The 72,089-nt window shown below is 40.8% G+C and overlaps 1 protein-coding gene and 1 long non-coding RNA gene across 4 annotated transcripts; one reads left to right on the top strand and one right to left on the bottom strand.

Annotated features, from left to right (window-relative positions):
- Positions 1-29,697: 29,697 nt before the first annotated feature.
- On the bottom strand, positions 29,698-53,775 carry ccnt2 (cyclin T2). Of its 3 annotated transcripts, XM_033024655.1 has the most exons (10): positions 53,539-53,750; positions 51,104-51,185; positions 45,963-46,091; positions 45,147-45,207; positions 37,214-37,276; positions 35,814-35,859; positions 34,356-34,519; positions 33,261-33,331; positions 32,036-33,170; positions 29,698-31,913 (listed from the first exon to the last, which is right to left on the bottom strand). In XM_033024655.1, the coding sequence occupies exons 1-10, from the start codon at positions 53,691-53,693 to the stop codon at positions 31,873-31,875; spliced, it is 1,947 nt and encodes a 648-aa protein (XP_032880546.1). In that variant the 5' UTR covers positions 53,694-53,750; the 3' UTR covers positions 29,698-31,872. The 3 variants fall into 3 exon arrangements, with proteins under 3 accessions (XP_032880546.1, XP_032880545.1, XP_032880547.1); XM_033024654.1 differs by having other exon boundaries at positions 29,698-33,170; positions 53,539-53,775; XM_033024656.1 differs by lacking the exons at positions 45,147-45,207; positions 45,963-46,091; positions 51,104-51,185; positions 53,539-53,750 and adding an exon at positions 41,993-42,081 and having other exon boundaries at positions 29,698-33,170.
- Positions 53,776-53,819: 44 nt separating this feature from the next.
- Positions 53,820-63,669, top strand: LOC116975492. The gene is made up of 4 exons (XR_004412635.1): positions 53,820-54,166; positions 57,328-57,457; positions 57,595-57,618; positions 63,013-63,669. It is a non-coding gene; the product is annotated as an uncharacterized LOC116975492 (long non-coding RNA).
- Positions 63,670-72,089: the final 8,420 nt, after the last annotated feature.

The raw sequence follows: 72,089 nt of genomic DNA, 5'->3' as shown, positions 1-72,089 counted from the left end.
CAAGAATAAGGGGTTGGCCATTTAGGACTGAGATGAGGAAAAACATTTCCACCCAGACAGTTATGAATCTGTGAATTCTCTGCCACAGAAGGCTGTGGGGCCAATTCACTGGATGTTTTCAAGATAGAGTTAGATTTAGGTCTTAGGGCTAAGGGAATCAAGGGATGTGGGGGAAAAGCTGGAACGGGTTACTGATTTTGGATGATCAGCCATGATCATATTGAATGCCGGTGCTTGCTCGAAGGGCCGAATGGCCTACTCCTGCACCTATTTTCTGTTTCTATGAATTAGAAAATGAGATCTTGTGATATTCTACCAATTAGGCAAGTCTTGGAACAATATATAATCTCCATCTTAAAGCATGTCATGAATATTGTTCCAATAGCATTGATAAACTTAAAGTTCACCCAAGGAAACGACTGAGAGTAATTGAAATATTCAAAATAAAATGGCATGAAATGTCATAAAATAACTATCATTGCATGATATAAAATTTCCCAAGATGATATAATGGCAACTTTCGTAATATATCAAATGCTATTTTCTAATAAACACAGAAATAACTGCAGATGCTGGCATTTGAGGCACAAAATTAAACGTTTGACGAATTCAGCGGGTCAAGCAGGATCTTTGGAGGCAAAGGGGCGGTCGACGTTTTGGGACGAGACCCTGTATCAGGACAGATAGTGTGGGGGGGGGGGGGGAGAAAGAGTCCACGGGGGAGGGGTGAGGAGGAGGTTGGCAGGTGATAGGTGTTTTCTCTATGTTTTTTGACGATTAGCAACACTTGCCAACACTTTTAAAGAACCATACCAGGAGTTTTAAGACGCTAAATCGTTCTGCAAGTCTGCAATTATCTCCAACAAATTAAGTTTCATCACGAATTAACAAGATTTTCCGTTGAAGCGATTCATTTGGAAAATAGAAACTGCTGATCAGCTACAATGTGGCAGGTCTGAATTAAATGGCAGTGTCCGCTTGCTTAAAACATCGTGTTTACACTTAACTTAATGCCTAAATACTACATCGTCCACTAATGTGTGTACCTTTGTGAAGTTCCACAAAATGACTTGAAACGTTGTTTTTGTCCTGTGGGTATGTGAAAGGGCTTCTTTGGTTTCAGCCGGTTCAAAAGTTGCTACTGGCAACCAAGCAGTAAACTAAACCTGTCGACAGATCGCAGAGCTGCATCTCAACTTCCGGGTATTGAAGTGGATCAGTATAAACACTTCAGTAAATCCAACTACGATGATTCAATCTCTTAGCTGATCTTTCAATTTACAGTAATTTACAAATCCGATGGTAATCATGATGCGGTGGTCAGCTGGTTATACTTTAGTTTTAACTTGGCAGCATTGACAAAGGTAGGTCTACTCTGACGTACATCAGGACTCACTGACTGCTTTACAAAATAATCCTCCGACATTTTCACCACCTCCAACGGGATCCCACCACTGGCCTCATCTTCCCATCTCCTCTCCTGTCTGCTTTCCGCAGAGACCGCTCCCTCCGTAACTCCCTGGTCAATTCGTCCCTTCCCACCCAAACCACCCCCTCTCCTGGCACTTTCCCTTGCAACCGCAGGAAATGCTCCACTTGTCGCTTTACCTCCCCCCTTGACTCCATTCAAGGACCCAAGCAGTCTTTCCAGGCAGAGGTTCACCTGCACCTCCTCCAACCTCATCTATTGCATCCGCTGCTCTAGGAGTCAGCTGCTCTACATCGGTGAGACCAAGCGTAGGCTTGGCGATCGCTTCGCCCAACACCTCCGCTCGGTTCGCAATAACCAACTTGATCTCCCGGTGGCGCAACACTTCAGCTCCCCCTCCCATTCCGAATCCGACCTTTCTGTCCTGGGCCTCCTCCATGACGAGAGTGAGGCCCACCGTAAATTGGAGGAGCAGCACCTCGTATTTCTCTTGGGCAGTTTACACCTCAGCGGTATGAACACTGACCTCTCTAATTTCAGGTGGTCCCGGCTTTCTCCTTCCCTTCCCAGCTCTCCCTCAGTCCACTGTCTCCGCCTCTTCCTTTCTTCTTCCCACCCCCCCCCCCACCCTCGCATCAGTCTGAAGAAGGGTCTCGACCCAAAACGTTGCCTATTTTCTTCGCTCCATAGATGCTGCTTCACCACTGAGTTTCTCCAACATTTTTGTCTACCTTTGATTTTCCAGCATCTGCAGTTCCCTCTTAAGCTTTACAAGATTTGATCGGTTATGGTTATTATATTATTTTATATATTATATTATTCGTGTTAATCTGAATAAAATAAGAATATTTATTTGAAAGTCATCACAACTTAGAAGTGGCAAAAAACAAACAAGCGGGTAATGCAAATGAAATTCCACTGGTTTGCCAGAAGGGTGTTGCCAAGAACCTGCAATTATTAATGTATTTTTTAGTCCAATCGAATAACACAATTTTTGGCAGTCATTAAACTACGTAATAATCAAGGGATATAGCTTTAGAATATTGCTTATTTTTTACATTTTATCTGATGTGAATTGTAATGTTTTATAATGGAAATTAATGGAATTGGCCATTTTAATTGATCCTCAGACTATAAATTAATTTCGGTGAAGTCGAGAACGTATTGTTTCTAATTGCTTGCAGGCAGTTTGTTATAATTGCATATTTTACAGGATTACCCCAGAGTGTAGTCAAGAGTCCGTCAGAATAATCTGGCACTGAATTAACATAAGGAATATTGGAAATCCTTCATTCAGGAAATCCTATCACAAACTCGAGACTTTAATTTATTATCAATGTTTATGATAGGTTTATGTTAACTAAATGACGAGGAAGGGGTGAGAGGGAGGCTGGCAGGTGATGGGTCTTTTCTCTATGTCTTGATGATCAGCAATGTACAATAGAATGTCAACAATTTTAATGAACCATACCAGGAGTTTGAAGACGCTTAATTTTAGGATGCTAAATTGTTACATCTATTTGCTGAAAACCTTTCTTTGGTTCCAATACATTCAAAAATTGTCACTGGGATTCACTGGTAAACTGTAAATTTACAAATCCTCAAAGCATTGTCTTGGGCTGGCCTCCTGAAAATTGAAATAGTGAAATGTTTCAATTTTTCAGTTAAATTTAACAGTTGATAATTCAATTTAATCTTCAAGTTTGTTGAACTTCTACAGTAATAAGGATATGGTTGTTCCCTTGATTTCTACTTTGGTTTTGACATGGCAGCATTGGCAAAAGTATTGCTTATCATTGGCATTGATCTACGCTGAGTGTGAATCTGTGTTGTACGAGGTGTGTGGTGCAGCACAGATAGGTTAGCAGAAGATTTTAGTCTTGTGGATGTTGAGTGTATGCCTCATCCTCTTGTTTGATTTGATGAACATGTCAGTGATGTCATAGGACTTGGCACAGGCATGGGCAAACAGAGGTCTTATTTGCATACTACAGCTTTAATACTGAAGTACAGGTAATCTTGGTTCTGGAATATAGTCACCACGGGTTGAACTAGTTTCCGGTACTGAAGATTAATTCACTCCCACGTCTGTTGGAGGTGATGCGCAACACTGCAGTTTCAAACTTTGAGGAAAGTGGCAAGGGCACATAAAACAGCCTTGTTGAGACTGATCTTCAACAGCTATCCGATACTTAAAATAACTATCTGATAGCTATTATAAGACCCCAAGATCATAGGATTATCTTGTAATTCCTAACTAGTGAGAACTTAAGTAGAATGATGTGATCATTTTACAAACAGAATGGAAAGCACCATTAAGGTCATCCAACCCTTATGAAGATTCAGGAATATCATAGTTTGAAGATCAACAAATTCTTGCAATCCCAGGACAAAAATTATAATCAATAGAACATATTGCACATCATAACTGTTCTTACCTCAATTTTGGTTATGCAATATATCTCTTGCCTGATGGGCTACCCCTAGGAGCTCATTTGCTCCAAATCAGGATTCCTGAATCCCAAAGCAGCTATTAGAATGTTGGAGTCGCTACATAAGATAATGCAAATTAATACTGAAAATAAAAACTTTTTGCATGGCCAACCTGTTTTCTGCTTTGTTATGGACCATGTTCATTGATATAGTAATAGAGTTAATGATGCATGGAAGATTTGGGAAAGTTTATGCTGTTGACACGTTTGGGTTTAAACTCCAGGATATGGCAATAGAGAATCCCTGGGAAAGTTGTATCCTCTGTGCAAGCCAGTCTCCAACATGTAGAGCTGCACAATTATTCAAAAAGACAATAGGCTGGAAGAAATTGCCAGCTAAGTGATTTTGTTTTTGTTTCATATTTCTAGTCAAACGTTTTCTTTTTTTGGCACCTAGCAGCCCCCCCCCCCCCCTTTCATTAAATTGCTATGCTTGCAAAATGTACTTTCTATTACCCTGTTATATGCCGGTTGCTGCTTAAAGCCAACAACTAATTGCAGTCAGGAGGAAGGCAGCAGGATGGTTACACCAGGTAGAGCTGAGACACAAGAAATTGCAGATGTTTGAATCTTGAGCAAAACACAAAGTGTTGGAGGAACTCATCGTCAAGCAGCATCTGAGCAGGGAATGGACAGGCGATGTATCGAGCCAGGGTTTATTTTCAGCTTGAATGGATTAGGCGAGAGAAGTGGGAGTAGGACAAGGTCTGGCAAGTGTTAGATGGAAAGAGTTGAGGGGAATTGATTGACAGATGGGTGGAATACGTGACAAAGGCTAGAGGTGCAAAGGAGACAAAAGTATGACAGATGAGGAGAGAAGAGGAGGAGTGAAATGTAAAGCCAGAGGCAGAAATACAGGTGAAAGTGAACAGGATGAGGGGTGAAAAGAGGGGAGGGGAGGGGGGGTGGGGGGGGGGGGGGGATCAAAGGGAAATGAAAGCCGCAGGGATGGATGTGAGTGTAGGAAAGAGGGGAGGGGAGCAGGGTGACTTGGCAGTGGGTGGGAAATAAGTGGAGAAATGTGTGCATCCTGGGGTGGGGGCAGGGATCAGAATGAGGCCACATGCAAACTGGAGGAATAGCATCTCATAATCTGCTCGAGTAGCTCTCAACCCAATGGTTTGAACATTGAATGCTATAATTTCAAGTAATTAACCTTCCTCCCTCTCTCCTACCCATGCCACAACCCGTACTCCGGGATGCACACATTTCTCTTAGGTTGTTTATTACTATGTTTTTAACAATGTTATTGGCATCAACAGTGTCAAAAATGCCAGAATTTTTTTCTCTCACCTTCGTTTTTATATTCTTGGTCCATTTACTACAATAGATGTATATGAAGATGTGACTCTTGTTAACTCATCCATCTGGGATTGAAGCAAAATTGCTGACCTGTTTAAGCAGTATTCCTTCAAGATGACAAACCAAGAGAAAGTATAACCTCTGGAGAAATTCTTCCAAAGTTAGCAGACTATTTTGGACAATGTGTACCGATGCCAAAACAGATTGTCAGAACAAGACACGATTCTTCTGTGAAAGAAGAAATCGTAGTTCCTGAGGATACAAATACAAAGTGCAATACTGTTGAAAGTGTTACAATGGCAAAACGAACACCCACTACAACCCTGCTTATTTCAAAAAAGACTTCCGTTAAAATGAAAGATGCCAGTTTTGACCCACCTCACGATGCCAATTCCAGCTTCAATATTTTAACACAGAAAGAAAGGGAAGTTAAAAGGAAAATAAACAAGATTAGCTGCTTCAGTAAAAGGAGTCACTCTTGTACAGAAAGAAACAAATCTAATCCCAAATCATTGCAGTGCCTTCCCATTTCAGCACAAAGTTGGTTGAGGAAAGGTACGCTTATGCCCGCAACAGCTCAGATTCTACAATGTAACAAAGCTCCAGGCTCACCTTGTCTAAATAATTCTCATCAACACCAAATTTCATCAAAAGTACAAACTAAAGTACAAGGAGATATCATAAAAAACGGATTAACTTCTAATGCAAAATCTCATTCATATATCAGCAATATAAATTATTCACCAATTCCACTGGATTCAAGATCAAATTCCACAAATGATTTCTCAGCATTAAAGTATAGTGATATGTTTCAGGAAATAAATCCAATTGATAAAGGACCAGGAATTTATGAAATGTTTAGTAGCCCATTGTATCGTGCAATGCGAAAGTTCGCAAGATGTGAAACTAGTGATCAAACTGTTCTCACTGTGCCACAGAGAAAAGGACTGACATGTAAGCTTTCAAAATCAAATCGAGCAGCCAAGAAAAATAATGTAATGAATATAAAAGACAAAATGAATTCCAAACGCGAAAACCTTGACATAGATGTGAGAAAAAAGAAAAAAAATGCAGAGGAAATTAAATTTTTGTTCAAGAGTGATAAAGGACAAGAAAACGAACAGATTTCTGCACATGATTGCCATACAAGAACCTCCAGAAATGAGGTGTTAATCCACAATATAGAAAGCCAGGAAGTTTCAGGTTCTGGCCATCTTTCAGATAGTTCGGAGTTGTGTATTCCATTACCAGTTTATGAGGTTCACCTAGATGACCAGTGTTTGTCAATCATTGTGGAAGACGTGTTTGAACAAACTTCAGTCAAGCCTGTCTATTCAGAGGGTCATGAAAATGCACTCAAGGATCCATTTGGTGGTAGTGTTGATGGAGGAAATCCAGCAGATCACAGTAGGACATCAATGCTCCCAAACATCAAGAATACAGATTACAGTGGCATTAATTTATTTGAGTTGGAACAGCCTCTGAATAAGAAAGATGAAGCGGATGTAAAATCAGCAATAGAAGATTTGGTAGGGACCACTGTTGCACAAGAGTCTACAGCTGTTTTATCCAATGGACCTGGTTCATATCTAGTTGGCAATGAAGCAGAACATAATGTCTTATGTACTGAAGACCAGGATAATACCACTTATTGTGGATCAAAAGCTGCTTCACATCCATATTCAGATCAAACAAGTTTTGCAGTTCAACCATTGATTAATATATGGACCGTGGAAAAGATGAGTCCATTATTTCAGTTTGAAAGTGTTAAGGAGGACAACCTTGCAGATGAGCTGCTTCATTGTCTGGCGTCAACATTGTTGTTAGAAGAAAATAATACTGATGATAGCACAACATTAATGGCCACAAATGTTCAAGCAAAGGAATGTCATGACAAGATAGACAACGTGTCTGAAAATACAAATGTGAAAATGCCATATGAAAAATCTTTTCAGGTAAATGATTTCTGAAAGTTTTGCATTGATCTTTAGCATAATAGTCTTCCATAATGATTGAGTCTTCTATAATTATTGAACTATTTTGAGGAGGTGACGAAGGTGATTGATGAGGGTAAGGCAGTGGATGTTATTGATGTGAACAACCATGATATGCTGATCCAGAAGATTAAGATGCACATGATTAATAGTGAGTTGGTCATGTGGATTCATAACCACTTGACTGATAGAGGAAAGAGGGATGTGGGTGAAGGACAATATTCAGGCTGAAGTGAAAGAACTGCAGATACTGGTAAAAAAAAAAAAATCAAAGGTAGACAAAAATGCTGGAGAAACTCAGCGGGTGTGGCAGCATCTATGGAGAGAAGGAATAGGTGACGTTTCGGGTCGAGACCCTTTTCAGACTGATGTCGGGGGGGGGGGGGCGAGAAAAAGAAAGGAAGAGGCGGAGACAGTAGGCTTGTGGGAGAGCTGGGAAGAATTCAATGTTCATACTGCTGGGGTGTAAACTACCCAAGCAAAATATGAGGTGCTGCTCCTCCAATTTTTGCTGGGCCTCACTGGCAATGGAGAAGGCTCAGGAAAGAAAGGTTGGATTCAGAATGGGAGGAGGAGTTGAAGTGCTGAGCCACTGGGATATCAGGATGGTTAGTGCAAACTGAGCGGAGGTGTTGGGCGAAGCGATCGCCAAGCCTGCACTTGGTCTCGCCAATATGGAGAAGTTGGCACCTGGAACAGCGGATGCCGTAGATAAGGTTGGAGGAGGTGCAGGTGAACCTCTGCCTCACCTGGAAAGACTGCTTGGGTCCTTGGATGGAGCCGAGGGGGGAGGTAAAGCAGCAAGTGTAGCATTTCCTGCGGTTGCAATGGAAAATACCCGGGGAGGGGCTGTTTTGGGTGGGAAGAGACGAATTGACCAGGGAGTTACGGAGGGAACGGACTCTGCGGAAAGCAGAAAGGGGAGGATTCCTTGGATGGAGTCGAGGGTGGTGATAAGGCAACAAGTGTAGCATTTCCTGCGGTTGCAAGGGAAAGTACCCAGGGAGAGGGTGGTTTGGGTGGGAAGGGACGAATTGACCAGGGAGTTATGGAGGGAAGGTCAGAAATGGGTGGAGAAATGGCAGATAGAATGTGAATGTGAATCCAAGCAAATGTGTTGCACTTTGAAGGTTAAATGCACGGGAAAAAATATGCAATTAATGGCAAGATCCTTAACAGCATTGATGCACAGAGGGATCTTGGGTCCAAGGCCATAACTCCCTGAAAGTGGCAAGATAGATTGGTAAAGAAGGCATATGGTGTGCTTGTCTTCACTGGTCAGAGCATTGACTATAAGAGTCAAGAAGTCATGATGCAGCTTTATAGGACCTTGATTAGGCCATATTTGGAGTTTTGGGTGCAGTTCTGGTTGCCCCAATACAGGAAGGATGTTCAGAAGACACAGGAGCAGAATTACACCATTTGACCCATGAAGTCTACTCTGCCATTCAATTATGGCTGATCTAACTTTCCCTCTCAACCCTATTCTTCCTGCTTTCTCACGCTAACCTTTGACACTCTTACTAATCAAAGATCAATATCAACTTTAAAAATACCCGAAGACTTGGCCTCCACAGCCATCTGTGGCAACGAATTCCACAGATTCAATACCTCCTGGCTAAAGAAATTCCTCCTCATCTTTCTAAAAATGTATTTTATTCTGCAGCTGTGCCATTTGGTCCTAGACTCTCCCACTAGTGGAAACATCCTCTCCACATTCATTCTATCTAGGTCTTTGACTATCCAGTAGGCATCAATGAGATTTCCCCTCATCGTTCTAAACTCTAGTGAGTCCAGGCCCAAAGCCATCAAACGCTCATCATACGATAACCCAATCTTCCCCAATGTCATTCCCATCAACCTCCTCTGGACACTCTCCGACGCTAGCACATCCTTCCTCATTTATGGGGCCCAAACGGCTCACAATGTTCTAAATGCGGCCTGACCAGTCCCCTATAAAGCCTCAGCATTATATCCCTGCTTTTATATTCTCGGTTTGTGGAGGGAGAGGTTGGACGGATTGGTTTCTCTGGAATGCCAGAGGTAGAGGGAAGTCATGATAGAAGTATATAAAATGATGAGACAAAGATAGATAGTCAGAACCTGTTCCCAGGATGGAAATAGCTTTAAGATCAGAGGGGCAAAGCTTAAAGAAGACATTTTCTTACCCAGGTGGGTGCGTGGAATGTGCAGATAGATAATGACATTTAAGAGACTTTAGGGTAAGCACGTGGATATTAAAGGAATTGAGGGCTATGGATTATGTTCTATGTAATAGATCATGAGAATAATACATTTACAAATATTTAAACTACATTGAAGTGAAATACAATTATTTGTTTTTAACAGAGTGCTGAATTTACAGTTGCAAAACTGTTCAAGAGTTCTAGCAGACCCGGCAGTTCACTTTGTAGTACCATAAAGTCTGATTGTAGTTCCAGTTGTGAGGATGTCATTATATGGACTAAAGGCAATGTGCTTGGAAAAGGAGCCTATGGCACAGTAAGTACCTAAAACTTCCTGCTGAAAAAGATCAAATAAGGTCAAATAAATTATATTATTTTCTTTTTGCATGATAAACAAACCCAAAATAGCTAAGGAAGAAAAATGTAATAAAAAAAACATGTTGATTTTGATTAAATAAATTACTTCGCTTATTTGAGATGCTTATTTGTAAGCAAAGTTCGGCAGTCCTGCTGCATTTGGTTGTGAATTGGTAGCAAACTATTAAAAAGGCAACAGTGTGGCGGCACCAGTGGTTAGGCCACTTGCTATGCGAACCCTCGGCAGTCGGGGGTAGGGCCACGTGACCGGGCAATGGCGGGAAGGAGTTGTCACGGGGTATAGGGGTGTGCCCTAGTATATAACGAACCCCGGGTCAACCTTCCCTCAATCTTCATCTTCTTCTCTCTTTGCGTGAGTGTCCTGCCACCTCAGCAGTAACACAGCTCGAGCCCTCGAAGCAACAGCCTCGCAGCAGCAACAATGATATTTGTGTTAGAGGATTAAACATGCATGTATATCTAACCTATATTGCCTGAATAAAGAAACAACGTTTGGTGGCTCTGCAACAGGCGGCGGCAACAAAACAATGATGGCAGGATACAGCAGATGAGTACCTAAGATCATGCAAACAATTGCAACTGTTCAGACAGAAGTGCTGAGTAAATGATTTATCTTTGATTCCTCCATCTCTTCAGCAAATTTCATTCACTCTATGTAATTTCAAGAAATGACCGAGTAATGGATATTGCCAAGGCCCTGAAATCAGTTTAGATGTAATTCTTAAACTTGTGCTTCAGAATTATCCTGCTTTTTATCTAAGCTACAGTGTTAACAATGACAATGTAAAAAACTATGGCCTGTCCACAAAATGCAGGACAAATCTCAGCCAAGGGGATGAAACATACTGTCAGCAATGCTTTCAAGCAGTTCTTATGCACCTATAATTGCTCAGCAATGCCCAATTTTTTTGTCAGAAATGGACTAAAGAGGTTTGCTAAGGCTGCACCTGAAATGTTGTGTACATATTTGGTCTTCCTATCTAAGGAAGGATGTTCTTGCAATAAAGCTCATCTGATTGATTTCTGGATGGGAGGGATTTTCCAATTGAGGAGACATTAAGCAGCAATAATATTTACAGATAGAGGAATAAGATGATTGCATTAAGCATTTTGGGATCTGACAGAGTAGATGCAGGGATGATATTGTCCCTGGCTGGGGTATCTAGAACCAGGGGCCATATTCTCAAAATAAGTGATTAGTCATTATTCAGAAAAGAGAAGAAATTTCACCTAGACATTATCTATATGAACATTAGTAAGACTTTTAACAAAGTACTGCATGGTTGACTGGTACAGAAAGTTAGACCATATTGATCCAGGTGAAGCTAACCAACTGGATACAAAATTGGCTTGAAGGGCACAGAGTGGTGATAGAGGGTTGTTTTCCATTCTGGAGGCCTGCAACGCGGTGTACCACAGGGTCCACAATTATTCGTTATTTATATTAATGAATTTGATGTGAATGTAGTAATTAGTAATTTTTGGGGTGATGCTAAAAGGGGTGGCATAGTGGGCAATGAAGAAGATTACCCAGGTTTACTTTAAGTACTTGATCAACTGGGCCAAAGGGCTGAGGAATAGTAGATGGCGTCTAATTCAGAAAAATGCAAGGTGTTACAGTTTGGTAGGAAACATCAGTGTCGGGCTTACACAGTAAGTGGTAGGGCTCTGTGGAATGTTGGAGAACAGAGAGACCTAGGGATACAGATACACAACACCATGAAAGTGATGACACAGGTAAATAGGATGAAGAGGCATTTGGCAGCTTGCCTTCATCAGTCAGGGTATTGAGGTTAGGAGTTTGGCATTACCAGTTTTGAGATCCCCGTCATCAACAATCTGAGGATTAACACGGACCAGAAACTTAACTGGACCTGACACATAAATAATGGGCATTCGAGATTGAGTATCTTTGGCATGTGACTCACCTACACACATCCCAAAGCATTCCCACCATTTAAAAATCACAGAGAAAAAATTGCCTTCCATTGGATAAGGTCGAGGGCTTGTCCCCTCCACTTTACATATTCATTCCCTTCACACATGTGCATAGTGGCTGTGGTGTATTCTATCTACAGAGCATAGAGCAGATGATCTCTATCATCAAGAAGGACAAGCCATCAGTGGATGGGAACACCAATTAGGAAAGGGCAATAAGTGCTGGCCCTTCTAGTGATGCCCAGACCAATGAAAAACAAATAAGAACTTTTCTCATTTCATTTTGTTTAGGTGTACTGTGGTCTCACCAGTCAAGGTCAATTAATCGCTGTTAAACAGGTTGTCTTAAATGCAACAAATCAAACTATAGCAAAAAAGGAATATCAGAAACTGGAAGAGGAAATTGAGCTACTTAAAGACCTAAATCATGTAAACATTGTGCGTTTCCTAGGTACAAACCTAGAGGCCAATGTTGTCAGCATTTTTATGGAATTTGTTCCTGGTGGATCCATGGCTGGTATTATACGATGTTTCGGGCCATTACCAGAGCCTGTCTTTTGTGGATATACGAAACAAGTTTTAAAAGGAGTGGACTATTTACATGATAACAAAGTAATTCACAGAGATATAAAAGGAAACAATGTCATGCTTATGCCTAATGGTGTGATAAAACTCATCGACTTTGGATGTGCCAAACGCATGACGTGTGTGAAAGATACACACAGTGAAATGTTAAAATCAATGCATGGATCTCCTTATTGGATGGCACCTGAAGTGATTAATGAGACTGGACATGGTAAAAAATCTGATATTTGGAGTATAGGCTGCACTGTGTTTGAAATGGCATCTGGAAAACCACCTTTGGCACACATGGGCAAAATGGCAGCCATGTTTTACATTGGAGCACATCAGGGTATGATGCCTAACCTTCCTGATCAGTTTTCTGAGAATGCTCAAGATTTTATACAGATTTGTCTGATAAGGTAAGTGAATTTTAAAATATTTATGTCAAAATCAGTTTCTTGTGGAATTACAAAACATGATGTAATTTTTTTAATTCACTAGCTTGCTAAATTGTTAATAATTTCCCTCATTTTTATTTCACTGAAGCAGAGAAATATGGGGAATGTAGATGTAATTCAATCTCAATTCAAAATCATACCCGATCACATTACTATTTAATGCACATAATTAAATAATTAAACCTACAGCAATTTAGTAAGGGAGTCATGGGCTTATTACGAAACAGAGCTAGGATATGGAATTACCATAAAACAAACTTTTAATTTTACTTTTATGTAGAAATTTAACCATTGGACATTTATAAAAAGTAAAGTTTATTTTACTTTTGACTTTTCTCTTTCAGCAATCTTCTAATTCTCATATTTTCTTTCTGTAGCTAATTCAATAGTGAACAATATTTTAAGTCACATTTCCTATTTTCCTTGCCTCAATAAAGGCAAGGAGACACCCACCACACAGATCTTAGATCCATTGCGAGAGGTAATGCGTTTTTTTCAGAAAGTCAGCTCACTAAAAGATGTTGCTTAGAAGTTTTAAAAATCTGTGAGCTTAATGATTGGTGGGCACTGTTCAGCATAAGCTGCAAAGTACAGGATGTTATAAATTTACTTGAGTACGTGACTTGGATGTATATTAATGCTGCTATTGTAAGTATTGGCCAAGCTTTCATATGGAGTTAAATAAAGAAAATGTTTGGAATCACTCAACAGGACAAGCTGCATCTGTGAAAAAATAAACAGAATTAATGGTTCAAGTGGAAGACCTTTTGTCAACTGGGAAGGACAGAAAATAATTAAGTATTTAATCGCAGGGAGGTTGGGGAGGGATAGATAGGACAAAGGGAAATGTTTCTGATTGTTAAGGCTGGGCCGGCCTGGTGCTTCAAGATCTAGCTCACTCTCTGAAGTGGAAACAACTCACAATGTTTCTCACTACATTCTACTGACTTTGATAAATTTATACACATGGACGATCAAGAGTTATGTTGACAAAGTGATAGCTCTTGAACTTTTTGCAGCGCTTCCAATTCGGAATAGGAGCTCAAATGCTAGATGTGTGCTGGAAACGGCTTCTGGTAAAAAAAAAAAGATTTCACCCAGAGAGTTGTGAATCTGTGGAATTCTCTGCCACAGAAGGCAGTGGAGGTCAATTCTCTGGATGTATTCAAGCAAGAGTTAGATATAGCTCTTAGGGCTAACAGATCGGGGGATATGGGGAGAAAGCAGAAACGGGGTACTGATTTTGGATGATCATATTGAATGGCGGTGCTGGCTCGAAGGGCCGAATGGCCTACTCCTGCACGTATTTTCTATGTTTCTTGTAATCACATTTGGAGTATTATGTGCAGTTCTATCCACCCCATTACAGGAAGGACGAGGAGGCTTTGGAAACTGTGCAGAGGTGGTTTACCAAAATTATGCCAGGATTTGAGGATATTAGCTGCAGGGAGAAGTTGCACAGACTTGGATTGTTTTCTCTGCGACACCAAAGGTTGCAGGGCGACCTGATCAAAGTATTTAAAATTATGAGAAGCATGGATAGGGTCCACTGGTTTTCCCAGGCTGGAAATATTAAATACTACAGGGCATAAATTTAAGGTGAGATAGGCAACATTTAAAGGAAACGTGCGAGGCAAGTTTTTTTAAGTGCCTGGAACGCAGTGGTTGTAGCAGATATGTTAGTGACATTTAAAAGTATTTTAGATAGGTATATGAATATCCAGGGAATAGACGGATATGGGTTATTCACAGGTATATAAGTGATGGTCTTGGCATCATGTTTGGCACAGACATTGTGGGCCAAAGTGCCTGTACTTGTGCTGCATATCAAGCTTTGTCCTCTCCCTTGTTGGACCCTCTATATATTGCCTGAGTAAACTTTCCTGAACACATTTGACAGATTCCACCCTGTCTAAGCACTTTACACTATGGCAATCCCTGTATATACTGGGAAAGTTAAAATCACTTACTATGACAACCCCCTATTCCATCTTGCAGCTGCCGGCACAATCCTGGCATATTTTTCTATTATGGGGGCTTACAATACACTCCCAACAAGGTGATCACCGCTCTTTTAATCCTCAGCCATACCCATAAAGTCTCATTGGGCAAACCATCAGAAATGTTATCTTGGACTACTGCTTTGACATTCTCCTCAATCAATAAAGCAACAACCCCTCCTCTGTTAACCCCACCTGCAGCATCTGTACCCTGAAACGTTAAGTTGCCAGTTCTGTCCATCTCTTAACTGGGTTTCCGTAATGGCTACAATGTCCCAGAACCATGTACCTATCCATGCGCTGAGATCATCTGCTTTATCCGTCAGGCCTCTCATATTATAATGAATGCAATTCAATCTAGCGTTCTTTCCTCATTCCCTGCTGTGCTCCTGCCTATCCTGCCCACTGAACTTTCTTTCATCACCTTCCATACCAACTTCCAGCCTCTCTCCTGCTTTAGATCCTGCCCTCCTGCCCTCCTGCCAATCTGGTATTAACCCACCAGAATAGAACTAGCAAATCTTCAAGCTAGGATTTTGGTTCTGGCACAGTTCAGGTGTAATCCGTCCCCACTTGTACAGGTTACCTCTGCCCCAGAAGAGATCCCAAAGATCCAAATACTGTATCTGAATCTCTGCCGCCTGCACCAACTCCTCAGCCAAGCAATCATCTGTGCTATCTCTCTGTTCCTACACTAGCACATTGCACTGGGAGTAATCCAGAGATCATTACCCTGGAGATTCTGCAGAATCTCTTGCAAAACTCCTTATATTCATTTTGCAGTATCTCTTCTCTTTTCCTACTCATGTCATTTGTGCTAACATACACAATGACTTCTGGCTGCTCACCCTCCTCCTTGAGAATGTTGACGAATATTCCAAAAGATTTGTCGAAATACATTTCCAAAATCAACTTAAATACCGGAAAACAAATTGTTTTCCATGCACTCTGTTATCAATTCTTTAATGGTAGATTCTTACAGTTTCCATACTAGTGATCTCCTGGTCCGTTTCCCTCCCTTCCCTCCCTATATAGTAGGGTTCCTGTCATTGCAGTTAGGTTTATTTATATTCAAGATCCTGGTTTCAGATTGAACTAGATTACTTTCAATCAGTATACATAATGATCACTAAGGTCCCATATTGACCAGATGGAAATAAGATTCTTGAAATTAAAGCGGAAAATGCTGCCCTCGCTCTGTGTGTGTGTGTGTGTGTGTGTGTGTGTGTGTGTGTGTGTGTGTGTGTGTGTGATTTGTTATATACAACTCCCAATAATGTTGTCTGCTCTTTGCATTTCTTGGCTCCACCCCATCTTATTCTACTTCCTGTCTTTGAGCCAAGACAGAATAAACATCAATGCCAATCTGATTCCAGACACAGGTGTGCTTCCAAACAACGAGAGCTGAAATCATTATTTGCTTCGAACTGTTCAAGCAGAGTTAACAATCTCACATTACAGCCTGGACAATGGGTAGAAGGGTTAGCAGTCATCAAGCTTAGTGGATCTTTTCACCCTTGCCCATCCTTTCTTCACTGATAGATTAAATTGCACCTTATCCTCGTCCATTTTAGATGGGATAACTCACAGTAGGCCACTAAATTAATTACACCTAACATTTTAGTTGTCTAATTCAGATTAATTCATTGGCGTTTACACCAGGGTGCAATGAAATTCCTTGTTCACACAAGGGATGTGTACAGAAGCAAACTCTTTCCTTATGCCCGTCCCACTTAGGAAACCTGAACGGAAACCTCTGGAGACTTTGCGCCCCACCCAAGGTTTCCATGCGGATCCCGGAGGTTTTTGTCAGTCTCCCTACCTGCTTCCACTACCTGCAACCTCTTGCAACCTCCGGGAACCGCACGGAAACCTTGGGTTGGGCGCAAAGTCTCCAGAGGTTGCCGTTCAGGTTTCCTAAGTGGGACAGGGGCATAAGACTCTGAAAATCAGACACTGCAGATGCAAAACATTTGTAGTGTAACTGCAAGACGACTATTTTACTTATTTCTTTCTTTCACCTAGGGACCAATGCAAGCGTCCTTCAGCAAAACAGCTACTGAAGCATGCATTTATCATAAAGAAACTAACGAAACAGCCATTCCAGGAAAGTAAGACTGTGGCCAAAACAGAAGCACAAGCAACAATTGTTTCAAAGAAAGGATCACTGGGCATCACAGAACTTTATCAAAAGTAATGGGAATGAAACAATATTTCTATGTAGATTCATATCCAACTGCTCCGCTGCTTTATGTACTGCAAGTGGTTTAATACATTTTGTAAATGTAGGTTAAGAATAAATGTAAGGCTTTTTAATTCATACATATTAGCCTTTTTAAAAAAAATGAATTTTGAGTTAATTTGCAATGTAGAATTATTTAATCCCTTTGGTAGTATTTGAATTGAGAACATATTCATTTCTTTCTTTCCCATACAAAATTTATGTTGACCACTTCGGTATACATGAGTTTCCTCCTCCATTCAGGGTACATGCAAGTTGGTGGGCAAATTGGGAGTGGTTGCATCTTGAGAAAGCTGATGGGGCTTCAGGGATGAGTGTAAATAGGTGCATGATGGTCAGCTTGGACTCAGTGGACCAAAGGATCCCATTCCAGGATGTCTGGTTGCCACAATACCTTTAAAAAGGTTTAATTATTTGAACGTGGAAAAAACTCACACCGTGTATCCAAACTGGAGCCCAGCAATTTCCTTGCAGGAAGGTTTGCTAGTGCTTGATGGGAGGGTTTAAACTAACATGGCTGGGGTGGAAACCCGAGAAGGCATCCAGCAAGGAGGGATTGAGAGGAAGACAGAGGTTAGGTCAAGCTAGTCTAAAAGGAAGAAAAAGGAGGACCAGGTTAATGAACAGGACAGGACTGATGGGGTGAATGTATTTATTTAAATGCAATGAATATTACGGATAAAATAGCTGAACATAGAGCCTGTAGTGCATGGAACGACATTGTCGCTTCCATTACAGAGACTTGGTTAATCAAAAGAACAGGACTAGTTCCAGGGTTTAGACAATTCTGATATTGCAACTCCTCAATCCTTTTGCATCTCACCTCGTCTCTTTTCATCTCTGGCCTTTGCCCAACCATTTGCTTATTTAAAAAAAAAACCCTCATCTGCATCCACCTATACCTGCCAGGTCTTGTCCAGTCCCTCCTCGCTTCGCTTCTCTTCTCTTCTCTCCCCCCAACTACAATCAGTCTGAAGTGTCCCAACCCAAAATGTCACCTATCCATGTTCTCAGAGATGCTGCCTGACCCGCTGAATTACTCCAGCACTTAATCGTTTTTGGTACATCAGCATCTGCAGTTCCTTATTTCCATAGTGATTGCATCTTTCTTATCCCTGTGCTCTACCCATATGGCTTCACTGGATTAGCCCTTCACACTATGCGAGATCCAGTCAATATTAGGGAAGTTGAAGTCTCCCATTATTCTTACAGCTATCTGTAATCTCCCTTCACATCTGGTCCTCTAATTTTCACTATTTGGGTGACCCATAATACTGTCCCATTAAAGTGATCGGTCCATTCCTGTTTCTAAGTTATACTCGTATAGCCTCACTGAATGATACTCCAAGAATATCCTCACCAAGCATTGTAGTCATGTCCTCCCTGATCAAAAGGGCAAACCACCCTCCTCTCTTACCAGCTTCTGCACCCTGCACCAATGAGCTGCCAGTCCTGCCCTTCACTCAGCCGTGTTTCTGTTAAAGCTGCAATGCCCCAATCCTTGAGCCAATCCACTCTGCGAGCCAATCCACATCTGCCTTGCCCATTAAGCCTATAGCTTTGAAATAAATGCAGTTTAAACCATGTCTTTCCTCTCTCTTTGCTATGCTCCTGCCTGTTAATCTTGGTCTGACTTCAGTATTTGACCCTAGCTTCTTGTCATCGTCCCTACTGCTCAGAGACCCTTCCCTTGCCAATATCATATGAACCCACCCAAGTAGCATCAACAAATCTCCCTCCCAGGATATTGGTCCCCTCCAGTTCAGGTGCAACCTGTCCTTGTACAGGCAACCTTTGCCCTGGAAGAGATCCCAATGGACCAAAACCTGAACCCATCTCCTGCACCATCTGCTTAGCTGCACATTCATCTGAAGTAACCTTAGATTCCTACCTCCACTAACATGTGGCATTGGTAGTAATCCAGAGATTACCACCCTCTAGGTCCTGCTAACTCTTTATTCACCTCAGCAGTTCCATACGCCTTGCAGCCGTTTAGGAAGATACAAGAAAGAAACCTGGCACTAGGGAGACTACACATCAACTTTAAGTATTGTTACAGCGCAGAATCTCCTGTCGGTCCCTTGAATTATCAAGTTTCCTATCTTGGTTTCTTGGTCCTCCAAAATATTCCAAATGGAATTTAAACTGGAGGCGGTGGAGGGAGGACTGAAGCCAGAAAGGGTTTTTGGGAAGAAAGAGCTACCTTAAATTTAGTTGCATCTGGTTGGGTAACTATGGTAGGGTGGAGATAATTCCATGCTTTAATTGTGCGGGGGAAGAACGAATTGCTGTACACATCTGACTTGATAGATGGAATCACAAATTGGATCAAATGCCCTCGTCTGCTCCTAATTGGTTTGGGTTTGGTGTAGATCTTGTAATCTATGTCGAGCTGACCATTTCACATTTTGTAAAAACAGGTCAAACGGTGAGCTTCACGTCTGTCTTGGCGAGGGTTCCACCCGAGAATTCAGAAGTTTGGTAACACTCGCTTGTCTCTCATAGGTGTTAGTAACAAATCGAGCTGCCTGTCTTTGGACACGTTTGATGAAATAAATGTTTTTATTTGTGTATGGGTCCTATGCTGCAACTGCGTAATCCAAATGAGGTCTTAACAAGGGTGAAGTACAGCTTCTCCTTGACAGAAGTTGAACAATGATGAAAGTTGCGCCTCAGAAAATTTAGGACACCTGTTGCTTTCACCGTTGCATGATGAGTCTGACCATTCCAACGCAGATCATTCTGAAATTTGATCACTATAGCTCCTTCCAACTTCACCTTGCCTTGCTGCACATCAGAGCCAGTCTTGGCACCACAGATCTGACTGCTGTTACTGCCTTCTCCTGAAGTAATTACCCAATAGTATTGAAAAAAAGTTGTTTTCTTTTAGGAGAATGGCCACAGGGGATTCCTGCACTCTGTGCCTATTATCTTTACCTTCCTAGTGGTAACCCATCTTTTCTGCCTGCACAGTAGGTGTGACCATCTTTCTAAAACCTCTACGAGTCTCAGTCTCCCAGATGACTCGGCGATCGTCCTGCTCCAGTTGCCTCACGCAGTTAGTCAGGAGCAAAGATTCCTCTAGTATCTTTGGTCAGGAGATGCAGCCAGACACATTTCCCACAAGTCAGATCATTCAGACATGGTCCCATGATTGCTCGCATCCTACAGGAGCATACCACTACCCTAATTGCCATCCCAACTGCACTTAGTTACAAGACATTAATTTATCTTGCCATTCCCCTCTGCTCAATGTCATAGCTGAAGTCTTAGCACTCTCAAAATGCAGCTTCTCTGAAAACAGCTGCTCCAAGTAGGTTACTCCACTATAGATTCACTTCCTATTGCGCATCTCAGTTAGCCAACCAAATAAAAACACTCTTAAACCTTCCTGTTACTGAACCTACTGGTTTGAAATACTCTCCATGTGTTTCAGCTTTTGAGGAACATTGAGGTGGACATCAAGTCCCCAGGGCTTGGTAGAATTTATCTCGGGCTGTAGTAGGACCTTGGCAGAGAACTTTGTATCTTTCTTAGCCAGTTGCAATGTCTCAGATGAATGGAGAACAGCCAACATTGTTCCTTTAAGGACAAATCAAGGCCTTATCAGTAATAAGAAAATATTTGAAGTTAACAGCATGACAAATGGCACTTTGGCCCAAGTCGACCAAGCTGTTTACGAGATAGTTCCATTTGCATTAGTTTGGCCCATAATTGCTCTAACCTTTCCTATCCATAGAGTGGCTCTAATGTTTTTTAAATGTTGTAATGGTGCCCACCTCTACCACCTTAGGCAGCCCATTCTACATACCCACCACCCTGTGTGAAAGATTTGTCCTGAAGGACCAATTTATACCCCCAACCTTAAATCCATGCTCTCCCATTTTAGACTCCCCCACCCTCGGAAAAAGACTCTGACCATTCATCTATGTCATAGGTTTTATTCACCATCTGCAACCTTTCCAGCATGACAACTCCACCCCATCCCTCTCACCTGGCTGAGCCTGCTCATCTCTCTGCACCTCAGTCCACTTATTGTTCAACCCGACCTCCCTAATACTGGTTTTATCCTCCCTCTACATTTTCAGTCCGAACACAGGGTGTCAACCCAAAGTGTAGACCATTCCTATCCCTCCGCAGATGCTGCCTGACCAGTGGTTCCTCCTGCAATCTTCTACAATCACTCATGGCCCTATAAACACTCTTCTTTCAGATATTGATCCAGCTCCCTCGCATTTGCTACAACGGAAACTGCCACTACTGCTATCTCAGGCAGTACTTTCTAGACCATAACAGCTTGTTACTTCTGGTCCTTTCACAGATGACCTTCATACCAAGCCCCATTTCCCAACACCCCTATCAATGGAAAGTATTATCTAATCTATTAGCTACACCATTCATGTATTTAAATATTTCTATCATGAGCACCTGAAACAGAGTTTCAATGAGAAAAATACCAGCTTCTTGATCCTTTCCAGGGACCATTGTAATAAATCTCTTCCTGTATTTGTGTGACGGTTAAAATTGTGCACAATACTCCAGTGGTGGTTAAATCAATGCAGTACTAAGAATTTATCATGACTTTCCTGTTCTTGGGTTTGATATAAAAACTAAGATTGCTTGCATTTCTTTAAACCTGTTTCTCAACCTGTTTTGCCACGTTCCACAAATTATACATATTCAGATCTCTTCACTTTTAAAGCTTTTTAGATGAGCATTCTAGTTTATATAGAAGCTTCTAATTTCTTGCTAATATGTAAAAACGCACTTTTCTCCAAATGTATATGTACCAAATTATTTCACCACCCCTTTGAAGTCTATTAACAACAAAATGTACAACACTAAATTTTGTATAATCTGCAAATATGGAAACTTGGGCGGCACCTAGTCATTTATGTATGCAAATAACAAAGGACCTATTTCCAACACCCGATGAACTTCACTGCTGGTTTCCCTCCAACCCAAGAACTGAAAACTCCAGCTGTCTGAAATGAACACATGCTGAAAATATCACATCCATTGTTTTACTGAGGGAAACTTATATGTCAATTACTTTTCATCACAAGTTTTTGTAGAGCCGAAGATAACTCATCAGCCTAAATGTTAATGGATCCCTCTTCACATATGCTGCTTTACATGTAGAGTATTTCCCAGAAGTTTCCATTTTTATGTTGACATGACCATGCAGCCACATTTTTGATTCTCAGGTTACCGGCCTGGATATTAACACTGGGAAGAGTAACATGATTGAATGTGAATGCTTTGGTCTCATTTGCCTGGTATCTTAAAACCCAGCTGCTTGAATGTGTAAGTCTACAACAATGTTAAAAATGTAGAGGTATAAACAGAAATACACCCAATAATATGGAAAATCCACAACTAATACTACTGTCCAGAGTGCACCAGATTAGTTATATTTTAGCAACATGATTAAACTAACATTCTATTTACAATATAATTTATTATGTTGGATAAATTCTATATGCTCACTAGAAACAAATCTAGTTATTTACACACGCATTACATATTGTCAATAAAAGAACAAAGTATGATTTAATAATTTAGGCATGCATTGTCACCTATGGGAAAGTTGTTCCTTGACATTATGATTCTGACAGCAGAAAATGGGTGTAGTGCCTTCACATTTAGTCATTAAAAACTGCACCTCACCCATTTGCTCAATCCAGGTAAAAATAAGATGATCTGTAGCAGAGTTCATACGATTAAGAATTTGAGTCCAACATTGAACAGGATAAAATTAAAGAAATTACAGATTTGTGTTTATTACATTTATGTGTTGAGTTCACAGGTCTATTATGCTGCTATAAGAATTTCATGTTCTGTTGTCTGTACATATGACAATTAAACACTCTGGACTCTCGAGATCTTTACTGAAAAGAGTCAATATCCAAAATATTGACAACAAACTAAGATTTAAACATGCTATATTTAATCAATCAATTTTTCTGCAAGATATTTAAAAACAAAAATTACCAGAACCATTCAGTCACCAATGCAGAGTAATCCGAGTATTGCAAGAAAGGTGCATTTTTTCAGGCAATGTGAAATGGTCAAATATATTGGAAAACAAAGAAGTACCTAATAGCATCTAATGCTGGATGAGAATCCAAGAAGCATAAAAAAAATGAAAACACACAAAAAAGATGAAAAAAATGTGCTGATAATTCAAACCAGAATGATCCATCTATACAAAACAGTCGATAGACACAAAAAGCTGGAGTAACACAGCGGGACAGGCAGCATCTCGGGAGAGAAGGAATGGGACAAAACAGTATCATCTGAAGTAAAGTTTTGTCCAGAAACGTCACCTATCCAGATTCTCCAAATGCTGCCTGACCCACTGAATTACTCCAGAACTTTGTGCCCTTTATTCGAGATAACATTTAAAAAGTATGGTTGGTCGGAATGGTCAACTAACCTAGACAAATCCTCCTTTAGAAAATTTGAGTAGGGTGGAGGAAAACGTAATTGTGCCTTTACTCACTGCCTCTAATGCAGAGCAGCTTTGATGGTACAAAATGCTGCGTCATAGAGCATGGAAATAGACACTTCGGCCCAATTCGTCCATGCCAACTAAGATGCTAGTTCCATTTGTCCACTTTAGACCCAATCATATCCACATATCAGTCCAAATGTCTCTGACATGTTATTGTACTTGCTTCAACCATTTCTTCTGACATATTGGTCCACATACAGTGCCCTCCATAATGTTTGGGACAAAGACCCATCATTTATTTATTTGCCTCTGTACTCCACAATTTTTAATTTGTAATAGAGGAAAAAATAAAATAAATAAATAAATAAAAAATCGCATGTGGTTAAAGTGCACATTGTCAGAATCTATTAAAGGGTATTTTTTCTATACATTTTTGTTTCACCATGTAGAAATTACAGCTGTTTATATAAGCCCACCATTTCAGGGCTCCATAATGTTTGGGACACATGGCTTCACAGGCATATGTAATGGCTCAGGTGTGTTTAATTGCCTCCTTAATGCAGGTATAAGAGGGCTCTCAGCACCTAATCTTTCCATCACCTTTGGAAACTTTTATTGGTGTTTATCAACGAGGACCAAAGTTGTGCCAATGAAAGTCAAAGAAGCCATTATGAGACTGAGAAACAAGAATAAAACTGCCAGAGATATCAGCCTAACCGTAGGCTTACCAAAATCAACTGTTTGGAACATCATTAAGAAGAAATAGAGCACTGGTGAGCTTACTAAACGCAAAGGAACTGGCAGGCCAAGGAAGACCTCCACAGCTGATGACAGAAGAATTCTCTCTATAATTAAAAAAAATCCCCAAACACCTGTCAGACAAATCAGAAACACTCTTCAGGTGTCAGGCGTGCAATTGTCAATGCCCACTGTCCAGAAGACTTCATGAACAGAAATACAGAGGCAACACTGCAAGATGCAAACCACTGGTTAGCGGCAAAAATAGGATAGCCAGGTTTCCGTTTGCCAAGAAGTACTTAAAAGAGCAACACAGTTCTGGAAAAAGGTCTTGTGGACAGATGAGACAAAGGTTAACTTATATCAGAGTGATGGCAAGAGCAAAGTATAGAGGAGAGAAGGAACTGCCTAAGATCCAAAACATACCACCTCATCTGTGAAACAGTGGTGGGGGTGTTATGGCCTGGGAAAGTATGGCTGCTGAAGGTTCTGGCTCACTTATCTACATTGATGATACAACTGCTGATGGTAGTAGCATAATGAATTCTGAAGTGTATAGACACATTGTATCTGCTCGTTCAAACAAATGCCTCAAAACTCATTGGCCAGCAGTTCATTCTATAGCAAGGCAATGATCCCAAACATACTGCTAAAGCAGCAAAGGAGTTTTTCAAAGCTAAAAAATGGTAAATTCTTGAGTGGCCAAGTCAATCACCCGATTTGAATCCAATTGAGCATGCCTTTTATATGCGGAAGAGAAAACTGAAGGGTACTTGCCCCCAAAACAAGCATAAGCTAAAGATGGCTGAAATACAGGCCTGGCAGAGCATCACCAGAGAAGACACCCAGCAACTGGTGATGTTCATGAATTGCAGACTTCAAGCAGCCATTGCATGCAAAGGATATGCAACAAAATACTAAACATGACTACTTTCATTTACATGACATTGCTGTCCCATGTTGCTCTGAAATATGTGTGTGTGTGTGTGTGTGTGTGTGTGTGTGGGGGGGGGGGGAGAAGAGGAAGACTATAACATTGCTGTGATTTCTACATAGTGAAACAAAAATGTATAAAAATAGACTTTATTAAAATCTGACAATGTGCACTTTAACCACATGTGATTTTTTTCCTATTACAAATCTCAAATCGTGGAGCAGAGGCAAATAAATAAATGATGGGTCTTTGTCCCAAACATTATGGAGGGCACTGTACATACCAGCCTGTGTGTGAAAAAGGTGTCCCCCAGATTCCTATTAAATCTTTCTCCTCACCTTAAATTTATGCCCTCTGGATTTCCTTTCCTTGGAAAAAGGCTGTGCATTCAGCTCATCTATGCCCCTCATAGTTTTATACATCTGAATAAAATTATCCCTCAGTCTCCTATAGTCAGAGAAATAAAATGTTGGACTTCCCAATGTCTCTCTATTACTCAATCTTTTGAGTTTGGGAAGTACCCATAAACCTTTTCTGCACTGTTCCTGGAGCAGTGTGACGAAAACACCACAAGATTTCAAGTGCAGCCTCGCCAACTCTTGTACAACCTCACCATAACATCCAATACTCAATGCCATGAATGGCCAGCATGCCAACATAATTCACCACCCTGTCTACCTGGTGCACAACATTCAGGATACTATAAACATGTACCCCTCGGTCCCTCTGTTCTACAACAATCCCAAAGCCCATCATTTACTGTCAAGGTCCTACCCTAGTTGGAATTTACAGAATGCAACATCTGCTAAATTGCATTCTGCTAAAGATGCCGCCACTGTAATTACACAATAGACAATAGGTGCAGGAGTAGGGCATTCGGCCCTTCAAGCCAGCACCGCCATTCAATATGATCATCCACAATCAGTACCCCGTTTCTCCCCATATCCCCTGACTGAGCCCTATCTAGCTCTCTTGAAAGTATCCAGAGAACCGGCCTCAACCGCCCTCTGAGGCAGAGAATTCCACAGACTCACAACTCTGTGTGAAAAATTGTTTCCTCATCTCTGTTCTAATTCTTCATAAACTTTATTATGTCACGTTTTTTTACTGCAAACTTACTTGCCACACCATGCACATTCATACAAATTGTTGATATTGATGACAGTGGGCCCAGTACTCAATCCTGGAGCACACTAGTCAGACTTCCAATCTGAGAAATAATCTTCCTCCATCCTGGCAACAAGTCAATTATGGATCTAATTAGCTAGCTCTCCCTAGATCCCATGCAATTCACCTTCCACAGCAGCCTACCACATGGAACCCTAAAGGCCTAGCTGAAGTCCTAAGTTTACAGCCCTACCATCATCAACCTTGGTTACTTCTTCAAAGAACTATCCCTAAATAATGCCTTTCCAACTACACACACACACACATAAATAAATCCTTCAGATTCCCCTCCAATAGCTTACCAACACAGATGTTAGGCGGCCTAGTTTAGAATTTCCAGGATTTTTTTTTGCAGCCCATTTTAAACATTAGCCACCCTTCAGTTTTCCAGCATCTCACCCACGGCTAACATTCATGCTTATATCTTGTCCAGGGTCCTGCAATTTCTTCAAGTTTTCTGGCGTTCCTGGAGATATACCTGATCAGGCTCTGGAGATTTAACTACCGTCATATATTTTAGATGTCAAGCACCTCCTCTACTGTAATGAGGACCACCAAATTAAAATTCCTTAGCTTTCTTGACTTTTTTTCCCCCCAATGGTTAAGTGAAATATTCAGAGGACCTCACCTACCTCCATACACTTTGGTCTTTGTGGGGCCCCTATATTCTCTCTGGTTACTCTGTCCCTTAATACACATAAATCTCTATCTCTCTAATTTTCTCTGCCAAAATTGACATGCAGCTTTTTGCCTTTCTGCATCCCCTTTACTCCTCCAGCTATCTGTACCTGATCCATGCCTCTTTAGTGCCCAGAACCTCAATATCTCATTATCCAGGGTTCCTACACCCTGCTTTTATTTTCAATTTAAATAATAATGGACCCGTGTCAAAAACAGTTTAAGAAAAATATGAAAATATCTAACACTACCATATATTTTCTGATGAAATGAAATTACCCAGGAAGCTAACATAGAACTGAAACAATTTTAGACAACATGTAGAAATTTTAGCTAGTAGCAAGATTGCATCACTGAAATGCACAACTAGGAATAGTTATCACAAAGGCCAATTTCAAATGACTGACAACTTCAGTGCTTTTCCTCAATCAGCACTAAGAGACAAAATAAAATGAAAAAATATCACAATTCAGTACCAACTCAAAATAGTGTGTAAAAAATGAGACTTCTCGATGGAAAAAAATGCCTCATAAATAATTCCGCTCTATTGGTTAAAAGAACAAGGTAACACTGGAAAATCTGTCGTCACCAAGATATCTGCAAGTTTATTGATTTATATATATGTTTAGGATTAATTACCAAGGTACTAAATAAAAATCTAGTTACGCAATGTACAGTTTTTGAGCAGATCATTGAAGTTTGATTATCTCCACAAAATTATATCTTTAAACAAGAGTTTACTTTTACTTTTGACCATCAGTACTTCCATATAAATTTAGCTAAAATATAATTACATTGCCTTCAGGTGGTCAGGGCACTGACAAATGCTTTAAAAATGTATTCTTTTTTTGACAAGGAATGATATCAAGGGGACAAATAAAATTAAATTGTGGCACATAGAAGTGTAAATGGCAGATCGGAAGAATGTTTACAATCTCCAGGGACTGCCATAAATTTGATCACACATTCTTTGATCACACATTCAAGCACTAACGGATATTTTTATGGGCAATGAAACATGAGCTTGAAGAATTTTCAATTAAAAAAGTATATATAATTTTATATATTATTCATCCTATTTTCGTATTATGCAGAGTTTTTATATAGGATTTAATGTTACCTACAATAATCAAATTAATGTAACATACCTTGATCTATGGATTGTTATTAGAAGCTAGGAAGGTGACAGACATTCTTTCGAAAAGCCCATGCATTAAAAATATATAAATCATCCATTTAGTTGGCATTAAATATTGTTTCAAGCCTTAAATTTTATTGGATTTTTTAATAACTTAAGAGCACTCAATGGAACAACAACGCTACGTATTAAGCAGGGTTACAAAAAAGTGCTTAGAATTAGAAGACCCTTAATGTCCATTTCCAATAAATCACACAAGTGTGGTTAATTTGGCACGCTTCAGCTATAAATGCTTGCATTCGTATCTAACTGTTCAAAACAGTCTCAATACAGTTGAAATTAGACCAGTATGAGAAAATTAACTAAAGAAAATGTCAATTAAGATAATTATAAAAAAATATTTGTCAAATGAATGGCTCCAGTATCATATGAAATTGGAGATGAACTCTTTGCACTAATTTCACCGTACGGAAAAAATGTGGCATAAGAACCGTATTTGTACAATTTGAATGTTTTAGAATTCAAAACATTTAATGCTTCCATGCTGGATGTCAAAACGTTTCAACAATTTTATGATCCGTAATCAGAAAACAAAAGTTTGGCAGCCTGAAATCCACTCATTTCATTTGTAAATAAAGCATACACCCTCAGGACATTTACGATAGGGATAAAGCACAATTAAGTATTGCAGCATGTTTTACTGCAGATTGCGAGTTTCTGCGAGATTGTTGATACGAAAACATAGCTCAATGAAAATTAAGAATGCCTAAAGGCTATAAAATCGGCAAATAGTTGTATTATGTACCCTCTCAGCAAGCAACCCTCAAAGTATGATGGTGCTGAAGAAATATACGAACATGCACTTATTGTATAGAACTATAGAAAGTACTTTTATTTTCTAATCATTAATAGAACTGCAACTTCAGATAGCAATTTTATAATCATCTTGAGCACTAATCCCTCCATTGGACAATAGGTCATAATTAGAAGTTTTATTTGGATGATCCTTTCATTTAATTGACCATGCAGTTGTGTGCTAACTTGTAAGTATTGATTCTTGATAGGCTTCAAAGTTTTAATGAAATGAATGATGCACAAATCAAGTGTAATGCAACACCAAGTTTCAAAAAGATCTCCAATAAGCAGAATGCAGGATTTTACACTGCATCCAAACTGGCACAAATATGGGAATAAGTAATTGAAATTAGTGTAAAAATCTTAAACTTAACTTTAAACTACCACCCAACCAAGATGGAAGCTGCAAATTCTTGCATACTGTTATATGCAAATATCTTAATGGGAAGACAAAATGTAATGTATCTTGACATAACATGATTGACTCATTAGTCCATGAACCATTTTAGGTATTCTTGAGACTGCTGCAGTTTCAGACCTACTTTTTACATTGTGTTCATTTTCTGAGAAGGCATTCCCTTCAGACGATGATCTAAAAAATTGGTAAAGTTGTTTTAACATTGGGGAGCATCAGATGCACCCAATAACAGGCAATATCAAGGTTAAAATATCCTGTGAACATTTAAATGCAAGTGCAGACTTTGTTGACTAATAGAATACAGCCAGTAAGATGTAACTTTAAAACAATTTTAAAAGTTCAAATATTATTTAATTTGAAGACAGCAAAAGTTTTGCATTACATTTGTCTGTGTTTCTGAATTTAATACATTATATACCAAGACAAGCAAAAGCACACTAGTGCCTGCGAAGGAGAAAGGAGTAAGAGTAATGCAACAATTCTGTAACATGGTTTGTGAAGTCAAAACAAATTATAGAGAGAATCTTTGTATCAATCACTGCTAAGATATATACTGCATTATCAAACTATGTAACAAAGCAAAACAATTTGAAAAAGGAAAAGGATGCCTCAGTACTATAAAGCTTAAATGTACTGATGCTAAATACAATAGCAGGAAACAATGAAACCTTAATTTTTAAAATATTTACTTATCCCAGGCTAATTTCATTGCGGTACAGTATGCAGTGAGCCACAGATCTCAATGAAAATATTAAATAATTTTAAAAGTGCTTCCCCAATCCAGAGAGGAATGTGGCACGCACACTACTTGTATAGTAGTCAAATAGCAGTAATAGCAGATATCTCCCCAAGTCTATAAATCAGAAATATTTCCAACGGACTTGGATATAGAAGTGGGAACATTTTAAACTGTATAGAAATTTACTAGAGAATTTTTAACTAAATGTTTAAGTAAAGAAAAAGCCACTATTTTGCTAACCACTCAACCATTCTTAAAATAATTCTTCAATTTCTATAGGTTCTATTATTTGAAAGATGTGGCACAGCAGTACTTTACATGCCAGAGCAAAGAAAAACTACAAGAAACAATGTGAATAACTATCACATTTATTGATGAATTCAACTAAGAATTTTTCACTGTTAAAAAGATAATATCTGACCAATGACAGCATTTTTTTTTTTTACACGTTAATAGTTTGAAGAATACTTTAGTCTCAAACATTTAAGACCCAAACCACTATCATTAGAAGCACTAAATTATCTTGCACTTTATCTTCGCATTTTCCTCCACACATCATACAAAGACAAAATAATCCGCTTTTTTTGGGTAACTCCTGCAATTGAGATATACAATTTTCAATATTATTTTGGTGCTTATAATGGCTATAGAGGTCAGATAATATCTTTTTAAGATGCTTACGTGTGTGGTTGACTGCAAACTTATATATGCCTGAAAAAGAAAAAATATTGCATTAACAGTAACTTGTTCCTTTTAGTTTTTTAATCCAAACAAAGCTGGAAAGTTTGTTGCCAATTGATACTTTGATCCCTGTAGATTTAAAGTAATATTTATAGAAAGCTAACCTAAAAAAAATACAGCTATCACACACACGTGGCTGGACTTCTCTCCTACCCGAGCCTGAACAATATTTTCAAATGTTACATTAATAACTCCATGTAATCAAGAAACAACACGCTGTCTGGGTAAATTACTTCAACAAGCCATGAAAATTGTTAAATGCACTTTATAGCAAAGTCAGTCATATGTAAACCTCTTTTTAAAAAAAAAAAAAACTTTTATACTTACAAGCAGCTCCAAACCTGAGTATTCATAGTACATCTAAACATACAAAAACGTATGTACATTTTTCTCCACTTTCTGGTAAACTAATACAGTTGTTTCTAATGTTAATTTTACATCCCTTTTGTCCTAAAAACATGCAAAATCACCATACAATAAAAGGACAAAAATGAAATTTGAAAAAATTGCACTCCTTTGAAACATGTGGCAATATGAACAAGGGCTTTGACAACCGCAAAACCAATAAGTTGCCACATCATTGGTGCGCACAACACATTAGGCATTAAACCTTCACAAGCAGCAGTCTGCCATCTTTAATTTCCAATTGCTGAAATATCGGCAAAATTAAATATGCACATTTCATGCTAGAAGTTACAGTATTTGTAATTATAATACTATGTGTAGAGCACAACTCTTTCAACATTCACCTCTGATTATGCTTACGCTAATCTCCTTTTGAAAGTGAAGAATGGGAAGCAACGCTCAGATCCGATGGAAGCAGTGGCAGCAATGACATGCGTCATAGCTGGATAAAGATGAAGAATTCCAGCTTCAAACACAGGCTGCGAGTTACGGCTACATGTTCACTCCTTGGGCACTTAAGAGTGACTCCAGCATATCGTAAGTATCTTTGTAGTCCTTGTGCTGGGTGTTTGCATTGTATTCTGGATTGGCGTTGTGACCGTTGGCCTCTGTAGGTTTCCTATCCAGTTTCATGAGGGTGCTGAGTTGTCCATAGCCCACCTGGTATGTGACAGTGGGAGGAGGGGAGGAGGGAAGGTTAAGAATTAAGTTGTAAGGGTATATATACTGCTTCACAGAGGAGGAAGAAGAAGAGGAAGAGGAAGAAGAGCTAGATGAAGTACCTGCAGTCTTGGAGGTTTTGCTCATTTTGGGATGGTGGTTGTGAGAAGCATCACTGGCGTGCGCCCTCTTGCGTGAAGAGCTGGAGCCAGTGGAACTGCCATCACCGCTCAGACCTACGGGACTCCGCAAAGTTCCTCCTTTCGACCCTTCAGTACCGTGTCTACTACTCCCACTACTGCTGCTATGCGAATGTTTGTGGCTGCTACTATGATGATGGTGAGAATGGTCCTTGCGTTTCTCCTTGTGCTCCTTCACTGCATGTGGACTTGTGTGCTTGCTCTTACCACTGCTTTCATCTGAGGAGCTGTGTCTTTCAGAAGGAACTTTAATTTTAATTTTTAGTTCGTCCTTAGTCTTTTCTGTAGGTGGGATGGGGATCCGTAATTTAAGTAAACCCTTTTCCTTTTTATCTGCTGCGTGCCTCTCTGATTTTTCTGTGGAAATTGGAATTTTCATTTTAATTGGAGAAGTCACAGCATTGCTATTATGTTGAATTTGCTGCTGTGTGGGCACACGCTTTTTCTGTTGCTCCACCAGGGCTTGAGCAGCAGAGGCATATTGCTCTTTCACATCAGATTCCAGTGTTTCGAGTTTGCGTTTTTGTACTGCAAGCTCTGCAGCAAATTTCTCTCTATATCTGTCCAAAGCTAATTTTTGAGGTGCTGGTACAGTTGGAAGAGGAAAACCATGATGTTTGCCATTACCCGATTTAATATGTTCATGTTTACTTGATGAATGCCCTGATCCCTTTTCTGATCGATGATGACTTTGAGTTAACTGTCCAGAAGTTGACTGCTGCATGCAGACCATGTCATTTTTGTGAACAGATACAGACAATTCTTGTTTATGAGACTGAGCTTGATCCATATGCTGGTGTGGATGTTGGGGCCAATCTTGTTGGGAGGTAGAACTGAATGATGTGGTAGCCATCATTTCAGGGACATGCGGAATTGAAATACCACCAGAGTTCAATGATGCAGGTAGAGCAGTTGTGGAATTTGATTTAGGAAAGCTTGAACTTGAAGCAGGATCAACACCAACAGAACATGTCGATTCATGAGGCCCAGATGAACCAGGAAGAACATTATCAGCTAGTTGACCATCTGCTTTTGGTTTCTTTGCAGCTTGATTAGCCTATAAAAGGAAAATCAAAATGGAAACTAGTATTGACAATAATATTAGAAATGAGATTCCCAAATGTTGTTAAACCAAATTATGTTTTACCCGCCAGTTTCGTATCCTTTTCAATCTGCTTGGAGTTTTTTCTAGTATTTGTAGAAATTCATGTGTTAACTCTGCAAACAAAATGTAAAAATGGTCAGTTAATGTAAACATCTGACTCAACAAATTATACACCTATAAACATAGACTACAACAAATTATATACTGCATAAACATGAATCACTGCAAACTTACCACAATCACATTTAAGTTTTCCAGGGAATGCCGTTTCTTTTACAAACTTTTCAACCAACATTTCTAATCTTAAATTTTCAGGTAAATTGCAAAGTAATAGCAAACTAGGCAAGTATGGTGTCAATCTTTCCATGAACAGCGTATTTTAAAATGGGACTATAACACGAACAACAGAAAGAAATTTAGGGGAAGACTATTTTGGCAATTGCTTCAAATATTACTGTTTCTTACAAGTGCCAATAGTTATCACGCAATTGTGCATAATCCATTAGATGAAGTTCAAATGGCTCCATTCCATATACCGATAACTATGAAATTTGGATAACTTCCTAAAACTCCACAAACGTCGCGTTTAATATTTTAGTTCCTCTCTCCATGGATGTGCTAGAAACGTGAGGATATATAACAGTGATAAAAAAGGATTTATTCTGCACAAAATACACCATCACCAAAGTAAAGTGGTCTTCTGTCCACGAATAAAACAAAGTGTTACAGGAACTCAGCATGGCAGTAGCAACTGTGGAGTGAAACCGACAGATATTTCTGGGTTGGGACCTTGCTTTAGTATGAAGGGCCCCAACCTGAAACATCATCTGTCCATTTCCCTCCACAGATTCTAGTAGGTCAGCCACATTCCTTCAGCATTTTTACTCTGATGTCTCTGGTTTTCCTTATGAACCAGCTTTATTGTTATAGAACACAGATTCCCAATCACAATCGTTGATGTGGCGAAGGGAGACAAGCAGTATTATCAATCGTTTTTACAACTCAGTATACTTCTTAAAATCACATTACGTTAGAAATTTACATTATATTGCTACGCTGTCTCATTACGAGAATCCGTTACAAAATAAATTCTTCAAAATAACGTCTGCATCAAATTCCCTTCAATTTACAACTAACCATCAAGTAATTCCAGAGTCACAGATGGATCCACATATTCCCACCAGTGTTTCCCATCTGTGGATACAGGTATCTCCCAGTTGGACCACTTGCAAGCCAGATGAATACACACGCATGCTATCACGGTAGGTTTGTACTGCAAGCAAAATGTTGTCAGGTGCAAACTGAAGTGGAGAATATTGAAGATTGGTGGATCATGGAAAAAATACAAGAGACAAAAAACAGGAAGCTATTTAATTGCTGTGAAAAGACATACATTAATATCTGCAGAAGGTGGGTCACACTTCCAGTTCAAAGCTGAAAATGGGGCTACTTTAGATTGAGCACTGAAGAACACGTTTCAAATAGACATGTCCATAAATGGGAGAATATATTATACATTGGCGAAATTAAAAATTCTCATCACTATCCATGTTCTTTTCCAAACAGTTTTCAGAATGTTTGCACGGCAAAAGACTAGCCCATAAGGAAGACAAAGTATTAATGTCTGATAATTACAATAATCCTAACATTTTGTTTTACACTCAAAACCTTCTTTGCCTAACAGACCTCTGCTCCCAGAAATTCAGATATTGCAATAACTATGATAAGTTTATTCATTCATTTATTTGAGATTAGATTTTAATAAAAACAACTTGCTTGAGCATTCTGAAAGTACATGGATAAAATCTAGCCCCTACAATCAGCAGCAAAGAAAAGGGATCAATTGTACTTTTAACATTTTTTTTAAAAATCCAGTTTTACCCACGTGCTTACCATGTTATACAGGGCACATGGGATCAACAATATAACTTCAAATTATATAACGAGAGCATCTTCTTTCAATGATCAAGCTGATTTATTTTAAAGTTTATTTTGCCAACAGCAGCAGCAGTTATTTAAAAGTACACATTTTGGCAACAGTGGTACCTCCAGCAATGCTAGTTTTTTACCTACTTTTAGTTTCTCCAGTCAATTTTAGGGGCCACTGGATAATTTCCACTCAAACTGGAAGTACAACCCAACAACTTGCAGCTCATTAAATGAATTGTAATGCTTTAATCTGAAAACATCAAAATATTGTCAATAATGGAAAAATTTAATTCTGCAATTCAACGAGAAGTGTAAAAATGTTAAATACTTTTATACTTACCATGATGCTTGTGAATTCTAGGTTAAGTTTATCTCTTTGCAATCTTTAGTTGCTATTCAGGCTACCAATTTTTAGAGTTATGCACTCAGAATCGAGTTAATGTAATCAGAGAGCACCACTACACTTCTCATTGTGCATTTAACCCCTTCGTGTCCAAAACACCCTTGCACAGTACACCGCACTGCAAACAGAGAGGTTCCATCATTATAGATGAAGGGACATTTCTCTGTTGCAACAAGGGCTTGGGACACTGATAAGGGGGCCCTGCAGTAAGGGAAGAAATAGTGTGCCTGAAACTGTGCAACAAAGAGGGTCAGGATAACAACCTGTTGGTAGCCATGAAATAGGATGTCTGTGCCAAATCCTTGCTTGCTGAAAAAAAATAAAGCAGAATTAGCTGAAAGAAAAATAAAGGAAAAAAATAAATATATTAGTCACCTCTCATTATATATACATTTTTTTGAATTGAATTGAATACATTTTATTAGCCAGGTATGTATACATACAAGGAATTAGCCTTGCTTTGTTCGCAAGTAACCACACGATATACAGTAGACAATTACAAATTAAACATTATAATTTAAACATGTGAAGAATTAAATGGCATGTTGGCCTTCATAATTAGTGGAACAAATGCACAGTGGGATTGTGGTCACAAGGTTTTGACTGATCCGCAATTATTGGAGCAAACGAGATGGTAAGATGATCCCTCCCCTGCCGTATTCCTTAATCATCTCCTTCAATGGCTTGCTGTTGTTGACCCACACCTCTACAGATCTCAGCAGGGATTTCATGCACTATGTCAGGGGAATAGAGAAGTCCTTACATCTCCTCTGCTGTGCCCTCCTGATATCAGTTGACAATGGTACAATAGGCAATGGGTTGCAATAGAAACAGATAAGAAACGTAGAAAAATAGGCGCAGGAGTAGGCCATTTGGCCCTTCGAGCCAGTATCTCCATTTAATATGATCATGGCTGATCATCTAAAATCAGTATTCCATTCCTGCTTTTCCCTATATCCCTTGATTCCTTTAGCCCCAAGAGCTAAATCTCTCTTGAAAACATTCAGTGAATTGGCCTCTACTACCTTCTGTGGCAGAGAATTCCACAGATTCACAACTCGCTGGATGAAAAGGTTTTTCCTCATCTCAGTCCTAAATAGCCTAGCCCTTATTCTTAAACTGTGATCCCTGGTTCTGGAAGGGGGGAGGGGGGGGGGGGGGGGGGAAGATGGTGCTGCAGAGGAATATGTGAAGCAGCAATAATTTTTTTATATATCCTGCTCCATATCCGAGCTCCACTTAGGCTGCTGATTAATCTCCAACTATTAGTAACTTTACATATTTTACTGTGCTCTTGTACCAAACCCGAAATTATATCTCATTTATCATTTGATTAAAAAAAAAAAATTTAAATATATTTTTATTAGAAGCAAGCACATATCATAATAAAAACATTTCATGTATATCAGTCGTACATTAATAATATTATCAGTTGTGTATTGATTCTGCTTCTAGTTTTTTTTTTACAGATAGAGAACAAGAGAAAAAAAGACATGATAAAGAAGAATGGAATAATTTACTAATACATCATTGGAGATAGGTTCGTAAATTATAAAGTACTTCTGTATATTCACTCATTACATTCTGTAGGTGTAATCAATGTAATATGAATCTTATTAGAGAGTTCTGGACAATCACTGATTATATTACAAGTAAAACTTACCTCTCACTAATTGGGTACATTTCACCACATCAGTATGAGGGTGTTCAATTGTAATCTCAAAACCTGAAAACATAAGTAATTTAAATCAATCCCAATGTTTCATACACCACACTAGGAATTTATTTTGAGGAATGTAAATATGGGGCTATTTTAAAAAAAGTGTTTAGGGGGCTACGTTAACATAATTGAACTACAACATTTTTTTTGGCACTCTAATATTTCAAAAGTGTTTGATACTAAGGTAAATCAATTAAAAACACTAATTGTTTTGCAAATTGGCACATCGTACAATCTTACTTGTACCTTCAGAGCCATAAAACAATTTAACTATTATTTGAATGAAGAGAATCTTCCAAAGGTTTTCAACAGATTTTAATCAAATTGCAGAATTAATTAATTGGGTTATACCTACAGATGACAATATATTTTCTATGGGTTGTCAACCTATTAAAACTGTCATGCATTAACTTAAGAGTCAAGATAACCTTTGAAACAAGAAAGCGCCTGTTATCAATTTCAAACTTTTTTGATTGACACAAAAAGCTGGAGTAACTCAGCAGGACAGGTAACATCTCTGGAAAGAAGGAATGGGTGACGTTTTGGGTTGAGACCCTTTTTCTGACTTTTGAGGCCTTTATCTTACTTTTCCAGCCATCATGTAGTTCCAACATTTGACTGCTGAGGGCCCTTTGCAAGATATTGTTTTACAGACCACAGCCATAATGATCAAAACAACTAGTCGACATACACAATCTACTTTTCCAAATAACAGGAAGAGACTTATTTTGGCGAATAAATCAACTATACAATAAGGCATCTATTCAGACATACTGATGATAGCAAAGATTAGTTTTAATATTCAAGAAGCTAACCCACTTAATTTATAATGCTAGGTTAAATTGTGCCATGAAAGCATTTTTTCAGAAAATTATTGTGGAAGTTCCAAAAGGAACTGATAGTCATCTGCATTGCATAATGGCTTTGTTGGACCAGTCACATTGTCATATTCATAAAGGGACATCTTTCAATTCCAGATGAACTAGCATGCTTAACATTTTTGAGGTGGTTTGGCTCAAGACTAGGTGTTCTTGTATTGCAACTATATTGGGAGCAGATGACACCATTGAGATCCATGGTGATTTCATAAGAACCGTACAGGACAGAAACAGGCTATTTGGCTCAAGTCATCAATGTGGACCAAGGTGCCCCATGTTAGTCCTATTTGCAAAAGATATGCCAATTGGCAAGTCCCAAAAATCATTGCAACTGTTTTGTTAATGAGTCATGGCAGCAAGTATTTTCAGCTCAGGAAACTCCAGCTCATAATTATTTAACTGGAGGGCAAGGTTTGGACAAGGCGAAGCAGCAGCAAAAGTTATCTGCACCTTTTACACCGTCATATCCTTTAGATTAGATTAAGAACAGTAAAACTAGTCAAGAGCATCAGGAAGATGGGACCACAAATGAGGAAGGCATGTAGATTCAGACAGAAGCATTGCAGGAACCTCAATTCTTTCACGTTCACATGGTACCAAGTTCAGTGGAGACACAAGAGTGGCTGAATTCTTGAGCAAAAACAAAGTGCTAGAGGAACGCAGAGGGTCAGGCAGCATTTGTAGAGAATATTTCAATTTGGGACTGAAGGATCCTGACCCAAAATGTCATCTACCTTTCCCCCTCCGTAGGTACAAGGCTAATGCAGCCTTTAAGGATGAAAGCAAACACTGCAGAGCGCATGGCCAAACAGACCAAAAGACTATTTAAGTTTAAGAAGTGAGAAGCAATGCTATAACGTAGCTGTTATATGACACTCCGTGGAGGGGGGTGGGGAAGAGAAAGAAGATCCAGCTGTAATTAATTCTAGTGAAGGCACATCAATAGGGAGTGGGGATTCCACTAACAGAAAATTAAAAAAGCTAAGGAGCAAATATAAAGTGATAGTGCTGAACAGCAAAATGGAAGAGAGCACATATAAACATAAGAGGGTATACCCCCTGCTGAAATCAGAGCATGAACAAAACCTGAAGGCTCTTGATCCAAATGCATGTAGATACAAGGTAGGTGATTTAAGTACATAAATATATGTATTTAATTAAAAAAACCATAATAGGAATACAGAACAACCAAAGCCTGGAATTAAATATTCCATATTGTTTATCTTTCAGAAGAGGACAGAAAAGTAGAAAAGGAGGTAGAGTAGCCCTAAATTTAACAAAAGATTAAAAAGGTAGCACAGAGGGTCTTAGTTCAGAACATTTGGTACTATAACCAGTTTAGATGGAATTGTTAGCAGCTGTACAAATAGATCTTATAGTAATGACACAGTGTGAATCAGAAATCTTGAGGTCCATGCAAGAAATGTGATAAATAAGTATGGAGGCCTTTAATCCACTATTTGAGCGAGGTAGAAAATGTGATATCACAGTGCAGCTCACCCCATTTCAAGGAAGTAGGGAAAATGATGGCATCTACTGAGGAAATATAAAATGTAATTTAAACAATATTTAATACGGTAGGTTTGGACTTTCAGATGATCAAAATAAACATATATAATCAGCCATTCAGAACAGAAATATCTTCACCCAGAAGATATTTCTTTATTTTATTTTTTTTTAAGTAATTTTAATTTATTAGGGAAACAGAAGTTAGTAGGGTTTGCTTAGGAAAGTAACGCTGAATTAAGATCAACCACGACAAATTAAATAGCAGATTAAATTGCGGAAACGGCAGTAGGGATTGAGAGTCCTGCTACCATTTCCTACAGTGAAGATAGACCCAAACTGCTGGAGTAACTCAGCGGAATAGGCAGCATCACTGGATAGAAGGTATGGGTGATGTTTCAGGTTGTAACCCTTCTTCAGACTGTCTGAAGAAGGGTCTCGATCGGAAACATCACCCATTCCTTCTATCCAGAGATGCTGCCTGTTCCGCTGAGTAACTCCAACATTTTGTATCTATCTTTGGTGTAAACCAGCACCTGCATTTCCTGCCTAACCATTTTCTACATTAGTTGGTGCAGTAGTAGATCTGCTGCCGTTGATCCTGACTACGAATGCTATCTGTGTGGAGATTGACCACGTGGGATGCTCTTCATTTTAAAGGTGGCAGATTTGTAGATTAATTGGCTTCAGTAATATTACCCCTAGTGAGTAGAATGCAAAGACAGGATATCATAAAACTAGTACACAGGTAATCAATGGTCGGCGTAGACACGGTGAGGCAAACAGCCTGTTTCCACACTGCATCTTTAAATTTAAATCTTGCTTCGAAAGAGGAAAGGAAACAAATGCTCTTACTCTTGGTCACACCTAGCTACCCGTACAGAAAAATAACGAGATGGTCAGAAAACCTACTGAATTTTGATGCGACAGGACACTGATGTTTAGAATCAGTACAATTCACCCCCATAACCCCCCCCAGCAAAAAACGTGAATGCTTTTGACAGTAAGGAGAATTAAGAGGCAAACAAGCCTCATTGCTGAGGGCAGAACAGTTTTTAAACATGTTATAGAAAAGATAGCCAAGCTTGAAAGGGTTCAGAAAAGATTTATGAGGATGGTGCCAGGGCTAGAGGGTGTGAGCTATAGGGAGAGGTTGAGCAGGCTGGGTCTATTCCTTGGAGTGCAGGAGGATGAGGGGTAACCTTATAGAGGCGTATAAAATCATGAGGGGAGTAGATCAGGTAGATCAGGTCTTTTGCCCAGAGTAGGTGAATCGAGGACCAGAGGACATAGGTTCAAGGTGATTCAAGGAAAAGATTTAATAGGAATCTGGGGGGTAATTTTTTCCACACAAAGCGTGGTTGGTATATGGAACAAGCAGCCAAATGAAGTAGTTGAGGCTGGGACTATCCCAATGTTTAAGAAACAGTTAGCCAGGTACATGGATAGGACAGGTTTGGAGGGATATGGACCAAGTGCAGGCAGGTGGGACTAGTGTAGCTGGAACAAGTTGGTCGGTGTGGGCAAGTTGGGCCGAAGGGCCTGTTTACACACTATCACTTTATGACTCTATGTGTCAATAAAAATTGAGGCCTTTAAAAATCTGAAATCAAGATCATAAGGTGTTTATCTGCAAACTTCAGAACTGAAACGAAATTCTAATTATGATTCAATGAAGAAACTGAATACTAAGCAGTTTTGATCTTGTGCACAAACGAGAACTTCTAGAGCCAGGAAAGGTAAACAACATTACATTATCGTACAATTATTTAAAATAATGCAGACCAATGCAGCCATCTTACTATTATCATACAAATGACAATGGGTGTATTTATTCTCCACAAAACTGGAAGTACCACCTAAGCATAATCAATGGTCACAAAATGTTAAAAAAAGTTTGAGAATTTAATCTCATCTTTCATTTCACAAGATAAAATATATCCGATTCATCAATCTGAGTGCAATAGTAAAAATATAACTTCCAAAAGCTGCATAACTAGTTAGAACTGTAATTCTCTTGAATCTCAAAACACCCAGTTTGTATTATCTCAGCTTTTGGAGCACAAAGATTCTCTACATTCATAATTTAATCAGCTCCATGGAAAAATGCGAGGCTATGGTCTAGTCTGAAAGGAGCTAGAAGATAGGAGTCAAGTTAAACAGGAAAGATAAATTGCTGTAAAAATTAAATTTAGCATAAAAACAAGGAAATATACCTCCTCTCAAAATATAAATGCATATTTCCACCCATATACCATTTGGTGGATAATTAGGGTAGTCAACTGGACTTCTGGCTGCAAATGTTTGCTACAAGTTGTTAAACAAATGGCTGGTTAACCTGTGAGGTAGTATTCTAAAATAAAACTCAATGTTTCTTCAATAGCACCAATATGCTCTTTTCCACAGAATGGCACACTGCAAAGAAAAAAATGTGCATATTTTAAGGTACTTATTTAGTATTGGATTAGGACAACACAGTAAAGGAATGAAATGAAGTAAAGGACAGAATGAAGAACTCAAGATGATAAATATAGGCAAGAAGCAAAGCAGAGTAAAAGGATTAAGAGATGCAAATGTGGAAAAATAACAGGGGCATGGCAGCAACTCAATTTGAGCGAGTCACCTTTTACCATCCATCCCCAAAGATTGGGATAATAACCAACAGAAGATAAACATTTGACTATTCATGCACTGAAATGAGTTTAAAAGCTAAGAATGTAAATAGTATTGGGACAGTGGGATAAAAAATAATGAGGAAAAAATAATCACTAGAATCTTCAGAAATATGGCTTAATAGGAAGTAAGATGTTGACAATTAAACAAAAGGAAGCAGCTACTGGCTATAGGTGACATATACCATACTCCTGGCACTTTGAATTTATTTGGGATCGGAAATCTTCTCTTTGCAACAGCATCTCCAACAAAAATAAACTAGGACAAACAGGTTTGGAAAAAAGATGACTATGGCAAAAATAACAATGCAAAAATCTCTAACCAATTCCACTTTGTTATCTTCAGAAACTGAATTAACAAGCTATTGAAATATTCCAAATTTTCTTCAAAACCAACCTAAAATTCTGTTATAACAATTTGCCTATGGTAATTTTCATTAATCACGTTCACTTTACCAGAAGATTTCTTCAGAGAACAATAAATAAAACCATGGATTTCTCTACAACTGTGCACAGCTGTTCAGATATCTGACAAGGAATCCGTTTCCAATATGCCATTCTTGGAAATTATCACTTCATTTAAATTCTTCCAAGCTATTCAAACTCTGGAAATTTAATCATGAAACACTGTTGGGAAATATTATTGGAAATCATTTGAATGGGCACAGAACAAACACTTGTTTGAGAAGGAACTGCAGATGCTGGACAACCGAAGGTAGACAAAAATGCTCAGCGGGTGAGGCAGCATCTATGGAGCGAAGGAAATAGGGAAATAGACAACGTTTCGGGTCGAGACCCTTCTTCAGACTGATGTGGGGGTGGGGAGGGAAAGAAGAAAGGAAAAGGTGGAGCCAGTGGGCTGAGGGAGAGCTGAGAAGGGGAGGAGAAAGTAGGGACTAACTAAAACATCAAACAATCCTTGTTCAAGGCGTACCGTGGCCCTATTCCCGAACTCTACATCCACTACACCGACGACTGCATTGGTGCTACCTCCTGCACCCACACTCAACTCACTGACTTCATCCATTTCACTGCTAACTTCCATCTGGCACTCAAATACGCCTGGACCATTTCCAACATTTCCCTACCATTTCTTGATCTCACCATCTCCATCGCAGGTGATAGACTACTGACCGACATCCACTATGAACCCACTGACTCCCATGGCTATCTGGACTGCACTTCTTCCCACCCTGCTTCCTGCAAGGACTCCATCCCCTACTCCCAAATTCCTCCGTCTATGCTGCATCTGCACCCAGGATGAGGTGTTCCACACCAGGGCATCGGAGATGTCCTCATTCTTCAGGGAACTGGGGTTCCCCTCTTCTACTATAGATGAGGCTCTCACCAGGGTCTCTTCTATACCCCGTGACTCTGTTCTCACTCCCCATCTCCCCACTCATAACAAGGGCAGAGTCCGCCTTGTCTTCACCTTCCACATTACCAGCCGTCACATACAACAAATAATCCTCCGACATTTTCGCCACTTCCAACGTGAGCCCACCACTTGCCACATCTTCCCATCTCCTCCCGTCTGCTTTCCGTAGACCGCCCTCTCTGTAACTCCCTGGTCAATTTGTTCCTTTCCCACCTGAACCACCCCCTCTCTGGGCACTTTCCCTTGCAACCGCAGGAAATGCTACACTTGTCGCTTTACCTCCCTCCTCGACTCCATTCAAAGAGCCAAGCAGTCTTTCCAGGTGCGGCAGAGGTTCACCTGCACCTCCTCCAACCTCATCTATTGCATCCGCTGCTCTACATCGGTGAGACCAAGCATAGGCTTGGCGATCGCCGAACACCTCTGCTCGGTTCGCAATAATCAACCTGATCTCCCGGTGGCCCAGCACATCAACTCCCCCTCCCATTCCAAATCCGACCTTTCTGTCCTGGGCCTCCTCCATGACCAGAGTGAGGACCACCGTAAATTGGAGGAGTAGCACCTCATATTTCTCTTGGGCAGTTTACATCCCAGCGGTATGAACATTGACTTCTCTAATTTCAGGTAGTCCCTACTTTCTCCTCCCCTTCTCAGCTCTCACTCAGCCCACTGGCTTCTCCTCTTCCTTTCTTCTTCCCGCTCCCCCACCCTCACATCAGTCGTAAACATTGCCTATTTCCTTCGCTCCATAGATGCTGCCTCACCCGCTGAGTTTCTCCAGAATTTTTGACTACCAGAACAAACACTTGTTCTCTTTGTGATTACATCAACTCATCAGCTGTCAAAACTCCAATCCCTTGACTTCTACCAACTAGAACAACCAACACAGTATCATGGGAATGTCATCATGGTAACAAATATACCAACTTGATTATCAATCACAATTTCTGCATCCCTGCTTGGCTAAATTTCCAAATACTATTATGGGAATCCCAACTGCACATAAATAATAATCCTTCACCACTACCATTGCTACAAGAATGGAAAGGATTGCATTTATCCAGTTTGTTTGGATGTCTCAAACTACCCAATGAAATGCATTTAAAGCAGAGTCACATTTAATTTTTCAGCAGCAATACATTCATGCATCGTGTTTAATGTTTCTAGACCACCCACAAGTTTTCCAAGAGTGTAATCCTGTCTGCACCTTATAAAACAGCTAAAGGTTTAGCACAAATGTTCCATTTGTAAATTCTGCTGCACAAAGTTGTCTAAATAGTGGAGTAATTCAAAAACCATACTTGGGTAATAGATATAACTCTGTGTCATCCATAGCCCTCAAAGAGACGTTTAAATGAAATGAAAAGGAATTCAATAGACCATCCAACGCGGTCTAGCACTTATGAATTGAACAATTTTATTAGAATCTAGCCAAAGCTTACCCAAGGTTTGCAATATTATACTTTCAAGTATGACCAGGTCTTGGGCCTGCTGAAGATATGCCTAAAGTTGAATAAATAAATATCAAAAAGTAGATTTCATAGTGTCATGTTAAGCAAACAAATTCACTGTGAATATTGATCCTTAAGCAATAACCTACTTATTAGAACAGAGTAAAAGAACAATTGTTTTGCAAAGTTGATATTAGATTTTACAAAACTGAACTAAAGCCGTGATAATTTGTACTACCAGAAATGTAGAAGTATCCCCCATACATTACATTTGTAGATCAAATACAAATTTATCACTATTTAAAAAAAGATCCCAACTGTTGATCTACACTCTGGAGTTTAGAAGGATGAGAGGGTGTCTCATTGAAACATATAAGATTGTTAAGGGCTTGGACACACTAGAGGCAGGAAACGTGTTCCTGATGTTAGGGAGACCAGAACCAGGGGCCACAGTTTAAGAATAAGGAGTAAGCCATTTAGAACAGAGATGAGGAAACACTTTTTCTCACAGAGAGTGGTGAGTGTGGAATTCTCTGCCTCAGAGGGCAGTGGAGGCAGGTTCTCTGGATGTTTTCAAGAGAGAACTAGATAGGGCTCTTAAAAATAGCAGAGTCAGGGGATATGGGATATGGGGAGATATGGGTCAGGGGATATGGGGAGAAGGCAGGCACGGGGTACTGATTGGGGATGATCAGCCATGACCACATTGAATGGCGGTGCTGGTTCGAAGGGCCGAATGGCCTACTCCTGCACCTATTGCCAAATTACAATTCCTAAATATCATTTAACATATTATTTACAACTTACATCACTCTTAACATCCAGTGGTGGCTCTTGAGGGTTCAAGCATGCATGCACTACTTTTATGACATGCTCAAGTTTACGTGGCTGTTCCTCTACCTTTGCAGCCAAGAACAAAGCAGCAGGTGAAATTACCTGTGAAGAATTTTCAACACATGTTAAATGCTTGAATAAAAACATTAAATGGATCAGCAAAAATGTAATTTGAAGTGATGTATTAATTAAATATTACTGCATTTAACCAAATGCATTACCCTTCTAAAAGATTGGTAGGCAACACACAGAACACAAAGATGTTGCACAATGTGGTGGTTTACATTTTTAGTGGAGTTTCACACTGTTCTTAATAACGTACAACATCTAGCTGTATTTAAAATAATGCAAGTTTAATTGTTGCATTTGTTTTCTAGATGACATCATTATTTAGGCCCGAGTGAATTGGAATCGGTCAATACAAAGCACTTAAACTGCTTTGTCAAACACATGCTAGATGTTTTGATAAACAAAATCAAGATATTCCACAATGCCTACCACAAATATTTTGGGAATGGAGTATCAGTGTGAAGCTCAGACACTTACCCATGTCCAAAAGTCAATTTCAAAATCTAGCCAGAAAAAAAGTTGTTTTTTTTCCCCAGCCAAGCAAGGAATAAAATGCATTTCCCAGCTAAAGTATTCAATGACTTCACCTCCATAAATTAAAAAATAAAACTAAGTAGTGCAGAAACATGCTGAAGGGTCTTTAGAGCTACATCTGTAAAGTAGCTTGCAGCTCAACTGTAAAATCAAACAACGATTAGGATGCATCAAACAATTGTAGCTGCCTATTTCTACCCTAAAAGCGGAGAAAATACCACCAACCATTCAATTTGGCAGCACAGTTAAAACATTAAAAAAAAAATCAGAAACCTCCCCGTTAAAGCCAAACAATATCTAAAAATCATTTTTACATCAAAATTAAAATTATTCCATCGCAGCATACATATTAGTGGAATAGCCGGCGATCACACCCAAAAAAAAGAGACCTAAACAGAAACCAGGATTAATCTCTAGATTTCCTTCTTGCACTTATTCTGAGATTAGACAATATGGCTTTTTGATCATTTTCAATTGAACTATACTAATGCAACCAACTAGAATTAGTGCAAATGGTCCAAAAGAACAGCATGGATGAGGTAGGTCAAAGGGCCTTATCCACTGCCCCTTTTCTTTAGGCAATTCTTTAGCTTCCATTCAGTCTTATTTACCGAAGATTTTAAGGATGTTGAATGTTGCCCTAGTTCATTGAGTTTAATACACAGGTTATTTATTGACCCATATCATTTAAACAAAATTAAATTGACAAACACCTAGCAAATAGAATAAGTTATAACCAGAACAGCAAACCAGAACACTTTTCGCGTTCAAATATTGGATATGCTATCAGAGGATCTTGCAATCTCAATTTTTATCTATGAATTCTTGTTCTGTTCACTTCATGCCTTCATGTTTTGAAGCACTTTGAAGCATTGCAAAGCTGTGTGATAGCACATACTGCAAGTCCTTCAAGTCAAGACTTAATAAAAAGTAGAAACAGGAAACTACAGATGCTGGAATCCTGAACAAAACACAAAATGCTGGAGGAACTCGGCAGTAATGCTGTATCTATGGAGGAAAGGACAGTTGACATTTCGGGCCAGGGCCCTTCTGACTGATGGAATTGGGGAACGGGGGGGTGGGGTACGTTGGGGGAAGTTGTAGTTTGTAAAAGAAAGCCACCCCACAACCCAACTTCTGCTGCACCCAACCCATGCCAAATGGTGAAAAAAATCATTGCAGACTAGCTTAATTTCCACGTGCCATTTAACTGCAGTTTGCGAGCAAAATGAAATGTGTGTGCGTTGAGTGTTTATCATGTTTGTTTATACGTGCATTTAAAAGGTCAAGGTGTAATATCACAAATTAGCTTCAATTCCAGTTTGAATACAAAGTCAAATATTCCAGCCACGATTCTAAAACAAACGTTCTCATTTGTCACAAGCTTTCTGAAGCAGTATTTTCAAATTCTACAGTATCCAATAACAAAGGAAGAATATCTGGTACAATTAGAAGGCTGGCACTCAAAAGGCAAGTGCGGCATTCAAAGAACAATGCCAAATTTAGCTTCTTAATCGCAAATTTTGTGTGCGCCAACTGAAAGGATAAAATGGCAATCACCATACCCAAAGATTTTTGGCTGTATGTGATTCTACGATAACTGCCTTCTAATTTCTCCCAACATTATCTTGGGTGCAAGATAAGCAAATGAAGTGTTCCAACAAATTCCCATTCTTCGACTGTCCACGTCTGAACAAGGCTCTAATTTAAAAAGTGACTTCCATCACTGGAAAACCCCACCTGTCAAAGAGCAGAGCTGTCTCCTGATAGTATTGTCTGTTCGTGCAGCCGAATCGTCCTTGCGACATTCTGCATGATTCCAAGACTCTTCAGAAAAATACTAAGCATGCACAAGGACAATGCAACGTAAGCAGAAGATGGTATACAGTAGAGTTCCATGAGTTAAACAAAAGCTTCTTCACTTGGCAGTGATTGTTCATAGTTTATTGGATCATGAAATATTCAGATTCCCTCAAACCATGGCCACAAAGAGTGCATTGCATATAATGCAGCAAAATCCATATTAACAGCAAAATTTCTATTGGTGGTTGAATCTTTGGTTTTGCACCAATAGAGTCTGTAACTGGATAATTCAACAATAAACACAACTCAAGGAATTCCTACTGAGCCAGTGAGATATAAAAAGTAATTAACCGACAATCTGGATTATTTTCCTTCTTGGCCACAATATTTCAATAAATTTGAATAGACAGTCCCAAAATGAATTAAGTGAAGCCAATTTGGTCCGAAGAGTCTCCCCAAGAACAAATCGTATGTCAAACCCTGTTGTCAAGTTTACAAATGAAAAACTTGAAAGTGCATTGCACCGATTCACTGGTAGAAAAATGGCAAGACGATACCAGGATGGATCAACAAAAATTGCATACCTCAAATGTTAAAGCTAACTTTCAATTTCTGTCAGTTTGGAAGAAATAAAAAGAAACTTGCATCATTTGGAAAGACTACCACATACAAATGTGTTCAAAATACACTGAAAAGTAATTTGCAGGCTGAGAAATAGCAACATCTACTTTACAGTATAAAGCAGTTCAACATCTGTGCATAACTGGAGAAAAACAATGCCACCTTGGTGATGACAATATAAGACAGCAACAAAATGAACAATAACTTGAGTGGGCATGATCCAGGAAATGTGATCTCCATTCTGGAAAGAAAATGTACATTACGGAATGCTAAGAGACTGCGGACATCTGACCTGCAGAGGGATTATGATTTCATAATCTTCCAGTCTATTGCCATGGGATGGCGCAATCAAGAACTAGGCACCATGTTTAAGGTGAGCGAGGAAAGATATAATAAGAACCCGAGGGGCAACTGTTTCCATACAGTGAGTGGCAGGTAAATGCAATGAGCTGCCAGATGAAGTGGCTGAGGAAGGCACACTAACAATATTTTAAGACGTCTGGATAAATACATGGATAGAAAAAGTTTGGAGGGAAATGAGTCGAATACGAGCACATAGGACTAGCTTTGATGGGCATCGTGGTCAGCATAGAGCTGTACGGGCCCTTTTCCGTGACGTATAACTATGATTGGCAAAAAGTTAGTGCGCAGATATAGCAAGTAATAAGGAAAGCTAACAAAATGTCATTGTTTATTGCTAGGAAATTGAAAGCAAAGGTGGGGAGATTACGCTTCAGTCATTTAGGGTTTGACGAACTGCACCTTGTCTACTGGTCATACTTATTTATGGTTGCTAATGCATTAGAAGCAGCTCAGAAAATTTACCGCTTATTTTATGGAGAAACATTGGTATGGTAAGCTTGTATTCACTGGAGTTTAGATGAAAAGAGACTTAATTAAAATACAAGTTTGTGAGATCTTGATCAGGTGAATGTGGTAACAATCTTGAATCAGGGGCCATTATTTAAACACAAGAGGTCAACCATTTAAGAAGGTAATAAACACTTTCTTCGAGAGCTGCGAGGCTTCAGAACTCTCATCCTCAAAGGGCAGTAGAAATAGAATTGTTGAATATTACGACACATATTTGCCAAGAGGGTGAAAGGTCATCACAGGTAGATCAGAATGTGGAACTGAGATAATAACTAGATTAGCCATGATCTTATTAAATTATGCAGCAAGTGGCTTACTCCTACTCCTAATTCATGTGTGTTATGCAGAATAGATCTGGGGTATGTCATCTGATAGTCTTTAATTTCCAAACGAGGAAATCTTAACTCAAGGTCCCATTTTATTGGCGTAATATATCAATATACACTGAGACGTATAAAGTGGCATAAAACTGATTATTCTGCTTGGATAGTTTGAAATGCAGCGAGGGGGTCAAGTAAGGATTCTATAGATTTTACTGACTTCTAAAACTACTGGATTTTGATTTACAGCACCACCACTTTTAATTAAGTATTGGGCCAAATATTCCAGCATGACATCAGTGCAATGTTGGAACATTGTCACAGTACTCTGCAGAAACCTGTGTCCAGCTCTCTGCCTAGAATTTGTACCAGCACACCAGCATCAATCAAATAAATTAAATCAATCAATCGCTGAATGAAAGGAAACCAACATTTTATAAAAAGGTCATTTTTAGATTTACAACTTACAAGGAAAATCTAATCTTGGCTTGAAAGCTTTTGATTTTTGACAGATTTCAGCGAATACGTACACATCAAAGCTGTTCATAGGCAATAATCTTGCACATTAATTTCCCGGAGCAAAATAGTTTGACTGTGCAACACCCTACCACACTGAACTGTTTCAAAGTGCTTGAAAGAATATTTTTGGAAAATATACTATAAATCGTAAAATTATTCTATGGATAAAATATGTGCCACAAGAACCTAAAAACACGCTTAAATATTGCTGCTGGACAACATGAAGAATTTTTAAATTGACAAATTGCAGTCAACGTATGATCTGTAAAACTAAATGTAATTAAACGCATCAAGCTTTCACTAAATCATTGAACATTCAGTCTATAATTAAAACTACAATTTGTACAAGAGTAAAAGAAAATTAAAAACACTTACATTTCTATGAAACCTTGTGAAAGAATGTTGCATATAAAATCTGTGCATATAAACAATTGCAGTGTTGATGGTTAATTGAGAGCTAAAATGTGCGTCAAGGAAAGTGTGCTGTAATAAAAATCATTAAAATTCTGCTTAAAAATTGATAATGAAATTAAAAGATAACGGATCTTTAGACTAGCAGAACTCAACATAATGTGTACAATTATAAGAAAAATATTTTGAAATCCCGAATATCTAATTTACACTTCAGTGATGAGAATGTGTCATCAACAATCCTAAACATACCTTGATATAACTGATCTATTTCTTTGAAGTGCAATCAGATTCAAATACATTTATGAGGTCCTAGACCATTCAAATTACTACTGCTTCGCATCTTCTTATATAATTTATGGAATGGATCACCAAACCCCATCTGCATGATCTTAGCAAGCAATTACATAATGACAAAAAGAAACATCCCTGGGAAACTGCCTGTGCCAAAAAGAAAAACAATCATTGGTCGAGTCCAAATTGCACGTCATGACTGCAGGACCCATTTATGCTTGTCAGTATATTATACTTTTGGACATTGAAAAGTTAAGAAATCGATATTACAATAACTATGATATTAAAGCTCATCCGACATTGAAATTCACATCCAAAATTGATTTCTTTATTAAAGAAAATGGAGAAAAAAGAAAAATTGGATAGATGCCAGACCTGAATTCAGCTATTTGGTCATGAAATGCATGACTAAAACAAAATCACTGTAGTAGTACATCAATAGGAATGCACTGAGCCCTGTCAATTTTTTTTTGCATTTGTATGACTCCTGGGCAAACTTCATACGGGAATGGAAATAGAATATAATATTCAAATCTTGCAAAATAAACTAGCCAGCCAAAATGGTTTAAAAATGATTAGTGGAAATGAAATGCAGATAAATGCTGCATTAAAGTAAAAAGGGAACATAAGCACAAACGACAGCCATGAAACTAGCAGAATTATCAAGAACTGGGTCAGGACTGAATCTTCAAATGGACCAAATTGTTAATAAATGTGTCACTTAAAAAAAGTTTGTATATTGTTTTAGATAAGACAGTCATGTACATGGACTTGCCTCCAAATTATAATGGCCATGGTTCATAGCTCACAAACTAAATCAGCATTATGCTTTCTTATTCCTTTGACTTGGATGTTTGGTTGGATGAAGGGCTTTGCAGAATAGAAAGTGGTACAAGATTATTTCCTGTAAAAGTGTCAGGACGGGATGGGTCCATACGACTACTTCTGTATTATATCACTCCACATTACTTCATATGCAAAATATAATGGACATAACATGCCTAATGATACAAAAGGTAGATGGAAATAAAAGTTACCCTCCAATTCACCAAATCAAAAAAGCTGCATTGCGTGTCATTAACGCAAAGACCTCCGGGGTCTTGCTGCAAATTCACTCTCTGGCATTAGCAAATTGAAAAATAAATTAAGTAGATTATCATGAAACTTAAATGTATAAACCATTTGCAATTTATGCCATCAGAATCAACAGCTCTTTGGGGAAAAGTAACCTTCTCATCAAATAAACCATAAAGCAAAACATCACACATGCTGGACACAAACTAAACACTAAACGTAATTCGTGTTGCATAGATCCTGCAGCATCTGTGAAGAGAATCGAATTAAAAATGCAGATCATTAAACTTTCATCAGAAACAGTTTATCAGCAGTAAAGATACAAGGCCACAATCTTGAAACATTAACTTCCTCACCCCCCAACCTACAACTTCCAGCAGTTCGTTTTATTATAAGCTTGGCGTCTAACAGTATTTTCCGCATTTAAACAATTCTACAAATTCAAGACTAAGCGAACTCGAGTAGTTTACTCTCTAATCAGGCTGAATCGCTTTAAAGCAATGGCGTCGTTAACATAATTATTGCCGGTCTGACCCGGCAGCCATGTTGTCTTTTGTGCCTTGTTGCACCACCTGTTCCAGATCCACACTGTAGGCCTCTCCTAGTATTTTTCCCCAATTGTCGATTTGAAAGGCAAAAAAAAAACACCTAACAATTTAAATTTCATGGGATATTAAATCAGCCAAGATAAACCCAAGGTAAAGGATGCGCCTTTTCAGCAGGAAACCGCAAAGAAAAAAAGGTGCCGCCAAAATAAATTAGAAGCCGACTACAGCGCGCCGGACACGGCCCGAGTCCCGGCTTAAAGCAAGGACAGTTTCCCTGTAGATCTAACTGCCTAACACGGGTTGCAGCAGACGGGGCCGGACAACTGCCCTCTCGACCGCCTTTATCCGAGTCACCGGCATCGGCCCGGCCGGGCCCGCCCCGCCAGGCGCCGCCATGTCAGACAGGCCAGGCCTCGCCTCACGACCGCTGGCCCCGCGCTACATTTCTCGGAAAACGTTTAAAGGCAAGAACGACAAGGATACACATTCAGCCGCTGTCCCATGTCCTGAACAAGGTTGGCGGCCTGCTGACGGTACGACAGCTCCTTGTCGGTGTCGATCCCGCACCGCCGCGACGGCGTGCTCTCCAGCTGCTCGCGAGTGAAGTACCATTTCGACGATGCGGCTGAAGCTGCCATTTACCCGACACCCGGACCAACTCCCAGCGTCGCCGCGCGCACGCGCACCCCGCCGCCCGGCCCTGCGCGTACACAATCACCGGACGTGACGACCCAAGCCCCCTGCCCTGCATCACAGGAAGGCCGCTTTGAGGTAGGGTCATGGGATTTGTAGTCAATGTAAAGCGACGAGGAAAGGGACAAACGAATTCAAAATAAAATGTTCAAACGTGTGGGCAGGAACGGCAGAAGTCCAGACAATAACCAGGCCGCCGTGGCGGCGACGGTGAAGAATCAATTAACTGGTTAATATTTCAGTTTCATGACCTGTCGTTGGATTTAAATATACATTTGCCTTTCAATGTCAATGGCTATTTAAAAAAAAAAAGAAGAAAATATGCAACAGACTACAATAATTCAAGATGCAAATCAGTTACTTTGTGAAGGATACCGTGGCTGATAATTCAATCATACGTTGATTTGTGCGACTAAAGGTAAACCGGGCACTTTGCCCATTTGACTGGTAATTACATTACAACATCCTTTATGTAAGTACTGTTTGTGTGTAGAAATAAGGAACTGGTTTACAAAAAAAAAGGTGTTTATGTGTAGATGCAGTAACTTGTTGTAAGGGTACAATTGGTATATAGGGGCAGAAAACGCTGGTGGGTGTTGTGTACAGGCCACCTAACAGTAGTAGTGAAGTTGGAGATGGTATCAAACAGGAAATTAGAAATGCGTGCGACAAAGGCAAAACCGTTATAATGGGTGACTTCAATCTACATATAGATTGGGTGAATCAAATTGGCAGGGGTGCTGAGGAAGAGGATTTTTTGGAATGTATGCGGGATAGTTATCTAAATCAACATGTAGAGGAACCAACGAGAGAGCAGGCTATTTTAGACTGGGTATTGAGTAATGAGGAAGGGTTAGTTAGCAGTCTTGTTGTACGTGCCCCCTTGGGCAAGAGTGACCATAATATGGTTGAGTTCTTCATTAGGATGGAGAGTGACATTGTTAATTCAGAAACAATGGTTCTGAACTTAAAGAAAGGTAACTTTGAGGGTATGAGACGTGAATTGGCCAAGATTGACTGGCAATTAATTCTAAAAGGGTTGACGGTGGATATGCAATGGAAGACATTTAAAGACTGCATGGATGAACTACAAAAATTGTTCATCCCAGTTTGGCAAAAGAATAAATCAGGGAAGGTAGTGCATCCGTGGATAACAAGGGAAATCAGGGATAGTATCAAAGCGAAGGATGATGCGTACAAATTAGCCAGAAAAAGCAGCATACCGGAGGACTGGGAGAAATTCAGAGACCAGCAGAGGAGGACAAAGGGCTTAATTAGGAAAGGAAAAATAGATTATGAAAGAAAACTGGCAGGGAACATAAAAACTGACTGCAAAAGTTTTTATAGATATGTGAAAAGAAAGAGATTAGTTAAAACAAATGTAGGTCCCTTGCAGTCAGAAACGGGTGAGTTGATCATGGGGAACAAGGATATGGCGGACCAATTGAATAACTACTTTGGTTCCGTCTTCACTAAGGAAGACATAAATAATCTGCCGGAAATAGCAGGGGACCGCGGGTCAAAGGAGTTGGAGGAATTGAGTGAAATCCAGGTTAGCCGGGAAGTGGTGTTGGGTAAATTAAATGGATTAAAGGCCGATAAATCCCCAGGGCCAGATAGGCTGCATCCCAGAGTACTTAAGGAAGTAGCTCCAGAAATAGTGGATGCATTAGTAATAATCTTTCAAAACTCTTTAGATTCTGGAGTAGTTCCTGAGGATTGGCGGGTAGCAAACGTAACCCCACTTTTTAAGAAGGGAGGGAGAGAGAAAACGGGGAATTACAGACCAGTTAGTCTAACATCGGTAGTGGGGAAACTGCTAGAGTCAGTTATTAAAGATGGGATAGCAGCACATTTGGAAAGTGGTGAAATCATTGGACAAAGTCAGCATGGATTTACAAAAGGTAAATCATGTCTGACGAATCTTATAGAATTTTTCGAGGATGTAACTAGTAGCGTGGATAGGGGAGAACCAGTGGATGTGGTGTATCTGGACTTCCAGAAGGCTTTCGACAAGGTCCCACATAAGAGATTAGTTTACAAACTTAAAGCACACGGCATTGGGGGTTCAGTATTGATGTGGATAGAGAACTGGCTGGCAAACAGGAAGCAAAGAGTAGGAGTAAACGGGTCCTTTTCACAATGGCAGGCAGTGACTAGTGGGGTACCGCAAGGCTCAGTGCTGGGACCCCAGCTATTTACAATATATATTAATGATCTGGATGAGGGAATTGAAGGCAATATCTGCAAGTTTGCGGATGACACTAAGCTGGGGGGCAGTGTTAGCTGTGAGGAGGATGCTAGGAGACTGCAAGGTGACTTGGATAGGCTGGGTGAGTGGGCAAATGTTTGGCAGATGCAGTATAATGTGGATAAATGTGAGGTTATCCATTTTGGTGGCAAAAACAGGAAAGCAGACTATTATCTAAATGGTGGCCGACTAGGAAAAGGGGAGATGCAGCGAGACCTGGGTGTCATGGTACACCAGTCATTGAAAGTGGGCATGCAGGTGCAGCAGGCAGTGAAGAAAGCGAATGGTATGTTAGCTTTCATAGCAAAAGGATTTGAGTATAGGAGCAGGGAGGTTCTACTGCAGTTGTACAGGGTCTTGGTGAGACCACACCTGGAGTATTGCGTACAGTTTTGGTCTCCAAATCTGAGGAAGGACATTATTGCCATAGAGGGAGTGCAGAGAAGGTTCACCAGACTGATTCCTGGGATGTCAGGACTGTCTTATGAAGAAAGACTGGATAGACTTGGTTTATACTCTCTAGAATTTAGAAGATTGAGAGGGGATCTTATAGAAACTTACAAAATTCTTAAGGGGTTGGACAGGCTAGATGCAGGAAGATTGCTCCCGATGTTGGGGAAGTCCAGGACAAGGGGTCACAGCTTAAGGATAAGGGGGAAATCCTTTAAAACCGAGATGAGAAGAACTTTTTTCACACAGAGAGTGGTGAATCTCTGGAACTCTCTGCCACAGAGGGTAGTCGAGGCCAGTTCATTGGCTATATTTAAGAGGGAGTTAGATGTGGCCCTTGTGGCTAAGGGGATCAGAGGGTATGGCGAGAAGGCAGGTACGGGATACTGAGTTGGATGATCAGCCATGATCATATTGAATGGCGGTGCAGGCTCGAAGGGCCGAATGGCCTACTCCTGCACCTAATTTCTATGTTTCTATGTTTCTATGTAATCCTGGATCTGATATTGGATCTTAATTGAGAGTTTGCTGCAATAAAGGGTGTTTATAGCTCCACCCCCACTTCTACATTAGTAAACAGGAACATGGGAGATAACAAAAACTGCAGTGACGGTGCAGATAGCCGCAGTTAGAAATGAAAAGGTCGAGAGAGAGAGAGAGATCAAAAGCAAAATATACTGCAATATTAGACGCAAAAAAATATCAATTTACTGCACGTTTCCTGCTTATCTTTATACATACTTTTTAATCTATTTTTATTTTTTAAATGTTTACTTTATTTTTGTTTTAATTGCATATGTATATTTGTTTTTTTATTTTACATTCGTTTGTACTAATTTATTCATTTATTATATTTCAATATTTTCCTAATTTAAAAGAATCCCTGTCCATGGAAAACATCTGAAAAGAACGATGCGCTCAATTATCTGAAGTGTGGGATATGACAACGTTCACAGGATAAAGCTGACAATCACATAGATCCTTGTAGCCTACGTGTTACAATTCCAGGTATTGGACATCCTAGAATGTCAGAGAATATCTCTTTTTGTCTCATTTTACCTCTCTTTTTCAGATGCTTTTGCTTGGCACAAGTAGGTAATTGTTTTTTCCAACCCCACCTGCATTCTTCCTCCCTCCTTCCCCAGCCAAGGACTCTTGCTGTTGAGCAGGTGAGAAGACAGCAGTAACCAGAAATGATTAAATTAGATTAGATTATTGTCATTATACACAAGCATGTAATGAAAATGCTTGTTCACAAGAAGCGTACAGAGTAAACCGTATTGTATTGATAAATATAACAATGAATGTGAAACAGCAGAATGATGCAAGATTGTCGTGCAAAATCTGTGAAGTATAAAATAATAATAAGTACAATAAGGGAATTCTATTCATTTGTAAGTGAGCAACAGGGAGTGGAGGAGCAGTGCCTGAGATTTAAAAAATTACCAGTTAGTGTCTGAGGTGACTGCTCCTCATGATGTATAAAAGGAAAACCAATACTAATGGAGCTTCTGTGCTTTGAGTTGCAAGTACTTCTTTGAGGATAAGTTCTGAGGCTTTGGCTCGTGCTCCGATAAGGAGGTTGATTGGAAGGTGACAGCAGGATAAGGTACGTTTTCTTTTGTGTGTAACTCTTCGTGCAGTTGGTCTGACGGTTAAAGCATTGGTATGCTCCCCCCTGCAGGATCTGGGAAGTCAGTGTCTCTGAAGACTGCAACTGTGTTGTCCAGGTGTAACTCCTGACTGACCACGTGAGAGAACTGGTGCTGTATAATTACCTTGGGATTATCTGGGAGAATGAAAACATCATAGATGGGAGTTACAATGAGGTGGCCACACCAAAGATGCAGGCAGAAAGTAGATGGGTGATCACTAGGAAAGTGAGTAAGCAGAGAGCGCAGGAATCCCTTGTGGCCATTCCCTCCAAAGCAAATATTCTGGGGTGGGGGAGGGTGATCGCTCAGAGAGAGTAACAGCAACAATCAGGTCTGCCACACCAGGCGACGATCTGAGGCACAGCCGGGTAGGATGAAGTCAGGACTATAGTAACAGGAGAGTTCGGAGAGACAGGAGATTTTGTGGCAGCAAGTGCCTGGTTCGATCTTGACCTTGGATGTTGTCTGTGAAATTTGCACGTTCTCCCGGTGACGTGGGTTTCCTCCGGGTGCTCTGGTTTCCTCCTTCATCGTAAAGGCTTGTGGTTTTGTAGGTTAATTTGCAAAATTAGGCCTTTGCAAAATTGCCCCTAATGTGTAGGGAATCTAACCGGTAGTGGGAAAACTGCAAGAGTCAGTTATTAAAGATGGGATAGCAGCACATTTGGAAAGTGGTGAAATCATTAGACAAAGTCAGCATGGATTTACGAAAGGTAAATCATGTCTGACGAATCTTATAGAATTTTTCGAGGATGTGACTAGTAGCGTGGATAGGGGAGAACCAGTAGATGTGGTGTATCTGGACTTCCAGAAGGCTTTCGACAAGGTCCCACATAAGAGATTAGTATACAAACTTAAAGCACACGGCATTGGGGGTTCAGTATTGATGTGGATAGAGAACTAGCTGGCAAACGGGAAGCAAAGAGTAGGAGTAAACGGGTCCTTTTCACAATGGCGGGCAGTGACTAGTGGGGTACCGCGAGGCTCAGTGCTGGGACCCCAGCTATTTACAATATATATTAATGATCTGGATGAGGGAATTGAAGGCAATATCTCCAAGTTTGTGGATGACACTAAGCTGGGGGGCAGTGTTAGCTGTGAGGAGGATGCTAGGAGACTGCAAGGTGACGTATAGGCTGGGTGAGTGGGCAAACGTTTGGCAGATGCAGTATAATGTGGATAAATGTGAGGTTATCCATTTTGGTGGCAAAAACAGGAAAGCAGACTATTATCTAAATGGTGGCCGATTAAGAAAAGGGGAGATGCAGCGAGACCTGGGTGTCATGGTACACCAGTCATTGAAAGTAGGCATGCAGGTGCAGCAGGCAGTGAAGAAAGCGAATGGTATGTTAGCTTTCATAGCAAAAGGATTTGAGTATAGGAGCAGGGAGGTTCTACTGCAGTTGTACAGGGTCTTGGTGAGACCACACCTGGAGTATTGCGTACAGTTTTGGTCTCCAAATCTGAGGAAGGACATTATTGCCATAGAGGGAGTGCAGAGAAGGTTCATCAGACTGATTCCTGGGATGTCAGGACTGTCTTATGAAGAAAGACTGGATAGACTTGGTTTATACTCTCTAGAATTTAGGAGATTGAGAGGGGATCTTGTAGAAACTTACAAAATTCTTAAGGGGTTGGACAGGCTAGATGCAGGAAGATTGTTCCCGATGTTGGGGAAGTCCAGGACAAGGGGTCACAGCTTAAGGACAAGGGGGAAATCCTTTAAAACCGAGATGAGAAAAAAAAATTTCACACAGAGAATGGTGAATCTCTGGAACTCTCTGCCACAGAGGGTAGTTGAGGCCAGTTCATTGGCTATATTTAAGAGGGAGTTAGATGTGGCCCTTGTGGCTAAGGGGATTAGATTATATTAGATTAGATTCGTTTTATTGTCATTCAGACCTTTCGGTCTGAACGAAATTTTGTTTCCCTGCAGTCATACATATAATTTAAAAAATGGCAAAAACACACAATCAACACAAATTTAACGTCCACCACAGTGAGTTCACCAAACACCTCCTTACTGTGGTGGAAGGCAAAATCTTAAAGTCTCTGTCTCTTCCCTCTTTGTTCTCCCTCTGCGCCAAGGCGATGGTTCAAACTCCGCGGGTGGTTGCTGCCTCCGCCACAACTCCAGGGCCGAGTCGGGTCTCCGCCGCTGCTGCTGCTGCCGCCACCACAGCTTCGGTGCCGAGCCGCGGCTCCGCTGCTGCTGCTGCCGCCGCTACAGCTTCGGTGCCAAGCCGGGTCTCCACTGCTGCTGCTGCCGCCGCTACAGCTTCGGTGCCGAGCCGGGTCTCCGCTGCTGCTGCTGCTGCCGCCGCTACAGCTTCGGTGCCGAGCCGGGTCTCCGCTGCTGCTGCTGCCGCCGCTACAGCTTCGGTGCCGAGCCGGGTCTCCGCTGCTGCTGCTGCTGCCGCCGCTACAGCTTCGGTGCCGAGCCGGGTCTCCGCTGCTGCTGCTGCCGCCGCTACAGCTTCGGTGCCGAGCCGGGTCTCCACTGCTGCTGCAGCCGCCGCCACAGCTCCAGGGCCGAGCCGGGTCTCCGCTGCTGCTGCTGCCGCCGCCACAGCTCCAGGGCCGAGCCGGGTCTCCACTGCTGCTGCTGCCGCCGCCACAGCTCCAGGGCCGAGCCGGGTCTCCGCTGCTGCTGCTGCCACCGCTACAGCTTCGGGGCCGAGCCGGGTCTCCGCTGCTGCTGCTGCCGCCGCTACAGCTTCGGGGCCGAGCCGGGTCTCCGCTGCTGCTGCTGCCGCCGCCACAGCTCCAGGGCCGAGCCGGGTCTCCGCTGCTGCTGCTGCCGCCGCTACAGCTTCGGTGCCGAGCCGGGTCTCCGCTGCTGCTGCTGCCGCCGCTACAGCTTCGGGGCCGAGTCAGGTCTCCGCTGCTGCTGCTGTTGCTGCTACAGCTCCGATGCCGCCAGCTCCGCCATTAGGCCTCGGCGCAGACGGAGACGGGGAATACGACCGAAGAAAAAGTCGCATCCCCCGAAGGAAGAGACCAAAGCATGTTTCTCCCACCCCACCCACACACATACACAACTTAATAAAACAAAATTAACTAAAACATGACAAGGAACAAAACGAAATTAAAAAAACAGACGGACTGCAGGTGGGCCACAGCTGTTAAGCCAGCGCCGCCATCTCAGGCTGAGGATCAGAGGGTATGGAGAGAAGGCAGGTACGGGATACTGAGTTGGATGATCAGCCATGATCATATTGAATGGCGGTGCAGGCTCGAAGGGCCAAATGGCCTACTCCTGCACCTAATTTCTATGTTTCTATGTTTCTATGAATGGACAAGATAGTGAGATAACATAAAACCAGAATGAATAGCTGATCGTTAATTAGATAATGCTGTAGTCATGAGAGTCTAGATTTGTCTCGTAGAGAAATTACTGGATCATTTACTGAGGTTAGTGACAAAGTATTTAACTTAATGTGTCGGATGCCGCTGCTGACTAGAGAATTTCTAGAGCATAAGAAACTGACTCTCAGACTCGTCTTAGCAGGAAAATCAGAGCAATTTTTAAAGATATGGTCTCCTTTTATTGATTCATTACAAGTATAGTATGGTCCAACACAACTCTGGAATTAAACCGATTCACAAACAGGGTGATGGGTGTGGTGAGAAATGAAGCAGGTATATCAACACATAAAGGGTCTTTTTTTTTCTTTATTATTTTTGGTTTTTGTCTTCTTATTCTTCTATAGGCTTCCACTCGTTCACTCCTGGACTGCACTATGCTAGTCTACGGGTTTACACATCACTATTTCTTTCACTCTCTCTCTTTTTCGTTCTTTCTCTCTTGTTCTATTTTTCTCTTGTTAAATTTAAAATAGAAGATGTACATTAAATGTATTTTGTCATCTGGACATTGCTTCTGATAAAAATATTTAAAAAAAAAGAAACTGACTCTCATTCAAGGTAGGAGTTTGTGAGAGAAGATCAAAAGCAACCTTACTAGGATACTTGCTGGAATAGAGAAATACAAGTACAAAGAACGATGATTGAACTACATTATTAAAGGATGGGATGGGGTATCTAGGTGCAGGTTTTTTCTTATATTGATAATGTAGTTGATTTCTGGAGGCGAAATGAGATGAGGAAATCCATAGGCAACTAGGGCAAAAGCATATTCAACAACACGCTAATCTTGATGGCCACCTTTATGTGTGTAAAACCAAAATATATGGTCACCAAATGTCACTATATGCTGAGGTTCTATTTGCCTCTGGTATTACGGAGGATGGGCCTGGTGCCATTCCTGTGCAATGTGTCACTCGGACATTGCCGCATTACCTATTGTTCATAGAAAAGGTCTTCCGGACCAGCTCCTTTCACCACAACCCCATTAGGCAGTGGTCATCACAGAGTGTCAAGCAGGCACCCTGGGACAAGGCTCTGGTGGGGTGGTTCCCTGAGCAGACTTCCCAGATTGTTTTGTAGAATATTATATCACTAGAACTCATCAAAAAGCACCAAGACCTCACTTGGTTGTTGGTGAGAAGGCGTCTTCCAGTCAGATTCTTCCTGCGGCATTGTCTCATTCCCAATGCACGCTACCCTCTGGACAACTGCTATGGAGGGGAGTTGGTTACCCACCTCTTCACGGTGTGGGGATTTGCAAAGAGGATCTGGTGAAAGATGCAAGAGTCCATGCCATGGTTCATCCTGATCAGCTCCAGAACAGAGGACTCTGATTTATGGCCATTCCATGGGATACATGTGGAGACTGACATCAAGTGTTGTCAATTCAGTAAAATGTACAAAACAAAAACATTACAAGGCACTTGATACATTCTGTATGTCTATTCATTCAATATTGTGCCTTTCATTCAATATTGCTTGTGTTCTACCCAATAGTGTTACCTTTATTGGTCTGCCCAAACCTTTTTGGTTTTCCAGGAGTGCGGGATGTCCATAAGAGGATGTTACCAGGGGAAGCATTCCAGTCTGCAAGAGGACTGTCTGATGAATGCACCAAATCTCTGAGCGGCCAAAATGAAGACTCTGTGGGGGAGGATCACAGTTTGAGGTCTTTTTATTGTTGGATATGGAGAGGCTGACATCCCTCAAACAAGGGAAGGGATTTTGCCTCGGGGATGACAAGAGTGGTTTTAGTATAAAGAAAGGTGTTAATTTTATTAGATACAACATACACAATTTAATGTATTGGCGCACAAGGAATTTATTAAGCTTTGAACTGTTTTTATTTTGTATATTTTTTATTAAGAATAAAGATTATTTTTGAAAAATAAAAAAATATTTGCCTTTCGATTCTCAAATCTTTTCACAAGAAAGATTTCCTGCTCTAATTTGTGCTATTTCCTCCTCTCTTACATTTTGTTTTCTTACTGGTTCATTTTTATTTGTTATCTGGAATTACCAAGCCTACAACACCCACTCTTAACCAGCCCTGACATCACATACACCATTCAGTATCTCCTGCTCTTTGCCACATCACAGGCATTCTCTTTGTTCTTCCCCCTTATATACAACTTTAAGACAGTTTTGATTTCTTAATGTTGAAAACCTTAAACATCGTTTTTTTTTTTTTCTCTCTTCACAGGGAGTGCCTGAGGTGTTAAGTAATTTTGTTTTGAGTTTAAAGCATGATACAATGCTCTCCACCTGCCTGAATCGGTGCCTTTCCAACAACAATTAAGCTCAACAGCATCACGTATAATCCAATTTGGTTGTTTGACAGCATGTCCACCATTCAAAAAATTACTTACTTTCATCATGAGTGGAACATTCATATGCTCGAAGGGCCGAATGGCCTCCTCCTGCACCTATTTTCTATGTTTCTATCTATTTGCTGAGAGAATGGAGCTGCTGGGCTTGTATACTCTGGAATTTAGAAGGATGAGAGGATATCTTATTGAAACACATAAGATTATTAAAGGTTTGGACACGCAGGAGGCAGGAAACATGTTCCCAATGTTCAGATTGAATGATCATCCACAATCAGTACCCCATTCCTGCCTTCTCCCCATATCCCCTGACTGCTATCTTTAAGAGCCCTATCTAGTTCTCTCTTGAAAGTATCCAGAGAACCGGCTTCCACCACCCTCTGAGGCAAAGAATTCCACAGACTCACAACTCTCTGTGTGAAAAAGTGTTTCCTCATCTCTGTTCTAAATGGCTTACCCCTTATTCGTAAACTATGGCCTCTGGTTCTGGACTTCCCCAACATCTGGGATATGTTCCTGCCTCTATCGTGTCCAAACCCTTAATAATCTTATATGTCTCAATAAGACCCCCTTTCATCCTAAATTCCAGAGTATACAAGCCCAGCTGCTCCATTCTCTCAGCATATGGCAGTCCCGCCATCCCGGGAATTAACATTGTGAACCTATGCTGCACTCCCTCATTAGGAAGAATGTCCCTCCTCAAATTTGGGGACCAAAACTACACACAATACTCCAGGTGTGGTCTCACTAGGGCCCTATACAACTGCAGAAGGGCCTCTTTGCTCCTATACTTAACTCCTCTTGATATGAAGGCCAAAATGCCATTCGCTTCTTCACTGCCTGCTGCACCTGCATGCTTACTTTCATTGACTGATGAACAAGGAGCCCCAGATCCCGTTGTACTTCACCTTCTCCCAACTTACCACTATTTAGATAATAATTGGCCTTCCTGTTTTTGCTATCAAAGTGGATAACATTTATCCACATTAAACTGCATCTCCCATGCATCTGCCCCTCGCCCAACCTGTCCAAGTCATCCTGCATTCTCATAGCATCCTCACAGTTCACACTCCCACCCAGCTTTGTGTCATCTGCAAATTTGCTATTGTTACTTTAAATCCCTTCATCTAAATCATTGAAGGGATTCTAAGAGAATTGCTAAGGACAAACTGCACCCCCTCCACATACACCTGGATCTCCTGCCATCAGGCAAGAGATATCGCAGCATCAAAGCCCGGACTACAAGACTGCTAAACAGCTTCCTGCCACAGGCTGTGAGGCTGCTAAACAGTCACTCTGTACTCACAGTCACCTGATTCTGCGGCTTGGCATTTTTAATAACTGGCACTGGCCGCTTTAATAACTGGCACTGGCCACTCAAATCAGCTGCCCCGGACATTTTTATGATTGGTTTTACTGTATTTTAACGTTGTTGTTTTTACCTGCTTTTAACTATTTATACTGTTCCATCAGGGACTGGACTGTTTTTAGTGTTATTATGTGTGACATGTTTTACATTTCATGTGCGATGCTCCGGTATTCCCTGGGAAACGTCTTTTCATTTTGCACTGTGCAACTGTTGCTTGCAAGGTGACAATAAAGGTTGATTGATTGATGTATATTGTAAATAGTTACGGTCCCAGCACCGAGCCTTGAGGTACCCCACTAGTCACTGCCTGCCATTCTGAAAGGGACCTGTTAATCCCCACTCTCTGTTTCCTGTCTGCCAACCACTTCTCTATCCATGTCAGCACTCTACCCCCAATACCATGTGCCCTAATTTTGCCCACTAATCTCCTATGTGGGACCTTATCAAATGCTTTCTGAAAGTCCAGGTACACTACATCCACTGGTTCTCCTTCGTCCATTTTCCTAGTTACATCCTCCAAAAATTCCAGAAGATTAGTCAAGCATGATTTCCCCTTTGTAAATCCATGCTGACTCAGACCGATCCTGTTACTGCTATCTAAATATGGCGCTATTTCAACTTTTATGATTGACTCCAGCATCTTCCCACCACCGACGTCGGGCTAACTGGTCTATAATTCCCTGTTTTCTCTCTCCTGCCTTTCTAAAAATTGGGATAACATTAGCAACCCTCCAATCCACAGGAACTGATCCTGAATCTATAGACCATTCGAAAATTATCACCAATGCACCCACGATTTCTAGAGCCACTTCCTGAAGTATCCTGGGATGCAGACCATCAGGCCCTGGGGATTTGTCAGCCTTCATTTCCGTTAGCCTACCCAACACCATTTTCTGCGTAATGTGGATTTCCTTCAGTTCCTCCGTCATCCCAGATCCTGTGGCCACTAGTACATCAGGAAGATTGTTTGTGCCCTCCTTAGTGAAAACGGATCCAAAGTACCTGTTCAACTCGTCTGCCATTTCCTTGTTCCCCATAATAAATTCACCTTTTTCAGTCTTTAAGGATCCAACTTTGGTTGTAACTAATTTTTTCCTCTTAACATACCTAAAGAAGCTTTTACTCTCCTCCTTTATATTCTTGGTTAGCTTACCTTCGTACCTCATCCTTTCTCCCCATATTGACTTTTTGTATCTTCTGTTGCTCTTTAAACATTACCCAATCCTCTGGCTTCCCGCTCATCTTTGCTCTGCTGTACTTCTCTTTTATTTTTCTACTGTCCATGACGTCCCTTGTCAGCCACGGTCCTTACTCCCGTTGGAATCTTTCTTCCTCTTTGGAATGAACTGATCCTGCACCTTCTGTATTATTCCCAGAAATACTGCCATTGTTGTTCCACTGTAATCCTTGCTAGGATATCTTTCCAGTCAACTTTGGCCAGCTCCTCCCTCATGGCTCCATAGTCCCCTTTGTTCAACTGTAATACACCTCTGATTTACCCTTCTCCCTCTCAAATCATAGATTAAACATTGGAATGAAACAAATGACATTGGAATTCCAATTGTGCCATTTTCATTGCAATTTGGGAATATATTGCCATCTCTATAAAGTGTTTGGGATAAAATCCTGAAACTTCCAACATAATAATACTGTTGTACTACTATCATTAAAAATTGCTACAACAGTTGATTTTGGCAGCCAACAATCCTTTTCTCAATGTCAACAATCAGAATGGGAATCAGTGCTGGCCCTGCAATAATGCCAACATTCTGTGTATGAACTTTAAAAAAAGATTAAATGTAAGATTTCAGATTGAAAGGCGGGAACAATGTACAATACAATACGGTTTATTTGTCACATTGCACATAAAGTGCAAGTGAAATGAATATGTCAGCAGCGGTACAATGATAAAGAACACACACAAAAACACAATAAAAATTTAACATAAACATCCACCACAGCATTCATCACTGTGGTGGAAGGCACACAATTTGGCCAGTCCTCCATTTTCCCCCGTGGTCGGGACCTCAACCCTCCGCAGCCGTTGCTGTGGCCGTCCAGATGGTAAAAGGACAAGGTACAAGTCCAGGTAAGTCCAGGATCGGCTCTTCCCCTCCGGAGACCGCGGCTTTAAGTTGGTGTAGGCCGGTGGTCGAGGTTTAAAGTTCCCGCTGCGCCGCAGCCAGAAGCACTGCAGACCGCAGGGCCGGCAGTCGAAGCTCCCCTCCAGGCAGTGATGGCTTCTTCTTCCCCCGGGTCCCCCATGAGGGATCCCGGGCTGTAGACGCCGCGCCAGCTGGAGCTGTGCAGACCACGCGCGGCTTCAGGCTGCCGACTGCCCCGGGCCAGCGAAACGGAGCGCTCCCCTCCAGTGAGCCCCAGCAAGGGCTCACCCGCTCCACGGCGAGAGTCCACGCTGCGCCCGCCGCTGAAGCCCCGGGCGCGTCTCCGGGAAAGGCCGCGCCGATCCTTGCTGTTAGGCCACGGGGGAGGTGACCTGGAAAAAGTCGCCTCTCCATGGAGGAGGCGGCCAAAACGGTTTCCCCCTCACCCCCCCACACCACCCCCCACACAAAACACACAAAGAAACATTAAAAACATGCTTTAAAACATACTAAAAAAAATAAAAAAAGTTGAAAAAACTAACGCACTGCTGACAAGGCTGCCGCCATTGCAGCGCCCCCACCGATAGTAGTTTATATAGATTTGTTGTATGTAAAGGTAGTCTTTAAAGCAGCAATTGTGTCAAATTCATAATTAGATTGTGCAGTTTGTGATGGAAGATGAAGTCATAGGAACGTGGGAATCGAGTAGATGTATATCAGAACTGCTGTAGCTTTGGGAGCAACAACAGCAGCAGCAGTAGGAGATTAGCAAGAGATACGACTGATTGGCTCTAGCCCAAGTGGGAGGAGAGAAGTGAGTCAGTGCTTGGAAAACAGTTGAAAACTGAGGAATTTGGTTTGTAAATTGGTAAATCAGGCAATTTATCAGTCAATTTAAGTAAGACTGCTCTTAGGGAGCGGCAGTGAGTGAAGTGCCCTGTGAGAAAAGTGTGAGTCTTTGGCTCGAGAGTCTTCGGAGAGGAGACTACGCAAAACACTGCAGAGGGAGAGACGAAAGAAGGAGATGTCAGGCAAGCTGATTCAGTGTGATGCTTGCAGTATGTGGGAGGTCAAGGACACCGCTGGTGCCTCTGGCTGCTACAAATGCGAAAAGTGCATCCAGGTAGAGCTCCTGAAGGGCCGTGTTGGGGAACTGGAGAAGCAAGTGGATGACCTCCGGTTCGTCCGAGAAACGGAGTCGTTCCTCGACAAGTCCTACAGTACGATTGTTACACCTAAGATACTGGAAGAGAGAAGGTGGGAGACAGTGAGAACGGGAGGGAAGCATGGAATGCCAACGTCCCCGGGGGTTGTACCTCTTGTGAACAGGTTCACCCACTTAGAAGGTGTCGGGACCGAAGAGGTGTTTACACTGGGCGGCGGACTGGCTTGTGATGCGAATAGGGCCGTTGAGCCAAAACCAAAAAGGCCTATGGCAGGCAACGCCATTGTAGTAGGAGACTCCATTGTGAGAGGTACGGACAGGGGTTTCTGCGGCAACAGACGGGATGCGAGGATGTTGTGCTGCCTTCCTGGTGCCAGGATCCAGGATGTCACGGACAGAGTGCAGAAAATCCTCAAGGGCGAAGGTGAACATCCGGAAGTGGTAGTGCATGTCGGCACAAACGATGTCGGAAAGAAGGGGATGAATATTCTGCAGCGTGACTTTAGAGAGCTCGGAAAAATGCTGAAAAGCAGGACCTCCAGGGTTGTTATCTCCGGTTTGCTTCCAGTTCCTCATGCTGGCGAGAGCAGGAACAGGGAGATACGGGACCTGAACGTGTGGCTGAGGAACTGGTGCACGGGGCAGGGATTTAGATTCTTAGATCACTGGGATCTGTTTTGGGGTAAGGGGGAACTGTACAAAAGGGACGGATTGCATCTTAACAGGTGTGGGACCAGCATTCTGGCAGGCAGGTTTGCCACTGCTACACGGGTAGTTTTAAACAGAATAAGGGGGGTGGGGTGTCGAATGGGCTAGTGGAGGATGGAGTTAAAGGGAAAGGGTTTCTTAAATGTGTGAGCGTAGAGACAGAGGGGTGTAAAATGAGGGTAGAAGCAATAGGTAGCACGGTGAAAATTAAAAGTGGCAGGCCGGAAAATCCAGGGCAAAAATCAAAAAGGGCCACTTTTCAACAAAATTGTATAAGGGGTAAGAGTGTTGTAAAAACAAGCCTGAAGGCTTTGTGTCTCAATGCAAGGAGCATTCGTAATAAGGTGGATGAGTTGAATGTGCAGATAGCTATTAATGACTATGATATAGTTGGGATCACGGAGACATGGCTCCAGGGTGACCAAGGCTGGGAGCTGAACATCCAGGGATATTCAATATTCAGGAGGGATAGAGAGAAAGGAAAAGGAGGTGGGGTAGCGTTGCTGATTAGAGAGGAGATTAACGCAATGGAAAGGAAGGACATTAGTTTGCAGGATGTGGAATTGGTATGGGTAGAGCTGCGAAACACTAAGGGGCAGAAAACGCTGGTGGGTGTTGTGTACAGGCCACCTAACAGTAGTAGTGAAGTTGGAGATGGTATCAAACAGGAAATTAGAAATGCGTGCGACAAAGGCAAAACCGTTATAATGGGTGACTTCAATCTACATATAGATTGGGTGAATCAAATTGGCAGGGGTGCTGAGGAAGAGGATTTTTTGGAATGTATGCGGGATAGTTATCTAAATCACCATGTAGAGGAACCAACGAGAGAGCAGGCTATTTTAGACTGGGTATTGAGTAATGAGGAAGGGTTAGTTAGCAGTCTTGTTGTACGTGCCCCCTTGGGCAAGAGTGACCATAATATGGTTGAGTTCTTCATTAGGATGGAGAGTGACATTGTTAATTCAGAAACAATGGTTCTGAACTTAAAGAAAGGTAACTTTGAGGGTATGAGACGTGAATTGGCCAAGATTGACTGGCAATTAATTCTAAAAGGGTTGACGGTGGATATGCAATGGAAGACATTTAAAGACTGCATGGATGAACTACAAAAATTGTTCATCCCAGTTTGGCAAAAGAATAAATCAGGGAAGGTAGTGCATCCGTGGATAACAAGGGAAATCAGGGATAGTATCAAAGCGAAGGATGATGCGTACAAATTAGCCAGAAAAAGCAGCATACCGGAGGACTGGGAGAAATTCAGATACCAGCAGAGGAGGACAAAGGGCTTAATTAGGAAAGGAAAAATAGATTATGAAAGAAAACTGGCAGGGAACATAAAAACTGACTGCAAAAGTTTTTATAGATATGTGAAAAGAAAGAGATTAGTTAAAACAAATGTAGGTCCCTTGCAGTCAGAAACGGGTGAGTTGATCATGGGGAACAAGGATATGGCGGACCAATTGAATAACTACTTTGGTTCCGTCTTCACTAAGGAAGACATAAATAATCTGCCGGAAATAGCAGGGGACCGCGGGTCAAAGGAGTTGGAGGAATTGAGTGAAATCCAGGTTAGCCGGGAAGTGGTGTTGGGTAAATTAAATGGATTAAAGGCCGATAATACCCCAGGGCCAGATAGGCTGCATCCCAGAGTACTTAAGGAAGTAGCTCCAGAAATAGTGGATGCATTAGTAATAATCTTTCAAAACTCTTTAGATTCTGGAGTAGTTCCTGAGGATTGGCGGGTAGCAAACGTAACCCCACTTTTCAAGAAGGGAGGGAGAGAGAAAACGGGGAATTACAGACCAGTTAGTCTAACATCGGAAGTGGGGAAACTGCTAGAGTCAGTTATTAAAGATGGGATAGCAGCACATTTGGAAAGTGGTGAAATCATTGGACAAAGTCAGCATGGATTTACAAAAGGTAAATCATGTCTGACGAATCTTATAGAATTTTTCGAGGATGTAACTAGTAGCGTGGATAGGGGAGAACCAGTGGATGTGGTGTATCTGGACTTCCAGAAGGCTTTCGACAAGGTCCCACATAAGAGATTAGTTTACAAACTTAAAGCACACGGCATTGGGGGTTCAGTATTGATGTGGATAGAGAACTGGCTGGCAAACAGGAAGCAAAGAGTAGGAGTAAACGGGTCCTTTTCACAATGGCAGGCAGTGACTAGTGGGGTACCGCAAGGCTCAGTGCTGGGACCCCAGCTATTTACAATATATATTAATGATCTGGATGAGGGAATTGAAGGCAATATCTCCAAGTTTGCGGATGACACTAAGCTGGGGGGCAGTGTTAGCTGTGAGGAGGATGCTAGGAGACTGCAAGGTGACTTGGATAGGCTGGGTGAGTGGGCAAATGTTTGGCAGATGCAGTATAATGTGGATAAATGTGAGGTTATCCATTTTGGTGGCAAAAACAGGAAAGCAGACTATTATCTAAATGGTGGCCGACTAGGAAAAGGGGAGATGCAGCGAGACCTGGGTGTCATGGTACACCAGTCATTGAAAGTGGGCATGCAGGTGCAGCAGGCAGTGAAGAAAGCGAATGGTATGTTAGCTTTCATAGCAAAAGGATTTGAGTATAGGAGCAGGGAGGTTCTACTGCAGTTGTACAGGGTCTTGGTGAGACCACACCTGGAGTATTGCGTACAGTTTTGGTCTCCAAATCTGAGGAAGGACATTATTGCCATAGAGGGAGTGCAGAGAAGGTTCACCAGACTGATTCCTGGGATGTCAGGACTGTCTTATGAAGAAAGACTGGATAGACTTGGTTTATACTCTCTAGAATTTAGGAGATTGAGAGGGGATCTTATAGAAACTTACAAAATTCTTAAGGGGTTGGACAGGCTAGATGCAGGAAGATTGCTCCCGATGTTGGGGAAGTCCAGGACAAGGGGTCACAGCTTAAGGATAAGGGGGAAATCCTTTAAAACC

The sequence above is a fragment of the Amblyraja radiata genome, chromosome 7 (assembly GCF_010909765.2).
Source record: "Amblyraja radiata isolate CabotCenter1 chromosome 7, sAmbRad1.1.pri, whole genome shotgun sequence".
Taxonomy (NCBI): domain Eukaryota; kingdom Metazoa; phylum Chordata; class Chondrichthyes; order Rajiformes; family Rajidae; genus Amblyraja; species Amblyraja radiata.
Note: the sequence above shows the minus strand (reverse complement) of the source record. Positions and strands in the feature narration are given on the sequence as shown.

What these genes read in the sequence shown, in the direction of transcription:
- ccnt2 (XM_033024654.1), bottom strand. Translation starts at nt 53,693, where the DNA reads ATGGCAGCTTCAGCCGCATCGTCGAAATGGTACTTCACTCGCGAGCAG. An exon ending in TATAATATTGCAAACCTTGG is followed by an intron (nt 37,277 to 45,146) that starts GTAAGCTTTGGC and finishes TTATGTTTTCAG; the next exon opens with GTTTTGAGATTACAATTGAA. An exon ending in TATTTCATGGCTACCAACAG is followed by an intron (nt 34,520 to 35,813) that starts GTTGTTATCCTG and finishes TCTCCACTTCAG; the next exon opens with TTTGCACCTGACAACATTTT.